The sequence below is a fragment of the Moschus berezovskii genome, chromosome 25, assembly GCF_049115385.1.
Source record: "Moschus berezovskii isolate FMDL1 chromosome 25, NW_MosBer_1.0, whole genome shotgun sequence".
NCBI lineage: Eukaryota > Metazoa > Chordata > Mammalia > Artiodactyla > Moschidae > Moschus > Moschus berezovskii.
In genome coordinates, this window is record NC_142484.1 from 12,402,297 (window position 1) to 12,474,385 (window position 72,089).

A 72,089-nucleotide genomic window follows, 5' to 3' on the forward strand; every position below is an offset into this window, starting at 1 on the left:
CTAACCCCAGTGAGCATCCCAAGTTCTCTGACCCAGTGTCCCCAGTTGTCTCGAGAATCCCCTCCCTCCTGACCCTTCTCCTTTCATAAAGCTTCACTTGTGCAGGGTGTTCTGTGTTCTAGCAGTGGGTTACTTAGTGCAGAATCACATAAGTAAGAGTGAACATCCTGACTCTCATAAAGCTAATGACTCCTAATAGTCCATAATTCCAGCAGTTCTAGTAACAGCTCTCTCTGCTGTCATTCATAGGATTTCTCCTCTGTACCCTCTCTCTTTACTGCAGATGAAATGCCTTTTTAATTTCCTTCCCCTCCAAAACCATCTGTTTAATTGTTATCATGCCTCATTTGCACTAAACCCAAATGGAAAGCAGCCTATGGTGGTGTGGCTTGGTGTTGCTTCTCCCAAAAGGTCAAACCTCACACAGCTGTTCATCATGAACCACCTCCAGCTCCCAGCAGCTGCCCAGCGTTTATGTTATGTTAGTGATGTTCTCTAGCTGCAGAGCCAGAGAGCTTGCTGTTCAGCCAAAAGAAACCCTCAGGGAAAAGGGAATGAATGCCTGCAGATTGCACACAGGGTTGCTGGGCACCTCCTTTGTGCTGTGTTTCCCATAGAGAAGCCAATGCAGACCAGTGCAGGGCCACTAGTCAGATCCGTAGCTGTTGGGATATGACCTGGTTCCCCTGCATCTTCAATACCCAGAAAGGCACCATGGAAAAATGCAAGAATATATTAAGGACTTTCCTCTGGGATTGAGATGTATCTCTCTGATTACCAGCCACTAGGAAACTCTGAGAACAGGGGGAAAACTTGTATACCACCAATGCCTTGGAGAAGCATAGGATTCAGTTCTATGTTATAGTACTGACACCTTTTTTAATGGGTGAAATTTGACAAGAATAGAGGAAAGAAAAGAGAGAAGAGAAAGAGGAGAAATGAGATGCCGCATCTATGCTGGTGAGTTCTGCTTCACAGAACAACACATCTACCTACAAGGCTGTAGCATGACTATCAGGTTTCAAAGATATTTGACCCTGCCCTCTCCCCATTGGCATCCTCAGTCTCCACAAGTACCACGTTGGCCAGCTCACACACACCCTTGACCAATGGCAGAGTCCACTGCTGCCTTACATATGCTGGGTAACACCTCAGAGATAGATGGGAACCCAGTAAACTCAGGATACGAAGCTCAGAGGAGAGGTGGAGGAAAGATTGAGTGCCCCCAAGGACAACTGCTCAGCTCCCCGGTCTTCTTTTGGGAAATTCCTGGGAATGGATGGTTTTGTCTGCTTCTTGGGGGAGTTCAACACAATGGGCAGAATGGGGCCCCTCCTGGCCACAGAAGCAGCCACTGATGCAGTGTCTTCACATTGGCTTTTTCTTCTTGTCTATCACTCTCGCCCATCCTCATCTCTGCAACTTGGAATCACCTCCCAAATAAACTGCCTACCTAGATCCTCTTGGTGTCTGGCTTTGCCTGCAGGGAAACTGAGTCTTTTCAGAGCTACCTATCCAACATGAGACACCCATTGGATCAGCCATGGTAAAACCACCACCTGGTTCAGTTACACTGGGATAGGATTGTATGATGCTTGGGGGTAGTGGTTGGGGTGGAAAAGCTGGCCTTCTTAAGGCCTCTGCTCCTCATAGCTTGTTGCTCCTAAGTAGTGAAATTCTTCCTGTGGGAGAACTCATCCATCACCCTATGTGGGCCCTGATCTGTCTTCTTTTCCATCTGTCAAGGATATCCATCAGCCAGAGGGTGAGAAGGAGCCATAAAAATGATAATGGAGAGAAACACCAGTAAAAGAAACGGCAGACTAGGAAACTGCCTTATTTCCTCATGGAGACATAAAAAAAAAAAAAAAAAAAGCCAACCAAAAACTGGTTAAAATAACCTTGTATGAGTTATGGAAAAACAGCCAAAGGTCTACAGCAGCCTAGCAAACACCCAATCAAGGAAATGCCACTCTCAGACCAGTAGGAAATTCTGTGGTCTGGATATTTTTGCCTGCCCTTTCCCCACCCTCTCCCTGGTGGTCTTGGTCTGGAGGACACAGCAGTTCCCAGTCCCCTCCCTTGAACGGGAAGGAACAGAGCAGATTTGCAAGGCTATCACCTCTCTGGGGGCTGCTTGAAGGACCGGCCTCTGTGTCACCTAATTCAGATCTGAGGCAGAGAGAAGCAGCTGGCCCTGCTCAGAAAACTATGGATGTGCTGGTGTCAGGAACAAAGGATTACAGGTGGAGACACACCATCAACAATCTAAGGCCCTAAGGAGAAACTGAGGTGAGACTCATAAGCAACTGTGTTTGTGCGGTGATTGAAAAGCCACACACAGGCCCAGGCAAGATGCATGCTCCAAGAAGACCCTAAGCTTTTTCCTTGGGATGGTCCAGGGACTCAGAGTGTCTTAATTATTTAATTACTTAATCCTTAATTACTTAAGGATTTCCCCCAGCACAAAGCCATTCTGCACTGGGAGAGGTGGTCATTTTTACAAATGTTCAGTTTTCAGCCAAAGAAAATCATCAGCATACTAAAAAATAGTAAAACATTCAAAGGAAAAAATAATGGCAGGAACCATTGCCAGAGAAATACGGGCATTGGATACAAGACAAAGACTTCAATTATTTTTTTTTAGTACTAGGTTGACCAATGTGAAAATTACTGGCTCTAGGAGTTACTGATTAACTTCCAGAGAAACGTGTAAACAAGGTATGTGTTTCTATGAGGATCTTCTTTGATCCTTTATGTTTTGCAGGTAGAATTATTTTTGAACAATGCTCCACAGAGAAAATTAGTTATTAGCTTATTCATTTCTTCACTCGTTTACTCCCTCCTACCAGGCCCACAGCCTGGAATTGGTTAAAATAGAGAACAGAACAGAGTTTGTGCTCTTAAGTTCCTGAGAATACCTGTTCATGCTATTCTGTTTGGCAGAAAAGTCTGTCACCTGTCATGCATTGTCATCTGACATGCGAATTCCTTCTAAAACAAGACTGCAGGCTTCCGGTTCTTCTTTAAAAGAAATAAATGGCTGGGGGAGAAAAATTCAGAGGCAATACCTCATCTTTAATTCTTTGGAATAATTGAAGTGAAAGAAAGTTTCTGTTGGTGAAAAGCCTAATTATTCTATAATTTCTGGAGGACTGTATTTTATTTCAAGTTTAAAGAAACTAACTGGATTGACTGTTAAAAGAATATGGATTGCAGATGTACTGTAACATCTGCAATGAATATATAATTTGTTAAGATATTTTTTTAATTTAAAAAATAATGTATGTATTGTATAGATGAAGCACAAGCTGGAATCAAGATTTCCGGGAGAAATATCAATAACCTCAGATATGCAGATGACACCACCCTTATGGCAGAAAGTGAGGAAGAATTAAAGAGCCTCTTGGTGAAAGTGAAAGAAGAGAGTGAAAAAGTTGGCTTAAAACTCAACATTCAGAAAACTAAGATCATAGCATCTGGTCCCATCACTTCATGGCAAATAGATGGGGAAAAAATGGAAACAGTGACAGACTTTACTTTGGGGGGCTTCAAAATCATTGCAGATGGTGACTGCAGCCATGAAATTAAAAAATGCTTGCTCCTTGGAAGAAAAGTTATGACCAATCTAGACAGCATATTAAAAAGCAGAGACGTTACTTTGCTAACAAAGTTCCGTCTAGTCAAGGCTATGGTTTTTCCCGTGGTCATGTATGGATGTGAGAGTTGGACTGTGAAGAAAGCTGATCGCTGAAGAATTGATGCTTTTGAACTGTGGTGTTGGAGAAGACTCTTGAGAGTCCTTTGGACTGCAAGGAGATCAAACCAGTCCATCATAAAAGAAATCAGTCCTGAATATTCATTGGAAGGACTGATGCTGAAGCTGAAACTCCAATACTTTGGCCACTTGATGCGAAGAACTTACTCATTTGAAAAGACCCCAGTGCTGGGAAAGATTGAAGGCAGAGGGAGAAGGGGAAGACAGAGGATGAGATGATTGGATGGCATTGCCAACTCAATGGACATGAGTTTGAGTAAACTCCGGGTGTTGGTGATGGACAGGGAGGCCTGGCATGCTGCAGTCCGTGGGGTTGCAAAGAGTCGGACACGACTGAGTGACTGAACTGAACTGAACTGATAATTTAAAAAATAATTTATGTATTGTATAGAAAGTACTGAACATACAAAACCAGTACAAAGAAACAAAGCGTATGACCCCAGTACTCTGCTTCTTTTAAAAATTAATTTTTATAGGAGCATAGTTGCTTTACAATGTTGTGTTAGTACAGCAAAGTGAATCGGCCATACATATACACATATTCCCCTCTTTTTGGATTTCCTTCCCATTTATGTCACCATAGACCACTGAGTAGAGTTCCCTGTGCTACACAGCATTTCTCATTAGTTATCTGATTCATATGTAGTATCCACAGTGTACCTGTGTCAATCCCCATCTCCCAATTTCTCTCAGACCCCTCTTCCCTCTTAGTGTCCACACATCTACATCTGTGCAGAGACAACTGCTTTTAACACCAGTCCACATCCTTTATCTGATTCTTGGACTTGTGTCTGAGAATTCAGAATTTCTCAAATTTTATTCATTACAATTTTTAAAAAATTTTAAATCATGAAAGTATGATAACATATTTACAGGAGACTTGGAAAATACAGAACAAACTTACATATAGTTTCACTTACATTACAATTATTTTTAAGTAGATAAATTAAGATTTTTAGTTGGAGTTTCAATATCAAACTCTCAAAAATTAATAGAATGAATAGACAGAAAAGTAGAAGGATACAGTAGACCTGAAAAGCATTCTGAACCAATTTAACATAATTAAGATTTATACAATTTTAACACAATAGCAGGATACAAATTCTATTCACATTCCCATAGACTATAAACCAGGAGACATCGGAATAATCCAGGAACATAAAACAAGGTGCAAAAACTTCATGGTCTAAAAGTATTGAAATCATACAGAGTCTGTTCTATTATCATTGTGTAATAATGTTAGAAATCAGTATCAAAAGATATTTGAAAATAACCCACATATTTTCAAGCACAATGTGACATTTACCAAAAGAGAGCTCTGACTTAGCCATTGAAAACGTCAGTGAAGTTAGAAGACTGGAAAAGTACAGAGGGTGATTGCAGAGAAGAAAGCATTTAAATGAGATGAATTCCTCAAATTTTAGTAAGGAAATTCAATGTTTATACCAAAATTTGGTTTGATTTGGTATTGAAACATAATTGAAATATAACAGTATATTAGTTTCAGGTGTATAACATAATGATTTGATGTATGTATATATTGCAGAATTATCACCACAATAACTCTAGCTAATATCCATCATCAGAACTGTATTTTTTCTTGTGATGAGAACTTTTAAGATCTTAATTTTCAAATATACTATACAGTATTGTTAGCTGTCGTTACCATGGTGCCCATTACATCACCAGTGTACATTACATCATTAGGACATATTTATTTTACAAGTGGAAGGACATTTGACCACCTTTACTCATTTCTCCATTGCCCCTGGCAACCAGCAATCTGTTCTCTGTATCCATGAGAAAACAGTCATCTAAAATATTCTTAGAGAGCTGAAGGAAAGCATGGGAAAAGAGCTATGGAGAACCAGGAATAAACATATGAGCACAATGAGAATAGATAGAAGAGCTAAAGAGAAGCATGGGAAAAGAGCTAAGGAGAGTCAGGAATCAACATAGGAGCACAATGAGAAGAGAGACAGACATTATGTAAAGGAACCAAACGGGAATTCTGAAGCTGAAAAGTACAATAAGGTTCCCCCCACTCCCTGAAAGCAGAGCATTTCTGTGAAACTTTTTCGTAAGCCATAGTGGCATAAAGTGAAGAAGCAATTACCTTAGGTTACATATTGCTAATGGATGCACAAAATAAATCAGGATAAAGCACAGATGCTCACATACACAGTTCAAAACTATGGTGGCTTGATGCTGAGATGCTGAGTATAGTTCCTGGAGAAGTACTGTCTCTATAATAGCTCACTGCAAAACAGATGCTGAATGCTATTTTCACTTTTTTTCTGTAAAAGTGAATATTCTCTTCTGATTTCTTTTGGTTAGTAAAAAGTTACTAATATTGGTCTTTTGTAAAAGTGAAATGACATAAAGCTAACTTTCAAAAAGTGTGAGATGCCTGTAACTAAATTGAAAAATTAGCTGGAGGGGTTCAACAGCAAATTTGAACAGGAAAAACAGTCAATGAGACCAATGATAGGACATTGGCAATGAACAAGCCTGATGAGCAGGAAGAAAAAAAGGATAGAGAAAAGCGAACAGAGTTTAAGAAACCTACAGAACCTCATCAAGTAGACCAAAATATGCATTATGGAAGTCCTGAAAGTAGAAGAGAAAAAGGATCAGAGAGCTTATTTGAATAATTGCTGAAAACTCCTCATATTTAAGGGAAGACATGAATCTGAATTAAAAAAACTCAATGAGTTCCAAGTAGGATAGAATGAAAAAGACCCACACTGAGACACATTATAATTAATCTGTTGAAAGACAAAGAGAAAAATCTTGAATCAGCAAGAGGAAAGTTACTCATTGTATATAAAGAATACCCAGTAAGATTATCAGCCAATTTCTTATTGGAAAACTTGGAGGCCAGAAGTTAATGGGATGGTATATTTAAAGTGCTGAAAGGAAAAAAAAATTATCAGGTGAGAATTCTATATTCAGCAACACTGCCCTTCAAAAATAAGGGAGATAGTAAGACATTCCCAGATAAGCAAAAACAAGTAATTCATTACAACTGGTTGTGCCCTACATGTGATGTTGCAGGGATTTCTTCAGGCTGCAGTGCAAGGATGTTATAAAGCTACTCACAGCCCTGGGAAGATGTTGGTCCCTGGTAAAGGTAAGTACATGGAGAAAGTCTTTGTTAACTGCATGCTGTGATTCATGGGGTCGCAAAGAGTCGCACACGACAGAGTGACTGAACTGAACTGATACAAGATATAAAGATGTAATTCGTGCATCAATAGCGTAAAGCTGGGGGCAAATAGAATTGTAAAGGAGCAGAGTTTTTGTATGTCACTGAAGTTAAGTTGGTATCAATTCAAAATAGATTGTCATAACTTTAGAATGGTGATATAAATCTCCATAGTGGCCATGAAGAAAACACATGTGGAATATACACAAAAGGGAATGGGAAGAAAATCAAAACATGCCACTACAAAAAAAAAATATCAACTAAATACAAAGGAAGGCAGTAATAGACGATATGAGGGACAAAAAAAGATGTAATACATACAGAAAACAAACAGCAAAATGGCAAGTCTTTCCCTGTTAATAATTACTTTAAATGTAAATAGCTTAAATTTCCCAATCAAAAGGCATACACTGGCAGAATGGATAAAATGAAAAAACCATGATCTAATTTTATGCTGCCTATAAGAAATTTAGATCTAAGGACACAAAGGTTGAAAGTGAAAGATGGAAAAAGATATTCTATACAAATAGTAACAAACAGATAACTGAGGTGGCTATACAAATACCAGATAAAATATACTTTAAGTCAAAAACTACTGTAAGAGATAAAGGACATTATATATTGATAAAAGGGTCAGTTCACCAGGAAGATGTAACAAATGTAAACATATATGCAACAGGAATCAGAGTCCAAATATATGAAGCAAATATTGAAAGAATTGAAGGAAGAAAAAGACAGCTCTGTAGTAACAGTAGGAGACTCAATACCCTACTTTAAGTAACCAGACAGAAAACCAATAACGAAATGGAAGACTTGAACAAACCTAGAAACCAGTTGGACCTAACAGACACATACAGAGCACTCCACCCAACAACAGCACAATACACATTTCTGTCAATTGCACAAGGAACAATGTCCAGGACAGGCCCCCAAACAAGTCTTAATAGATTTTTTAAAAGACTGAAATCATACAAAGTATCTTTTCCAACCACAATGGAATGAAATTAGAAATCAATAGCAGAAGGAAAACTGAAAAATCCACAAATATGTGGAAATTAAACAACATACTTTTCAACAACCAGTGAGTCAAAAAAGAAATCACAAGGGAAATTGGGAAAATTACCTTGAGACAAGTGAAAATGAAAACATAACATACCAGAACTTATGGGATGCAGTGAAAGCAGTGTTAAGAGGGAAATTTATAGTTGTAAATGCTATAGAAAGGTCTCTAATGAACAACCTAACTTTATACTCTTAAGTCTAGAAAAAATGATACTGGCTGACAGTTTATATTCCAAGGCCTCAGAGATCATGCTTCCTGGATGGTATGACCTATGCTGACTTCAAATGTTCCCTCGGTGTTTCAACATCTGTAGCTCCAAACTTTCTCCAGCCCACAGGTCCATATTTTGCAAGATGTTTTCACATGAGTGTTATGTTCAGCACATCCTAAAATGAACTCTCCACCTTCTCCAGGAAACTTGGCTTTGCCTCTGTGGTTCAAATCCCAAGTCTTCTCTGGTTCCTTTCTCTCTCTGGCCGCCCCCCACCCCACTCACATTGGAGACAGTGTCTCCACTGCTTTACTCCCTCTGTCTCCTTTCTTGTAAAGCCAGAGTTCTCACAAAATAGAGCTAACTGGATTCATCCTGAGTACAAAAAAGAGCGAGCCCCATTGTGTCCCCTTTTCTGTTTTTAATCTCCTTAATTTCACCTCCTACGGGTCAAACCAAGGTAAAAATCACTTTACTGCCCTCAAGGAGATGTCAGTTTCCTTGGGGGGAAGTCGAGTTATAGAAACAAAAAGCCAAGTGATGAAACTGACAGTGGAAGCGTGTGTAAGAAGCTGCAGGGACACAGAGGAGAAAATGTCAGTCAAGACTGGTGAGCACAGAGGGTCTGACGATAGGTGATATCTGAGCTGAGTCCGGGACGATTCATTGGAACAAAGTGGATCAGAGGGGTGGCATACTGATGGAAAGGACAGAGAATGCACGGGCTTGGTACTGTTCAAAGGAACTCTGGCTAATTCTGTACAACTCACACTTTTATAACAGCCGCAACACGTTATTACTACAACAGTCCTGTGAGGCCGGGAGCACTATCATCCCCATTTTACAGATGAAGTGTTTGAGGAGAAAAGAGATTAAGTGATCGGCCTACGGCTACACAGCTGCTCAGAGAAGCTGAGTTTTCAGTCTAGGAGGAGGGGATGATATTCACTTTGAAGCCCAATACTCTGAGCAGAAAAGACCAATCCCTTGACACTTAAACCAAACAGCTCTGCTGAAGCATTGCATTTCCTCTTGTGACCCAAAACAAACTCAGACCTGAAGCTACATTTTTACCACCTCCACCCCTACCCCCATGCTTAACAAGACACAGTGTCTTGTTTTTAAGGGGGTTCAGTTCAGTCGCTCAGTCGTGTCCGACTCTTTGAGACCCCACGAATCACAGCATGCCAGGCCTCCCTGTCCATCACCAACTCCCAGAGTTCACCCAAACTCATGTTCATAGAGTCGGTGATGCCATCCAGCCATCTCATTCTCTGTCGTCCCCTTCTCCTCCCGCCCCCAACCTTTCCCAGCATCAGAGTCTTTTCCAGTGACTCAACATGCTTATAAACAAGACTGCAAAGGCATCTTAAGACAACAAATCACTCATAAAAAAGGGAACATTCAGATGAGTAAAGTGTAAATGAATCAGAAACATATGGATTCAATCTACTTTAAAAGGCCCAGTGGAGTTCTGAGCGAAGGGTAAAACCCTTGGAGTAGGTTATACTGGGGGTTATTTCCAAACCCAGGGCTATTAGTTCTGGACAGGCCCAGAGATAGGCTGGTAGGTGAATTTCTGAGGAAACCGGCAGAAACAGAGCTTCAGAAAGGTAGGCGGGTCACTTTGTCTCAAATCTTCACGTCCAGACTTGGAAATTTTCAAAGCCGCATGCCTCCTAGAAACACCTTTCCTGAACATCTCATTCTGGCCCTGGGCTGGGACACTGAGTCCAGCCAGCCAGCGATTTCTCTTTAGAAACTCCAGCTTGTCCAACTCCAGAAGGGTGTAGAGGCTGGACCAAAACCCTTCATCTTTCGCAAAGGTTCTCTCCCTTTGACTGTGAACCTTGTGCAGGCCATGGCCTTGGAAGAGGAAGTAAGGGCCCATGGTTCCCTTTGGCAGCATCAGATAAGAAATGAATAGGCACAGAAAGACTGAACACGTTCCACTAAACAGGAAACAATATAAGAAAAAGAAGCATGCAGATTCATCAGTCTGCATGGGTTACATTAGCCACAAAAATAAACACAGGACTAAAGAGTCCAGGCTGGCTTAATGGAACCCAGGCAATGAGCAGGTGTGTGTCCCTCAGCATAATCATCTTTGGGGCACCCTGTGCCTTTCCTCGGTCCCCACGTGGGATGAAAGTTCAACCACATGGTGGGCTCAGGGTCGCCTGGGATTTGCTGTTTCTTTACCCTCCTGGTGCCCGCTTCCAGATGAGAACCCAGCCCGCTCTGTTGCTGATTTTTCTCATTCTCACAGTGGTGTTGCTATGGTAACAGGCCTTTCTCATCCACCCTGGTCAAATCAAGTTTTGGGGGGAGTACTAAGAAGAATGAGCAAGTGGAACAGTATTCTCCCCAAATGCTACCTGAAATTGACATCATCTGTTTTCACAGCCCAGCCTCCCCCTTTCAAGACCACACCCAGGCAGCCAGGAAGGTGGGCTGGACAGCCACACTCCCTGACTGCTGACTGCTAGCCACTGGACTGGCTGCAGTCAGGGGCTGTGCTGAGAAGAAAGGCACCCTAGGGCCACTTCTGCTCAGCCCCCCGGATCCCTGTCATCAGCTTTCATACTCAGATGGGCCTCGTCGAGGCTCTGGGTCACTCCCTGCTAGTGCCATTGAGCTAACACAGGATGCTCTGGGTGAGGCTGGTGGGGGAGCTAGGTCTCAAGGGAATTTTCTGTGCCTCTGGAAGTCCCCATTGTCACCCTCTCCCCAAGACAGGCTTTCCTCTCCCTTGTTGATGCCTGAGGTCTGTCATCTTAGAGATTTATTTCTTTAGCGGAAGACTTTGAGTCTTAAGTCCACTGATGAGACCTTGTATGTGCATCTTAACATCAAAAAGTGGGGGAGGGGAGGGAAGCTGTGGTAACAGGCTGGAGCCGGGGGAGGCAGGTGTGCTAGGCAGGATGGCAGGAGTGAGGCTGAGAACCTTGGAGACACCCTGTACTCGCTTCCCCGCCCCCACCCCTGGTTGTTGTAGGAGGAAAACAGAGGGTGCTCCAAAGCGCTGAGAGCCCCCCTGCCCCTCTCCACAATGCCCGTCCCCAGTCAAGGTGTATTTGCTGTGAGGCCGCTGAGTGCCAGGCATGGCTCTAGACCCTGGGAAAGCAGGAGTCGCAGGGACCCTGATGCTGGTCAGAGGATCCGGGAGCAGCTGGAGCCTGGGAACCGAAAGGGACCAGCGCTGTCCCTGTCACCCCTCCCTAGGCCCCTCCAGCTCCAGATCCTTCTTCATCTGGTCCTGTCTTGGCAGGGAGAACGTGAGCTGTCTGAGGAGTTTCTTTAGACACAGTGATGAGTTTAATGGCGTGCAGAGCCCAAAGGGGTGGCCTGGGGTGACCACAGCCAAGAAGGGAATGCGTAGGCGGATGTATGCCCTCCGGCGATGTTACTCCCTGCACAGGTGCAGGGCCTAGGCTGGATCTGACCCTGCCTCCCAGAGGACAGAAGATTCTGGAATCCAGGTACTCATCCCTGGTACCCCAGAGTCTCCGAATCCACAGGACTGAGCGCCCCGGTACCCTGAGGTCCAGCCTCTGGACCTGGAGCGCTGTTGGCCAATGTTCTCAGTCTCCTGTGGCTGGACTATAGGTGAAGAGAGGGAGAGAGAGCTGGGGTGGGGGTGCAACAGAAGGGATGGAATTGGTGGTGGGCTTCTTGCCCAGCTTCCCCATCGGTTTCTCCATTCAGTTCAGTTCAGTCACTCAGTCGTGTCCGACTCTCTGCGACCCCATGAATCACAGCATGCCAGGCCTCCCTGTCCATCACCAACTCCCGGAGTTCACTCAAACTCATGTCCATCGCTGCCTTGTAAATAAATTCTTCAGTACCATTTTTCTAGATTCCATATATATGCATTAGAATACAATATTTGTCTTTCTCTTTCTGACTTACTTCACTCTGTATAGTAGGTTCTAGGTTCGTCCACCTCATTAGAACTGACTCAAATGCATTCCTTTTTATGGCTGAGGAGAGTCAGACACGACTGAGTGACTGAACTGAACTGAACTGAACTGAATATTCCATTGTGCGTATATACCACAACTTCTTTATCCATTTATCTGTTGATGGACATCTAAGTTGCCTCCATGTTCTAGCTATTGTAAATAATGCTGCAGTGAAGAATGGGATACATGTGTCTTTTTCAATTTTGGTTTCCTCAGGGTATATGCCTAGGAGTGCAGGGTGATATGGTTGTTTTATTCCTAGTTTTTTAAGGAGTCTCCATACTGTCTTCCGTAGTGTCTGCATCAATTTACATTCCCACCAACAGTGTAAGAGTGTTCCCTTTTCTCCACACCCTCTCCAGCGTTTATTGTTTGTAGACTTTTTGATGAGGGCCATTCTTACTGGTGTGAGGTGATATTTCATTGCAGTTTTGATTTGCATTTCTCTAATAATGAGTGATGTTGAGCATCTTTTCATGTTAGCCATCTGTATGTCTTCTTTGGAGAAATGTCTGTTTAGGGGGCAGGTGGGTTTTTTACCACTGAGCCATCTGGGCTTCCTCCAGAGTTTAAGACCATGGGCATCTGTCTGACAGTGTGGTGCCACCTGGATTCCAGCTTTCCATTCCACCAACACTTGCCATGTGCCTCAAAGCAGTAGCAAATCAGCCAAACACTGTTCTAAAGGCAGCAGCCTCATAATGCAGGCACTCTTACTGTGTCCATTTAACAGATGAGCACATTGAGGCCCAGAGAGGGCAGTTAACTCTCCTGAGTCCCAGGACTGAACAACAGAGCAGGGATCTGAACCCAGACTGTCGGGCTAAAGGCTGCACCCCCTGGACCACTGAGCTAGTCTGGCTACTTGGACAAAGCTCCATGCTGGGTTACACGAGGGAATACAAATAAATCAGTGGTGTGGTCATGGCCCTTGAGGACTTGACTATTGCCAAGACTGAAGCAGTCTTCCCAGACTGGCCTGACGGGCCCACTGCCCAGGCTGGATTCCCCACACTCTGCGTACAGCTTCGGGCCTCTGCACTTCAGGGACACCATCAGTCACCTCCCCTCTTTCCCAGCACATCAAACCCCCACAGCAACTGAAATCCCACCTCAGCAGCCTCCACCTATTCTTCCAGACAGGCTGGCCAGAGCGCCTCCCCTCCCCAGAGCATGATTCTGGAATAACAGAAAGGACTCGGCGGTCCTTGCCAAGCTTCATGACAAAGATGCTGTGTGAGGCCAGAGGACGTGGCTGAGTCAGGCCTGCTGCCTGGGCTCCGGCCTCACCCAGCGGTGAACCAGGTCAGGGCGCCGGGTGACAGGACATGCTGCACCAGCCGAGCCTGCAAGGCCCCACTCAGGCAGCAAGGTCACCCTCAGCCATCTACTCACAAATGGGCCCCTTGGCACTTCAGACACCCTGACTATGCTTGCCTGCAGGACCGGAGGATGAGGTCTAGCGTTTGGTCCAGTATCTGTGCCCCTGGGACCCCAGAGGCCATGAAGATGTGTTGTAAGTTAGCAAAATCCAAAGACAGGGTTTCATCAAGGGCTTGATGAAATAGCGTCAAATAGACTCAAAGGAGCCTGATGCCATGGTGACAGAGACATACAAAGAAGGTCCCTGGGCACAGGATTCCTTCTGGAGCTCTGAGCCCGCTCGTGGGGCTGTTAGAAGCTGATACAGGATGCTGAACCAAGAGCCCTATCTCCTTCCTGGGGGACCATTAAAAATCAACCGCACTTGGAGATGGGGTGGGTGAGGGGTGGGGTGGGTGAGGGGTGGATACGTACAGAGGTTCTGTCTGCCTTGCTGTTCATTTGTGGCTCTGGGGTCACTGAGTCTCTTTCCAAAGGGCCAGTGTCTCTCCTTTCCCATGGGGGGCGGGCAGCCACATCACTGGATGCTAGGGGCCCTAGGGGCAGCTTGTCATAGCACCTTGACCAAGGAAATGCTGCCTAGAAAAATATAGTGGTTGAACCAATGCAGGCACAATGTCCATGAGCAGGAGGAACATGATAAACCAAGGGAGACAGGAAGGATACCCCCTTCCCTTCCTGTAGCCTGACTTGGTTTTGAAAACCTCCAAGGGGGTGCAAGTCTCTTCCAGGAAGGAAAGCAGGCTTCACCAAGGCAAGGCTGCCCCGGCACGACACCCTCACCCCTGGCACCCAGAAATGAAACGGCCTCCAGCATCGGGCTCCAGGGTCAAGATCACCCCCTGCCCCCACCCCTGCCCTTCCCTTCAGTGTCCACCTGTGCCTCACAGGAAAGGCCTAAAACTTGGGGAGGTGGCTGCTTTGGTTCTGGCAGGTTCCAGGTGGTGGCTGCCACATGTGGGATCCAGCCCTGCATGCAGCCCTGGGGACAGGCCTTTATTACAAGCCATGCAGAAAACTGAAGGCCGTATTCTGCCCACAATGATACACACCCCCCGCTTCCCTCCTCCATCACCCCATCAAACCACCGTCACCTCCTCCTCACACCACTCCAACCTCTCCTTATTCCTTCCCCCTCCCCTCACTGTCTCTCCCCTAGCTCACAATACATAAACCTCATCTACAAACTGCCCTGGACATTCCTCTCAGCCAAACAAGAAGAAAAATAGTGGAAGAACTGTGTATTGATTTGGGGTCACCAGCTGATAGCCTTTGGTCCCTGCCTGATTTGGGAAGGATCCCAAATAAATGCTCATGGGCTGGGCCTCATGGGGACAGAAAGGCTGCTGGGGCTATGCCCATCATACAGGTATCCCTGGCAATGAGGATAGCTCCAAGGCATCCCAGTGCCATCTGTTGTTGAACCGAATGAGCAGCCTTGGCCAGCAAAGTGGACAGACTCGGTTTTTATTTTTCCTCTCTGGAGGAAAAAAGAAAAGGAATTCTGGCCATGGTGAAATCTAGATTCTGCAAACGTTAGGTCTGGGTCTGTCTATGCATGGAAGTAACTCCTCGGGCCTCCCTTCACCACACCCACCTTTGGAGATACACCGTAATAAAGTATTAACAACTGGCTTTGCTCTTCTGACTGATACGGGGCAACTTTCTAAGAATTTTGTGCTCTGCTGGTGCCAAATCATTGTGACTCTGCCTGTAAGGCAGGTTGAGGCGGCTTTCTCTGGAGAGGCTCCATCAATCCGTGCTCCTGGTGAGCAGCAGCTGTCCAAGCCTGGGTTGCAGGAGCAGGGGGGTAACGCTTCACTCACCGGGCCCAGCAGGGAACTTGGCCTTGACTCTAGGACACAGGTGCGCCCTGCCGGGAGGTGCCTAACAACACCATGAGGAGGGAGAGGCAATGCGGGTTTTGCCACCCCTTCCCTGGAAGCCCAAGGGGCATCTGCTCCCGGCTCTTAGGATGGACGAGGGTTGGCAGAGGCGCATCTTCAGAAGGAGAGAACAGCACTGGGCCTGAAATATTCTGAAATCCTGGGGGAAAAGGTCTGGAAAGGAATGTTCAGGACGGTCGTGTCCTGTTCTCTTCCCTTTCGAGTCTTTCATGTTGCTGGAAGCACTTCAGATGGTGAAATGGAAGGAACAGGGTGCTCGTGGATGGGTGTGGGGAAGCGTAGGGAGGCAGAGGTAGGGGCAGGGGAGAGGACAAGGCTGAGCAGCAGGAGGAGGGAGAAGACACGGGAGAGAGAGAGAAAGCCAAGGCAAAGGGGAGTCTGGAGGCAGAGAAGAAAGAACGGGGTGTTCTGAGGGTGAGAGCTTGAAAACACAGATAAATTAAGAAGGTCAACTATACCACAACATAAAATAAACATTACAAGCTTCCCTCGTGGTCTAGTGGCTAAGACTGCACGCTCCCAATGCAGGATGCCCAGGTTCAATCCCTGGCTGGGGAACTGGATCCCACATGCTGCAACTAAAGATCAAAAGCACAACTAAGACCCGGTACAGCCAAGTAAATTTTTTAAAAATAAAAAAATTAAATTTTACAAAAGGATGAAGAAGAGAGGGACTGCTTTCCTTCTTTCTGAAGACTGAGTAATATTCCCCTGTGTGTACATTTCACATTTTCTTTATCCACCTGTCTGTCGATGGACACTGCGTGCCATTTGCAACAGCTTGGGTGAACCTAGAGGAGACTGTGCTCGGTGAAATGAGCCAGGCTCCTGCTGCTCCTGCTGCTGCTGCTGTTGTTGAGTCGCTCAGTTGTGTCCACCTCTTTTCAACCCTGTGGACTGTGGCCCACTAGGCTCCTCTGTCCATGGAATTCTCCAGGCAAGAATACTGGTGAGCTGCTATGCCCTCCTTCAGGGGGATTCTTCCAACCCAGGGATTGAACCCGATTCTCCTGCTTGGCAGGCAGATTTCTTACCACTGAGCTGCCTGGGAAGTCCATAAACTAGACATCAAAGGGGAAATGCTGCACGATGCCCATTATATGAGGGATCCCAAATAGTCACAGAAGCAGAGAGTAGAACAGTGGTTGCTGGAGAAGGAGGAGGGGGACGTGGGGAGTTGCTGTTCAGTGGGTATAAAATCTCAGTTGTGCTGTTGCTCAGTCCTGTCTGACTCTTTGCACCCCACCCGTGGACTGTAGCACGCCAGGATCCTCTGTCCATGGGATTTCCCAGGCAAGAATATTGGAAGGGGTTGCCCTGCCCTCCTCCAGGGAAAGTTTCAGTTATGCAAGATGAATTAGTTCTAGAGATCTGCTGTACCATGTCGGGCTTATGGTCAACAAAACTGTGTTGTACACTTAAAACTTTGTTAAGAGGGTAGGTGTCACATTAACCTGTCACTACACACACAACCGTCAAACAGAGGGACACAACGTCGGCGTGTCCCGGACAGTGTTCAGAGGTGATGGCATGTTGATTACTCTGAAAACAGGGTGATGGTATCACGGGTGCGCATCTGTGCCCAAACTCCTGAAACTGCATTCATTAAACACATGCGGTTTACCGTGTATCAACTATACTTCAATCAAGCTGTTAAAGAGAAGAGGGAAGGGACTAGGGAAGGCGGGCTGGGTCTTTGGAGAGAAAGGTTAGAAGCTGTCAGCTCTTCCTAAAACTCAGACACATTCCTGGATGAAAATTTTCCGTATCCAAGAACTTTGCCTCCCTTTTTCGGTCTCAGTTGCCAGAGAGTTTAAAAGTCAAACTTCTTGTTACTCAGTTGCTGCGTCATGTCCAACTCTTTGCAACCCCATGAACTGTAGCCCACCAGGCTTCCCTGTTCTTCACTGTCTCCTAGAGTTTGCTCAGATCCATGTCAATTGAATCAGTGATGCTATCTAACCATCTTATCCTCTTTCATCCCCTTCTCCTCCTGCCCTCAATATTTCCCAGCATCGGGGTCTTTTCCAATGAGGCAGCTCTTTGCATCAGGTGGTCAAAGTACTGGAGCTTTAGCTTCAGCACTTCCAATGAATATTCAGGGTTGATTTCCTGTAGGATGGATTGGTTTGAGCTCCTTGCTGTCCAAGGGACTCTCAAGAGTTTAAAAGTCTAACTTCCTGCCTACATTTTGTGATCTCTTCATATTAGGTGAGTGAAAATATCTCCATCTGTTTCTCTGAGAAAGTCTTGGTAGGGAGGTGCTCAGATTGTCTCTAACCACAAGGCTCCCCAGCTTCAGCCAGCATTAGCCCTTCAGGAAGTGGGGAACCTCAAAACTTGAATAAAGACCCAGGAGGAAACATTCTCCTGACCCTTCTCGTCTCTAGAAGGGAAAAACGTGTGTTCCACAGCAGTCAGATACAGCTTGGTAGGAAGCAGGCTCCAGAGATGAGGATGCCCTGGGACGGGCAGGTACCGAAGGGGCAGCCGTCCAGACACAGTGACCAGAGCAACCAGTTGGCCAGCTAGGGGTTTTGCGGTTGTCTTATTGCTTTGATTTATTTTTATTTACCTGATAGTTTAGTTGGTACCATGAGAACAGGTAGGGATTTCCTAACACCCCAAAGGCTATGCAGTGAGAAGGCAGTTGCTCTCTTCCACCTACGGCCCCCTCCCCTTCCCCCACCAGGCAAATGCTGACAACAGATCCCCTGAAAGGAGACTGTGGGGTTCTCTAACAGGCTTGACAAGGGACACTGGCCCATCCCAGAGATAGAGTTCGAAAGGCTCCTCTGCTGGAGTGACACTTGAGCTGAGAGGCAAAGGACAAGCAGAGGTTTATGGTGAAAGAAGGAACTGCATGTACAAAGGCCCTGTGATCAGTGGTTACAGCACTTTGGAGCTGAGGGCAAGCAGGAAGGGTGGCCTGTTCCAAGAGAGTAAGGTGGGGGCACATTCCAGAAGAGTGAGGTGGGGGCGGGCAGGAGCAGTGGGCAGAGGTGGCAGGGCTCCCCAAGCCATCTTAGGGTTGTGACCTTTATCCATGAAGGCATGCATGTGTGCTAAGTTGCTTGAGTTGTGTCTGACTCTTTGTGACCCCATGGACTGTAGCCTGCCAGGCTCCTCATTCCATGGGGTTCTCCAGGCAAGAATACTGGAGTGGGTAGCCATTTCCTTCACTAGGAGATCTTCTCAACCCAGGGATCAAACCCGTGTCTCCTGCTGCTCCTGCATTGCAGGCGGGTTCTTTACTGCCAAGCCTCCGGGGAAGCCTGACCTTTATCCACAGATTTAAGCCCCGAGAGTTTGGAGCATATATGTGACAGATCCAGTTAATGTTTTGAAAACATAATCACTATTGCTCCTGTGCAGAGAAGTGCAAGGAGCCAGCACAGAGGAGGGCAGAGATGGTACAGGAAGAGACTGTACAGTTAGGAGATTGTACCGGAAACCTCGGCAGTGCTGCCCCTCGCCTGTTCAGCATCCCCTTTGCGTTCAGCCTCGGCCGTGGTGGACACTCCCAGGTGGTCTCCGCCTCACACTCACAGCCCTAGCCTCAAGTGTACATTTTCCCTGCGGTGACCTCAATGCTGGGGAAGCTGTTGGGGCACCTGTAGGAATGACCCAAACTGCAGGAGAGCTCGTGCTTCCAGGAGCAGTCCTCAGCCAGTGGAGAACAGGAGACGATGGATAAACCCTCCTCCTGGGCCGTCAGGCTCTACTCTCCAGGTCCCACAGCGGTGACCCCACTTATACACTTGTATATGAACATTCCTTCTCCCCCTGTCTGCCTGGCCCTCCCTTCTGATTCCTGGGACTACTCCTAAATAAATGATCCTCACAGAAGTCCTTGTGGGCTCTGCTTTATCTGTGTATTCCAAGTAAAAAGGAGGCACCTGCAGGTGTCTAGGTAAGACAGGATGGGAGCTTGGACTAAAGTGGCAGCTGTTGGAATGGACAGATTGAAGAGCTATTCGGATGGTGAAATTAAGTGTCCGATGTAGCCACGTTCTCCAGCACCACTGTCTGTTCTATTCCCTTGACATTTGGTGCAGCCCATCCAGGCTCACACCTTGTGGTGAGTCTCGGATGGAGAAGGTGTTTTACAGCTGTGCAAATGGCCACGATGTATGGAGGCAGAATTCAATAGCCATTGCAAGATGAAGGTTACAGGAGATGAAGATGGTATTTCCGGCAGTCCTTAATTCAGTTCAGTTCAGTCGTTCAATCGTTTTCAACTCTTTGTGACCCCATGGACTGCAGCACGCCAGGCTTCCCTGTCCATGACCAACTTCCCGAGCTTGCTCAAACCCATGTCCAGTGAGTCGGTGATGCCATCCAACCATCTCATCCTCTGTTGTCCCCTTCTCCTCCTGCCATTTATCTTTCCCAGCATCAGGGCCTTTTCCATTAAGTCAGTTCTTCACATCAGGTGGCCAAAGTATTGGAGCTTCAGTTTCAGCATCAATCCTTCCAATGAATACTCAGGACTGATTTCCTTTAGGATTGACTGGTTTGATTGTCCTTAATTGGTTGAGTTTAAAATGGGGTCTGGTGGCTCAGTGGTAAAGAATCCGCCTGCCAATGCAAGAGACACAGGTCTGATCCCTGGTCTGGGAAGACCCCACATGCCTCACACAACCAAGCCTGCACCACAACTACTGAGCCTGTGCTCTAGAGCTCGGGAGCTGCAACTACTGAAGCCCTGTGCTGTGACTACTGAGGCCCGTGCGCCCTAGAGCTCATGCTCTGCGAGAGAAGCCGATGCAATGAGAAGCCTGCGCACCACGATGAGAGAATAGTTCCCATTGGCCACAGCTAGAGAAAAGCCCAAGCAGCAAGGAAGACTCAGCGCAGCCCAAAATAAATAGACAAATAAACAAAACTATAAGATGGGGCCTTTGGCAGGCATTGCTGGCATGAGCATCTTCTTCAGACAAGATGCACGGCCTTTGTAGCAGAGAGAGACGCAACAGGAGGACACAGAGGAGGGGAGATGGCTGCTCACCCAGGGACAAAGAAATGGAGACCCACAGAGAGAGGTCATCTTCCCAGGGCCCCGAGCAGTGCCTGATAGAACCAGTACACACATTGCGGTCCAAATGGCTCCAAAGGCTGGCTTTTAACAGCGATCTCCTTTTCAACTTCCCTCTGCTCCAAAGCAGGGGAGGAGCGCCGCCAGAGCCCAGCCACAGCCATCTCTATGTATACTGGCTCATTGGGCCAGCTGATTGTCAGATTCTGTTACTCGGTAGAAGAGGCTCAAGATTTTTTCCCATAAAGGGCTTATTTTAAATATTTTAAGGATAGAATAAACTTACATCATAATTATAAAAATTACTCACAGAATTAACAGGTTTATATTGTTTATACTTCCAAATGTAGAGAACAGGGAATTGTCTACACATTGAATTGTGTGTTTGCAAATGGCACCCCACTCCAGTACTCTTGCCTGGAAAATCCCATGGATGGAGGAGCCTGGTAGGCTGCAGTCTATGGGGTCGCTAAGAGTCAGACACGACCGAGCGACTTCACTTTCACTTTTCACTTTAATGCATTGGAGAAGGAAATGGAACCCACTCCAGTGTTCTTGCCTGGAGAATCCCAGGGACAGAGGAGCTCGGTGGGCTGCAGTCTATGGGGTCGCACAGAGTTGGACACGACTGAAGCGACTTAGCAGCAGCAGCAGAAGCAGAAGGCATTTCAGTTGTCTGACTCTTTGCAACCCTGTGGACTGGAACCTGCCAGGCTCCTCTGTCCCTGGGATTCTCCAGGCAAGAATACTGGAGTGGGTTGCCATGCCCTTCTCTAGGGGATCTTCCAAACCCAGGGGTAGAACCCAGGTCTCCCGCATTGCAGGTGGATTCTTTCCTGTCTGAGCCACCAGAGAACCCCAAGAATACTGGAGTGGGTAGTCTATCCCTTCTCCAGGGGATCTTCCAGACCCAGGAATCGAACCAGGGTCTCCTGCATTGCAGGCAGTTTCTTCACCAGCTGAGCTGCTATGGGGCTTCAAAAAAGGAGAAGGATTCCAACGTGGGAGATGCAAAGGGATGGTTTGCCGCCTAACAAACTGCTCTAACACTCAGTGGTTCAGAAGACACCTACCTGTTGTCTCACGCAAGCTATGAGGGGGGCCGGGCAGTTCTTCTGTCTGGGGTTGGCTCAGCAGTGCCAGGGTGTCTAGGGGAGCCTGGCTTACCCGTCTGGGATGGCTGAGATGGGGAGGATATCTTGTCCTCCATTTGTGGTCCAGCCTCACTCTCCTGGTGGAAAAAAGTTTCGGATCAGCTAGATAGAGGAAAAGCCCTGATGCACACGTGGTTTCCCAGCCCCTCCATGTGTCATGTTTGCTCATATTCCATCGGCCAAAACAAGCCCAAGATTCAAGGGGTGCAGAGACCCGCTCCCCTCTGCTGGGCACCAGGATGTTGCAACGAGACATGCTTAGCAGGACTGGACGAGCATGTAGTTTGTTTTGTTTTCCATCAGTCAGGATCAGAGGAAGCTTCACAGAAAGGATGGGCTTCAAGAAGTGGCTGGGGCTGGGCACTGTAGCCGATCTCCCACAGATGTCAAAAACCCACAGAGGTGAGAGAGAGGAAGGTCGGCGAGGACCTGCCAGTGCTCCATCTGGGCTAGGGAGAGGGTCGGGAAAGAAAGCTGGAGCCGAATCAGGGAGGGAAGGGGTGATGTCTTTCAGACAATGGCTGAACTAAGAGGTTGGTCTCCACTGGCAGGGCAATGCCCCTCTCAGAAAGCATGCTCCATCACACGCCAGGCAGCCGTGGTGGCATAGTTCTCTTGCTCCTAGAACCTGAGGGGTTCTACCTGGGGTAGCCGGTCTACAGGCTGCCAAAGCTAAGGTGGCTGGAAAAGCTGGGGAGTGAGGCATGAGTGGCAGAGGTGAGGTCCATTGAAGTTAAGTCAAAGCTGGGGAACCCAGAGCGGGGTCCCGATTGGCTATGTGGGAGCTGAGAGCAACGAAACCAGCTGGAGAGGCAGGAAACAGCATTTCATGAAGGTAAAAATTAACCCAATGAGGGAAGAACAGTCCCTGGAGCAGCCTCAGGTCTCAGTGACATTCTCCGGTGAACTTCCCACCCACGTTTTTCTGTGTTTACAAGTAACTCTCTTTCTCTGAAGGGGTTGAATGCGTCTGTCCCACAACACGTGATGGGAGGCCCTCTGCTTAAGTCTCCGGTTAGAATATTGGTTGGAATGAAATTTTGAAAAGAAGCACGGCGAACGGGAATAGGAGAATCTGTTGGTCAGATTGCAAAGCAGGGTGAATGTTCATGACCACAGTTGTTTTATTTTTTAAATATAATTTTTGTTTATTTATTTCTTTTTTTTGGCAGTGCTGGGTCTTCATTGCTGCGTGGGCTTTTCTCTAGTTTTGGAGCAGGAGCTAATCTCTAGTCGTGGTGTGCGGGCTTGTCATTGCAGTGGCTTCTCCTGTTGCAGAGTACAGGCTCTAGAGCACGTGGGGTTCAGTAGTTGCAGCTCCCCAACTCTAACCACAGACTCAGCTGTTATGGCTCACGGGCTTAGCTACTCTGTGGCATGTGGGATCAACTGGTCCAGGGATCGAACCTGTCTCCTGCATTGGCCAGCAGATTCTTTATCTCTGAGGCACCAGGGGAACCTAGGATTCGGGTTGTTTTTTAAAAGGAGCTGCTCTTTTACCACCTCCCCTAGCAACTAGACACACCATAAAGTGAAAACGGAAGCCATCATATTTTCAGAAAATTTCTGGGATTAGGTAAAGTCTTAAAAGCTTCAAGAATGTTAGTTTGTAGTCTATTATTTCTTTCAGAAAATGTGTCAGTTCTCACTTGAGGCGCCAAAGAAGCCAGAAGCCATATCTCACTCTGCCTTATTCCTTCTGGAATTTACCCAGTATATCTCAGCAGTGGAACAGGAAACATTTCCCTGGAAACCAGAAATCACACAATAGGCCTCACCCCTCAACCCCATGGGGTACAAAAATCCCCATTCTATTTGAAATCCAATTATTCTGCTTTTATGTCACCTCCTCTGCTGTAAATGAGGGCCAGCCCATCTGCCAGAGCACAGAATGACACAGACACAATGTGGTGTCTCAACCACTAATGCTCCTCTTTTGAGAGATCAGCCTTTATAACAGTGTAGTCAGTCCACTGCCAAACTGTTAACCTTGGCTTGTTGGAAACAGACACGTCAACCAGGAGACATCATTTGTCAGATACCGACCCAGAGCTTTCTGGACAAGAGTTGGTCCTTACAGAGAAAGCTACTAGGAACGGGAGCCTGAGTCGCATCTCAGGCTGTATAGGCACCTGCCCAGGTCACCATAAATACTGCTCCTTGTGAAAAAAGCACCACGCTGAGTCCACCATAAAGTGTGTGATGTTTGTGGGTTAGCATCACGGCCCATGAATCTTCTTCCAGCAGAATTCAGAGTGCTCGAGTCCAGCCAAATGTTACCGACAAAGCCTTTTCTAGTCTATTTGTGGCTACAGAACTGTCTTCTCTTTTGAGAACCCAGAATGCTGACAGCAAGGGCCAAGCTCCCACTTCAAAGGCAGAGTTCAAAGCAGATGGTTCTTTGGATTCGAGTGCCAGCAGGAGGAGGAGTCAGTGTCACAGGCTGGCCTTCATGCACACTCCACCCCGTCCGTCTTACCTTCACTGCAAGCTCAGAAACCACCGCTGTCCCCCGACTGGTCTCCTTACACACCAAGGGGACTCTGAGGTCCTCAGACCAGACAAATCTGGAGAGTGTCCCTGGTGCCATGGCTCTGCTCCCTCTCGAGCTCCGTCTTGGTTTGGGCCATGACTTTCTTCCCTCGGTATATCAGGCACTCAGATACAGATGAGAGGCGACTCAGTGAAGCTTCCTGATGCCAGCGCTGCTGGAAAAGCACGTCTCCATGGCAACCACAGCGTTACCTCACCCAACAGCATTCAGATGTGACCGACCACAGAGCAATTATTTTTTTTGATGTAGAGGAAGCATTAGCTCTGTCTACAGAGCCAAGAGGGTTTTGCCTTTTTTTTTTTTTTTGGTTTGTTTTTGATGTTATATCCTTCTCTTCAGAGTTTTTGGCGTAACATCATATGTTTGGGGAGCATTTTGTATATAGACAGTATTCTCCCTCGTGCCTCAGCACCCAGAGAGAGCTTTGCTACGAAAATAAGACGGCTTCTTCTAGGGAGACATGCCATTATTCATCTCTGCTCTAGTCACTGCCTATTGCCAAAGGGTTGTTTTCATGTCCTGAATCCAGAATTCCTCTTTCCACACAGCCACAGCAGGGTCTGGCCCACTTGGCACTTGATGCGGTTTGTTCATGGGAAACCCAGTTGCTTGGGGCGAGGGTGGGAATAACTGCTGTCACGGTGACCTTTCCCCTACCCCCAGACTGGACTGGTTAACTCAGGGCATCCACGTGCTCTTCACTTCTCCATTCCATTGACATGCTGGGGATCACCATCATTGGGAACGACATTTTCTGTCCCTCCGGGCTCCCCTAAGAGCTAACTTCATTGTCAGAAAACAATGGAGAAAAAAGATGTCCCTACATCCCCCTACATCATTGGTTCTCAACATGGGGGAGAAGAGGGATTCTGTCCCCTGGGAACAACTGGGCGATGCCTGGGACCGTTTTGGGCTGCAGGACTGGGAGCGAGGTGCCAGAGGCACCTAGTGGGTAGAGGTGGGCAGGTGCAGCTAAACATCCCGCAATGCACAGGACCACCCTCCCGCCAACAATACATGATCCAACCCAAAATGTCACTAGTGCTGCAGGTGAGAAACCCTGGAAATCCAGAAAGGTGTGGCCTCAGAGCAGTTCGGATCTCTAATATTATTAATGGGAGGACAAGCAATTTACTCATACTTAGTGAGTAAACATAGTTATTTACTAACTGTATGAACACCTGCCTCCAAATGTACTCACCAGGGAACGCTAGTGCACAGAAGGCCTTCTTGTGACTGCAGAGTTTGCAGGGTGTGGGTTCTTCCTAGAAAGCGATTTCTTCTCTGAATTCTGATCTCAGTCTGTGCTGTCTAGCACTGCCTCTCTATTTGTTAAAATTCCTTTCTGCACAATTCATGTGAGCATAAGTCCTTTCTTTAAGCTCTAACCAATTAGACTTAAAAAAAAGTAGCTCGTTTACTTAAGAGCCATAATCTTACCTCCAATCTCTCTCTCTCTGGAAGTTTTAGGACAGGTGGAAACAGGGCAACACATGAAGTGATCTTCAGAAGTCATCTCATGGCCATGTCTAAAATCTACTGTTTTTGCTCAATTGGCACTTCTTTGCTATCACTAGCTTTCTAGTTATGTCTCAGATTATTACCTAAGATGTGATGTGTTTGCTGAATTATATGGCTTGTATTTTTATGTGTTCCTTAAAAATAAGAGGGAGCATCGCCCACTGATGTTCGGGGCAGAGTCTGGGCCTGACTGGCCCACCCTCGCTGGGGGCACCGTGGGCTCTTACTTCCCAAGATAGGAATTGATCGGCTTATTTCATAATTTGAGCAGAATTTGTTTCTTGCTTCCAACTGCGAGCCAGCCAGCAGGCTTGGTCTCACTCTACATCCCTCAGCCCCATGGCCACTTCCTGTAGCAGGAACTTCCTGGCTTCTGTCGTTTGGGGATGGGGGAGGGGGATAGAGGGGACAGCCCCTTGGGGTTTAACCCAGCATCTGGTTTAAGGTCTTCACCACTCACGCCCCTCACTCCTCACCTGGGCTGCTGTCCCTCCCCAGAGGACGCTCCACTGCCTGGTCTGGAAGAACGGAGCCCTTTGTAATCGAGGAAGAACTTCTTGCCTTTGCCTTGCAGAGCTGTCAGCAGCTTTGCTGCACACGGCCCTGGAGGAGCTGAGCTGGCCCTAGCTTAAGGAAAACCAGCAAATCCACGCAGATGTTTCTGTGCGAGCTGTTCCAGGCAGGGCTCAGGGATTCCGCCCTGCCTGGTATCACATAGCACGGGGGTGGTGGGGACGGGCGGGGGAAACCCACTCCTTGAGAGGCAGGAAGTATATTACATGAAATCAAAATGTAAGTGTGTTCTTTTTGGATTAGGCCATGTTTTCCTCTTCTGTTTTTCTTTACATAACCTCGTCACTCAGCTTCTTTATTTTTCCCTCCGCCCTCTTTGGCTCCCACGCCCACTCCTGTCGGCAGGATAAACTGGACCCACGGGGCAGGCGCTCTGAGTGGCATGGTTTCCAGCTCTTCTCCAGTCTCATCCAGTTCTTAGCAAGGCTTTACTGACCTCGTTTTCTTATCTGACGCAGAAATCCTACTCCACCTAGTTTTTCAGATCACAGGAGACCTCTGATTTACAACCAAGAGGCCAGGGAGCGGGGTGGTGGTCCACAGCTCAGCCCGACCCACTCCCCAGTGGTCCATAGTGCTTCCCGCTGCCTACTCTTCTCAGCTGCCCTCTTCTCCTACCAGAACAAAATCCGCAGACAAGCATCTGATATGCTTTAAGGGGGTGAAACAGACTTCCCACACCTCATATTTCTTTAACTGTGTACAAGGCGTTTCATTTCATAATTTGAGATGAAACAGTTCATGCGAGCCCCCCTGGGAAAGCAATGGGAACTGAATTCACGGGGAGGCACAACTGGTCCCGTCTCAGCTCAAAACACGGGTTTCTTTGTGTGTGTGTGTTTGCAAGCCTGCTTAGGTTTAGCTTTGGGCTTCTGGTTAAGGGGTGTCCCTGGTGGCTCACATGGTAAAGAACCTGCCTGCAATGCGGGGAGATCCAGGTTCAATCCCTGGGCCAGGAAGATCCCCTGGAGAAGGGAATAACTATCCACTCCAGTATTCTTGCCTAAAGAATCCCATGGACAGAGGAGCCTGGAGGGCTACGGTCCATGGGGTCCCAAAGAGTGGGACATGACTGAGTCATTGAGACTTTCACTTTTCTCTAGTTAAGAGGATTGAGGGCAGAGGGACAATGGAAGAGCAGAGAAACACTGGGCTCCTAAAAAGGGAAGGTGATGGGAAACAGGCTTGTTCCCTTCCCAGCTCATTAAGCCTCCCGTGCTAACTCTCCCCGTCCCCAGGCTTCCCCCGGCCCACCTCCTGCATCAGCCAGACCTGAACTGATGGCCAGGGTGGACTCTTCCACTCTGCCTCACATCCATCCTCTAGCCAGTCTTCATGTTCCCACGAAGTGCTTTCCCCAGAATTTGAGAAAAGAGCCTGTGTCCCAGAAGATAGCAGTTCTACTTCTTCACGACCCCCAAATTTTGAAAGGAACCTAGAAGTCTGTCAGGAAAATACAGCAAAAGGGGAAGAGCCTTGGGTGGAAGAGGTGAAGAACCTGCTGAAAACTTAAATTACCTAAATTGTGCTAAATGAGCTTAAATAATGATGTGACACATCTCTAGGGCAATGCTGGGCCTGTCGGCACATGGATTCCTCCTCACGCCCTATCTGCTCATCTCCCAGGGGCGGACCCTTTGGGCTGTTTCTCAAACTCCTGGAGCAGTGGGGTTCCTCTGGGTTCATCCATGAGGGCACTCGCCGGAGACAGGAGGGCAGGGAGAGTGGAAAGTGGGGAATCTCTCCCCCTTCTCTTATATAATTTGTATGTCAGTACGTCTTATTTTTTTTTTAATTTTACTTATTTATATATTCTTGATATGCCGGGTCTTCACTGCTGCTCAGGCTTTTCTCTAGTTGCAGCGAGCTGGGGCTACTCTCTAGTTGTGGTGTGACGACTTCCCACTGCAGTGGCTTCTCCTATTGGTGAGCAGGGGCTCCAGAAGCATGGGCTTTGGTAGTTGCAGCTCCCAGGCCCTAGAGCACAGCCTCAGCGGTTGTGGAGCACTGGCTTACTTGCTCCGGGGCATGTAGGATCTTCTTGGACCGGAGATTGAAACCTGTGTCTCCTGCATGGGCAGGCGGATTCTTTACCACTGAGCCAACCGGGGGAGCCCAGATTTCTTATTGTTGGCACAAAATCAAAACAAAACAAACAAATCTATCCAACAGGGAACAGGCCTTTATGACCCAAATCTTCTAGGAGGGGCAGAGCATCATTCAGAAAGCCCCGTTTCGGTCTGCACACCTTTCCAAACACTGATGGCAGAAGAGGCTATGCCCAGCTGTTGCCCACTTGTCTCCCTTCTTTAGGGGTTTTGGGAAAGCGGGTGACTGAAAGTCCCAGAACTAGATGGAGCAAAATCAACCTTCAAGCCCGCCTCCTACCAAGGCCACTCTGTGGGCTGCTTTGGTTCCAGTTCAGACACCGTGCTCGAGCTGCTGCCTCCTGCTTTAGCAAATCTAACGTGTGGTTCCTCTGCTTCTTCCTGTGATGCTGCTAGAACACTGCAGAACAGTCACACTATTGTAAAATGTGTCCTGCTTGTACAATTCCTTCAGCTAGCTTGTACTCATCAATCTGCCTCATAACAAAGGGGTTATTGTATCACTCCATAAAGAAAAAAGCGGTCCTTTCCAAATTTGCTGCCCTGTTAAATGCCATTCAGAAACAAAACAACCCTTTTCACCTGGGAATTGTCCAAGGAGCAGACTGTAGCTAGGGAGTCAGATTTGGGAAAATGTACAATGTCACTTCAGCTCCCCAATTGCCTCTTCCAGCCCTTGATTTTTCCTGAAAACAAGGGAGTGGACAGTGAGAGAAGAAGAAAGCTAGGAGAATGGGCTGACTGAGAGGTCAAGGGTCTTTCAGAAAGGGATGCCCCTCTTAATAAATAAGATTATTCCTAGAATAGCTTTTCTGTCTGGTGGCCTCTCTCTCCTGCCCGTTACTACCAAGGTCTTAAACAGCGCTGCCACCCTGAGAAGCTCTCACAGCACCCACCCCTCCCCTCGCTCTGCACCCTGACCCCCACCACCTCCTGGAATTGCTCGGTCAAAAGTCACCTACTTTTCGGGAATTAAATTCAGGGGCATCTCTGCCTTCATCTCCCAGATGCAGCTGCAGGAGTGATCACACTGTGTGTCTCCACTGTCCTCTCTCCATCCTGGCATTCTTCCTCCAACCCGGGCTGAACGCTCTCAGAAACTTCCGCAAATGTGTCTCCTCCTTCCCTCTTCCTGTTGGCCCTGTGGGGATCAAGGGATCAGGTTATTTGAGCAAATGTCCACATTAGCCCTTTACCAGCTCCTGGTTAGAGTTTTGCTGTGTTTGCACCGCCTGGGACACCTGTGCCAGACCAGAAGTCATACATTGAAACTAGGATGGCATTGCTGCCCGGCTCAGAAAACTTCCACCTTCTTTGTTCACAGAACACAATAAAAATGACCAAATCTGGACCCCAAGTCCTCCTCAGCCTACACTGCAGCCCCATCCCCTCGCACACCTCATTCCTGGCTGGCTAACCACAGCCAAACAGGGCTCCCTTCCCCACCTCCTCCTGCTCGCGCATGCTCTCCTGGTCCCTTCTCTGCTCTCGAGTCCTAGCAGGAATCCAGCCTCCGGCGTGACTCTTATCCTGAATCCCTCCAACTGAATGCAATTGCTTCTTTTTTAAAAAAAAAAAAGAGAGAGAGAAAATATCCTCCTTAAGATGAGTATTATATGTTTAAATTTTAAATATAAAATATTTTTTAAAAAGAAAGTACAGCTAAAGTTCCACTTGACTACCTGCCCAATCCTGGTCCCCTCCTGATGCATTTACCATTATATACACACCTGAGGATGTAAACTGTGCAGTCACCAGATGGGGCCTCAGGACCTGCTCCTCTTACTGCTGGCCACCACTTCTGCCATACCTGGCACCATTTGGTTAGAGTCCACTCCTCAGAATGTCGGGAGCTCTGGTTTCTCACTTTACATTGCTCCTACCTATCAAACGCCTTTTAGAAATTCCTAATGAACTCCAGTTGACGGAAGCCATTTCTTTACTCTGCAGCCCTGTTAGGAATTTTTGTAGCTGACGATATGTCATCTTTTGCGTCAGTTTTAGGACAGGAGGGAAAAGGAGCCACAGGGGCTCCCATCTGGATGGTCTGCCCACCTGTTGTTTTAGTTCAGGTTTTGCCTCAAAATATATGCTTCTTGGAATCCCCTTCACCTGGGGAATCTCTGGGTCTTCTGTGATACCTAGATGGACGGCCCGGCAGGATCTCAATAAGTATACCAGGTTTCAGTAAATGGTAGGAATGGTTTTGTTTGTTTCCCCACCCACATGACTCAGTACCATCAATGTGCTGCTAGGAAGCTCTGAAGGCTGTCAGGGACTCATGCTAACATGATGCATTCTTAGAAGGTCTTCCCTGGGAAGCCCCTTTCAAAAAGCAGTTTATAAACTAAAGTATAAAGGATCTAAAATTGTGAAAATCCAATTAACAGGGAGAAAGATAAACCACTTTTAAGGGAATGAATTTGAGAGAATATATCAGTAATAAAGTATTCTAATTATGGGCTTCCGTGGTGGCTGGGGTGGTAAAGAATCTGCCTGCAATGCGGGAGACCCAGGTTCTATTCCCGTGTTGGGACGATCCCCTAGAGAAGGGAATAGCTCCCCGTTCCAGTATTCTTGCCTGGGGGATTCCAGGACAGAGGAGGCTGGCGGGCTAGAGTCCATGGGGTCACAAAGAGTTGGAGGTGACTAACACTTCACATTCTAATTACATTTAGGAAAAAGATACATTTATGCAATTAGTGTGTTTAATGGCTTAAGGTAAAAGTAAAGAAAAGGTATAGCAAAGTTATAGGGTTTAAGTTTTATTATGCAAAGTTGTAATAACATGTGAATTGAGAAATCAGGAACTGCTTGTCACTCACTGAGCCCCTGGTGGAAGTTGCAGCAGGATGGACCCAACTTGTTATTCTCATGCTTTCACAGTTGATACTCTCTCCTAAGCCAGCTCCTCTTAATTCTGATATAAAGTTGGTTTCAATATTTAAGAGAAAGGCCAAAATAAATATCCCTTGTAGGCAAGATTTCTGGAAATTTAGGGGGAAAAAGAGAAGGCTCCATAGATTCCTTTCCTTAAAGCAATGCCCATCTTACAAGCCTTTCCCACCTTCTTCCCAGTTCTCCTTCCAGAAGGATCTTGATGTGTGTTTTAAGCATGTTTCACATCCCTAAGCCAGCGCCTCACTGATCAGGCCTCAGTCTGACTTGCAAGCAGCTTCCAACCATCACAAAGGCAGCAGGCTCTGGAGGAAACCAAAGCTCCCATGTGAGTCACTGAGCAGCCTCAAGCAACTTTTGTGACAGATGTACCAGAAGCCTTCAAGAAGTCTCATCTCCCTTGGCACTTTCTGGAGTTTAAGGTGTTGAGTCAAAAGGTGCTGATTTACACACTGGGCATCGGAAGCACGTAAAGTAGAAAGGTTGCGACATAGGGTGTCAGCCTAGGACCCAGGTGGCTTGCAGCAGCTTTCTGACTGTAGACAAGGCAGCTACCCCCAGCCTCAGGTCCTCCATCTACAGAATGACAGGCTGAATTCATGAAATCAGAGTAGTGTAAACAAGGCTCTGGCCAAATGCCTCGTAGTCATTGTAACCATTGGCAGCACAATCCTACCTGGTATGTATACTATCTCCATTTTACACAGCATTTCTTTGGGGTTTTTAAAAATATTTTTTTAAATGTTATCAAGGGGCTTCCCTGGTGGTCCAGTGATCAAGATTCCACACTTCCAATGCAGAGGGCATGGGTTTGATCCCTGGTCAGGGAACTAGATCCCACATGCTGCACAAAATGGCCAAAAAAAAAAAAAAAATTGAAATCTAGTTGACTACAGAGCATTTCTAACATCCCCACTCGTTCTATTATTTTTAGACTCTATATAATTAAGTTTCATATCCATTTGGTTCTTATTTTTCTGCAAAGTAACTTGCATTTATTTTTCAAAGGGTTTATTATAGGCACTTCTAAAATGAAGAGAAGTAATTACCCAATGGACTCAGGAAATGAGATTGTTAATTTGGATGCTAAAAATGGTTTCTGATTATACTGATGAACTGTCTGTTATTCCTGAATTCACCACTAATTCATTTCTCTGCTTTTCTCCAGCTCAAGAGACTTGATTCATCTGCACCCTCCACAGACTATGTGTTTCAGATGTATCATTATGCTGACTTCAGCAAATACATCCTGTAGTCATGTACAGACATGAGAGTTGGACCATAAAGAAGGTTGAGCACTGAAGAATTGATGCCTTTGAATTGTGGTGCTGGAGAAGACTCTTGAGAGTCCCTTGGACAGCAAGGAAATCAAACCAGTCAGTCCTAGAGGAAATCACCTGAATATTCATTAGAAGGACTGATGCTGAAGCTGAAGCTCTAATACTTTGGCCATCTGATGCAAAGAGCTGACTCATTTGAAAAGACCCTGATGCTGGGAAAGATTGAAGGCAAAAAGAGAATGGAGCAGCAGAGGAGGAGATAGCATCACCAACTCAATGGACATGAATCTAAGCAAACTCTGAGAGACAGTGAAGGACAGGGGAGCCTGGTGTGCTGCAGTCCATGGGGTCGCAAAGAGTTGGATACAACTGAGCGACTGGATAACAATTGCAAATACACCTTGGGATCATTTCAGACAGAGGAGTGGGGCAACAATGAGGTCCAAGCAAGAGGTTACAGGACTCAGCTTCTCCTGACCGACCTGTGACTTCCCACTCGGCACAGGCCTTTATGTTGGCCTCTCCTGTGAAAGGCTGTCTCATGTCTGAGTCAAGTGACTGACTGGGGTCTTTAATTGGGGCCAATTAAATGGCTGGACCACTTATCTTCTGGCATTTTCAGCAGGTGCAAAGTGGGAAAGAAGCTGTCAAGTCTGAATTAAATGAGAAAAGCCCTGGAGATGAGGCCAATATTGCTCAACTTTTAAAAGACACTTATTTTGAAGCACCTGCAATTTGGAATAATTTGAAGGACTTCAGTTTCAGGCTCCTTTCCAGCTCAAGTCCGGCAGGAATCCTGTGGACTATGCGGCCACTAGGGAGGTGACAGAGATGCTAAAAATTTATTCTTGGGAAAGTCATAGCAAGAAAAACCTTCCAGGCATCTCTGGCTGGGATTCTTCCTAAAATTCCAGGGAGGTCCATGACCATCTGGCTTCTGAGATGAAGAACTCACAACTGTGTCTGAAGGACACGAGGAGAGCAAAGAAAACTTGAGAGGTCTGGTCAGGAAACCCATTTGTTTAACCTTTTTGACGCCAACCAGTACTTCGTTTTCCCAGAGTAGCCCTGTTCTGGGGGGGATCAATTTCCAGCCCAGTTCTGCCACTTACTAACAGTGAGATTTGGGGACGGCTAACCCCCATCTCTCTGGCTTCAATTTCTAGACCCATAAAACCAGTGCTGGACAGGTTGAAATTCTTTCAGCCATAGCAAAACTGACTCTATAAAATATACCATTTGTTTTGTTGTCATGGAGACAGACTGGAGCTCAGTTAACCCCATCAGCTCCCCCCGCAGGACTTAACTCGAGGTGGGTCCTATCTTAGGAAGCTCAGGGCAGGGAATCTGTGTGGGACAGGAGCCCACAGCCTGAGGGCAGCTTCACCTTAGGGTGGTTTGTCCAAGCATACACTCTTCTAAAAGGGGAGAAGCGGGTTCAGTAACTGTGGGTGAGAGATGAGTGCCCATGTTCTAAACACTGAATGGACTGAGGGCTCAGGGGTCAAGCTGGCCAACAAGAGCTGGTTTGAAATCAGTATTCTGATAAAGGGGTGTGTGAACATTTTTCCACGGGGCTATTCAGGCATTGACAGTCTTGAGGAAATTAAATTTCAGATGCTGGAGTTAATTTGTATTTTTCCTGCCTCAGGATATATAGTTCACATTTCTCAACTTTTCTTTTCTTCTGACTGTGCTGGGTCTCCCTTGCTTCTCAAGGGCTTTTCTCTAGTTGCCGGGAGCCGGGGCCACTCTCCAGATGCAGTGTGCAGGCTTCTCACTGCTGTGGCTTCTCTTGTTACAGAGCACACGGGCTCTGAGCTCTTTTTGGACCATAGTCATCAGTGGCTCAGATGACTCAGTGGTAAAGAATCTCCCAGAAATGCAGGAGACCAGGGTTAGGTTCCTGGGTCGAGAAGATTCCCTGGAGAAGGAAATGGCAACCCACTCCAGTATTCTTGCCTGGAGAATCCCAAGGACAGAGGAGCCTGGAGAGCTACAGTCCATGGGGTCCCAAAGAGTTGGACACAACACACACACACACACACACACACACACACACACACATCCTTCTCCCACTTTCAAAAACAAAAAAGACCGCATGTCCCTCATCCATCCTGAAGTTCATGAGGGTGAAAACCTTGTGGGCACCACACACAAGAGATGGTTCTAGAACACATTTCTCCTCTGATGAGGACAGAGGGAAATGCCTTTAGAAAACACTGGAGCTGGAGGCCCTGACTTCACCCAGGTGACAAGGTTCAATGAAGGCTATTTATGCCCCCATAAGAATCGGGATCATTCTGTCGTTTTTAAGATTGCATCCAAGTACTGCATTTCGGATTCTTTGGTTGACCATGATGGCTACTCCATTTCTTCTAAGGGATTCCTGCCCACAGTAGTAGATATAATGGTCATCTGAGTTAAATTCACCCATTCCAGTCCATTTTAGTTCACTGATTCCTAGAATGTCTACGTTCACTCTTACCATCTCCTGTTTGACCACTTCCAATTTGCCTTGATTCATGGACCTAACATTCCAGGTTCCTATGCAATATTGCTCTTTACAGAGCTATTTCAAATCTTGAAAGATGACGCTGTGAAAGTGCTGCACTCAATATGCCAGCAAATTTGGAATACTCAGCAGTGGCCACAGGACTGGAAAAGGTCAGTCTTCATTCCAATCCCAAAGAAAGGCAATGCCAAAGAATGCTCAAACTACCGCACAATTGCACACATCTCACACACTAGTGAAGTCATGCTCAAAATTCTCCAAGCCAGGCTTCAGCAATATGTGAACCGTGAACTCCCAGATGTTCAAGCAGGTTTTAGAAAAGGCAGAGGCACCAGAGATCAAATTGCCAACATCCGCTGGATCATGGAGAAAGCAAGAGAGTTCCAGAAAAACATCTATTTCTGCTTCATTGACTATGCCAAAGCCTTTGACTGTGTGGATCACAATAAACTGTGGAAAATTCTGAAAGAAATGGGAATACCAGACCACCTGACCTGCCTCTTGAGAAACCTGTATGCAGGTCAGGAAGCAACAGTTAGAACTGGACATGGAACAACAGACTGGTTCCAAATAGGAAAAGGAGTGCGTCAAGGCTGTATATTGTCACCTTGCTTATTTAACTTCTATGCAGAGTACATCGTGAGGAATGCTGGGCTGGAAGAAGCACAAGCTGGAATCAAGACTGCTGGGAGAAATATCAATAACCTCAGATATGCAGATGACACCACCCTTATGGCAGAAAGTGAAGAGGAACTCAAAAGCCTCTTGAGGAAAGTGAAAGAGGAGAGTGAAAAGGTTGGCTTGAAGCTCAACATTCAGAAAACAAAGATCATGGCATCTGGTCCCATCACTTCATGGGAAATAGATGGGGAAACAGTGGAAACAGTGTCAGACTTTATTTTTGTGGGCTCCAAAATCACTTCGGATGCTGATTGCAGCCATGAAATTAAAAGACGCTTACTCCTTGGAAGAAAAGTTATGACCAACCTTGATAGTATATTAAAAAGCAGAGACATTACTTTGTCAACAAAGGTCCGTCTAGTCAAGGCTATGGTTTTTCCAGTGGTCATGTATGGATGTGAGGGTTGGACTGTGAAGAAAGCTGAGCACCGAAGAATTGATGCTTTTGAACTGTGGTGCTGGAGAAGACTCTTGAGAGTCCCTTGGACTGCAAGGAGATCCAACCAGTCCATTCTAAAGAAGATCAATCCTGGGTGTTCACTGGAAGGGCTGATGCTAAAGCTGAAACTGCAATACTTTGGCCACCTCATGCGACGAGCTGACTCACTGGAAAAGAGTCTGATGCTGGGAAGGATTGGGGGCAGGAGAAGGGAACGACAGAGAATGAGATGGCTGGATGGCATCACCGACTCTGTGGACATGAATTTGAGTGAACTCCGGGAGTTGGTGATGGACAGGGAGGCCTGGCGTGCTGTGATTCATGGGGTCGCAAAGAGTCGGACACGACTGAGCGACTGAACTGAATTGAAGAATTGGGATTCAAAAGCAAGATGATTATCATAGGGATACACGGAAACTTATTTGAGCTCAAAAGTGAAGACAGGGGACTTCCCTGGCCGTCCAGTTTTTAAGACTCTGAGCTCCCAATGCAGGGGGCCCAGGTTCCATCCCTCGTCAGGCAACTAAGATCCTGTATGCTTCAACTAAGACCTGGGACAGCCAAATAGATAAATATTTTTCAAATTCTTAAAAATAAAGTGTCCTTATCTTAATGTGGAAGACAGTTTAAAAATTAAAAAAAACTAAAAAAAAGAAGTCAGAGTTGTTCTGATAATAGTCAGAAGTGTCTAATTGGTCTGAGGAGGCTCTTCTTCTAAGCTGGGTGCCGGATACCGTCCACAGGGAGCTACATGTGGGAAGAAAAATTTTCACAAACATATATTAAAGGATAAAATGATAGCCTCCACTGTAAAATACCGTATTTGCAAAGGTGTGTTTAAATGAATAATCATGATAAACACAGAGAAGAGCCGTGAGAGACCCCTGGGGACTGTCAGATGGCATCAGTTCCCAGCCTCCTCAGCCCCACCGCCACTCCCTTCCTCACCTCCGCCAGCGCCCAGGCCCGTCCCAGCTGCGTCCTCATCTGGTCACACCTGAGGGCGCTACCTCCACGCGGAGTCCATTGGCAAAGCCTGTGGCCAGGGACTGAGGCTTCCAGAAATGACCCACACATGTCCAAATGCGGGGAGGGAGGGGGTCATTGAGCTCGGCCTGTGCCCCACCCAGGGAGCGACTCTGACGTGCTTTCAGATTAAACTTCCCCAAAAGTTGCAAGCCTGTTTCTTCTAAGATTTTTCTGGGCTTCAAGCCAAAGGAGAGTCAGTAGGAATCTAAAAATGGAGGCTGAAAACTCCTAACAATTGGGATAATCGGGAAAAACAGATCAATATGCTTAATGCTTTACCTTTTTTTAAAGAATTATTTGGTGCAGTAAGTTTATAAAAACCTTCATTGAATGTGTTACAATATTGTTTCTGTTTTATGGTTTGTTTGTTTTTTCTTTTTTGGTTGTGAGGCAAATCTTAGCTCACACACCAGGGATCGAACTGGCACCTTGCACTGGAAGGTGAAGTCTTAACCACTGGACCTCTAAGGAAGTCTTTCGTTTTGCTTTTATTTTCATTTAGTTTTTATTTTGTTAATCAATTTTCTTTCACACAGATGGCTCCTGGTTTAAATATCTTCATCCAAGTCACCTAGTTAGTGATTTGGTTACTCCTTAGAAGCCAGGTCCTCTCCTGGGAAATTACCAAGTGTCAGAGCCCCTGGGGATGGGTCACATGAAAGAGACACATACTCTTATGATATTAAAATCTAAGAGGTGAAATGCTGCTCTCAGGCCTGCTGCAGGGCCTTTGCACATGTGATTCCTCTGTCTGGAATGGCCTCCTCCACCCCAATCTTCTTCTGGTTAATTCCATCTTATCTGGAAGAATTCACAGGACAGGTCAGGCCCTTATTACTTGCTCTGCTAGCAGCCTTGCTTTTTCCTAGCACCAAGCAGTGGGTACATGCAAAGTCTCTCAGTCATGTCCAGCTCTTTGCAACCCTATGGACTGCAGCCCTCCAGGCTCCTCTGTCCATGGGATTCTCCAGGCAAGAATGCTAGACTGGGTTGCCCTGCCCTCCTCCCAGGGGATCTTCCTGATGCAGGGATCAAACTGGTGTCTCTTATGTCACCTGCATTGGCAGGTGGGTTTTTTTTTTTACCAATAGCACCAAGTAGAAATGTAATTCAATAAGTAACTGGATGTTTATTCCCAGGATCTCTCTTTGAAATGTAAATTCCAGGAAGACAGAGAATACTGTATCTCAAGTGTGTGATACCACCCTGCACATAATAGATACTCAGGAAGTCTTTACAGCATAAATGCAACTTATTTCCTCTCACCTCACCTTTTGCAATAGTTTCAAAATTCTATTCCCCCTTTCAGGCCAAGGTTAAAGCCCGTTGACAATGATCCAACATGTAAATTCATCACTCATTCTTCTCTGTTCCCACAGCATGTTATACATAAGGCAATAGTATCTGACTGAACCATAGGAAATTTCGTGGTTTTTAATAGACCAGAGTAAGTGGTTGACTGTCCACAGTTTTCCTGAGATTCACTCTAGCAGCTCACACTTTCATCTCTCTTGCTAATACGTGAGTTCCTTGAAAACAAGACCAGCATTTGTTCATCTCCAGTATCTGACATTTCTCGCAAAGGGCCTAGTACACAACAGATGCTTAATCAATGTTGTTTATAAGAATGCCTGAGTGGCTGACAAATCTCTCCTCAGGCTCCATGTGGATTTCCAAAACGAACTTTACCCAACAGACTCTTCCAAATTTGGGGCACTCCCTGATGACAAAATGCCTTTATGGACTAATTTTATTTTTTTACTGTTTCCAATTGGACACCTTCACTCAGAGTCAAGGAATTCGGTCCCAGCTTACAGAAACCACAAGCCATGGAAAGCTGAGGTTATTGCTTGTTGAGAGAAATAACATCAAGATGGATGAGGTCAGTCTAATGGCTCAGGTTATGCCTGCCAAGGGGATTGTGAAGTTCTGTGAAACACCCCACTTTCCTCCACACAACCAGACAGCCAGACCCCTGTAGCGTCCATCTGTCCCCTCCCTGGACAACTTTTCATAGAGAAGCTGGAATAACCACACAAACAATTTGTTTCACACTGCTTGATTGGTCTTGCCCTCCTACCTATGGTGACGAGTGAGGCCTCCACACCTGTCACTGGCGTGCCTCACCACAAGTAGCCGTAAACCACAGCAGAAATGGCAGGTGTCCCTCAACTAGCCCCACTGCTTTAGCTCTTCAAGAATTTAGAGCTAGTTCTCTGGCAGCTAAACCTGCCCTAAGGCACTTCACACATTAACCGCTCATGATTGCTCCAAAGTCCCAAGAACCTATTTCCATCAGCCTCAACCTTAGGAATTTTTTTTTTTTTTGCAGTGTGGCATGCACAATCTTCTCCAATATTTGTGCCCGGAAAATCCCATGGACAGAGGAGCCTGGTGGGCTATAGTCCATAGGGTCACAAAGAGATAGACACACTGAAGCAACTGAGCACACACACACAAATGCACAATCTTAGTTCCCAGACCAAGGATCAAACCCACACCCCCTGCATGGAAGCGTGGAGTCTTAACCACTGGACTGCCAGGAAGTCCTGGAAAAATCTGTTCTTAAAGGTTAAGGAAAAAAAATCACATAAACTTGCAGATAGATGAGAACTCATCACGAACAGAGAACTAAAACCATCATTTCTCTGTCACCCCTTAAGTCAAGAGGAAATAGAGTTCATAACAGCACAACCAGAAGTAAGAAGATGAAAGTCTGACCAATTCCCTAGGAACTAGAGGGGCTCGAGGCATGTAAATCCAACTCCCCACTTTATAGCTGAGTCTATTAAGAGGCATGAAAATGAAAGCTCACCTAAAGTCACAGGTATGTTATCCTGAGAGCCATCTCGTCACTTTGCCTCCTGTGCAGTTAGGTTGAGCTGAGATGTTTGAAGAGGTCCCATTTGCTTTATTAATGAACTGAGGCAAACCCACGTATTCATTTGCTGGGGCTAACATGGCAAAATACCATGAATAGGGGGCTTAGACAACAGATTTACTGTCTCACAGTTCTGGAGGCTGGAAGCCCTAGATGGAGGAACTAACTGCCTGGGTTCCTGGTGAGAGCTCTCCTCCTGGCCTGAGATGGCACCCTCTTGCTGGGTCCTTACCTGAAGGAGAGACAGGAAACTCTGATGTCTCTCCTTGTAAGGGCGCTAACTCGGGCACAGGGACCCCATCCTCACCTGATCACCTTACCCTCAAAGGCCCCACCTCTAAAGATCATCACACTGGGAGTCAGAGCCTCAGCACATGAATTTTGGGGGGACAAACACATCCTGTCTTCAGTCCATGACTCAGAATATATCTCTTGATATCTTTAGGAAAAAAGTATATTCGTGATTTTAAGTAAAGAATTACCTTTTGGGGAACCATACTGTCACATTTCTAATTAGTAAGTTAAATACATTTATAGGGACTTATAAGGCAGTCCAGTAGTGAAGACTTCATCTTCCACTGCAGGAGGCTGGGTTCGATCCCTGGTCAGGGAACTAAGATCCTATATGCTTTGTGGCCAGAAAATCAAAAATAAAGGAAAAAAGAAAAACCCATAAAACAGAAGCAATGTCGTAACAAATTCAATAAAGACTAAAAATGGCCCACACTGGGGGAAAAAAAGCTTTAAAATAAATAAGTAAATACCTTTATAACTGATAAGAGTCATAAAATGCTATAGTTGAGATATTCTCTCTGTGCTGTCCCAATGTGAATAATTTCTCCCTAGGCCTTTGGAATTACCCATTGTGAGCAAGCATCTGTACTCTTGAGTGGTCATCATGTATGAGCTCAATGTCCACAAAGTTTTCCTTCTAAGGTATCATTCATTCAACATTTCCAAGGAAATTAAAAAAAGCATTGACTGAATTCCCCATTCTGTCCTCTCTCACTTTATCCATCACCTTCCAGCGTTAGAGGTCATTCCTGACTCCTGTATAACCAGAGTGAATTTCCTCAACTGTCCTTCAGACACGGATACCGAAGAAGATGAATTACTTGGTAGGAGCATGAGAGGTGGAGCCTCACAACCAACCACCCAGCCCTCATCAGCTGCATCCATCAAGGGATGGTTTATCTCTGTCTGCTATCCCCAGTCCTACCAGAAGGGTGCTTTTTTATGTTTCAATTATTTAAAGTCCTTGAGGATAAGGACCTGGCCTGTCCCTCCCCTCCTTCCTCACTCCCTCCTTCCTTCCCACCTTCTTTCCTTCACCCTTCCTTCCCTTTCTCCCCCTTCCCAGCCTCTCTTCCTTTCTTCCTTCCCTCCTTCCTTCTCCCCTCCCTTCCCTCAATCCCTTTCTTATCCCCATTCTTTTATCCTTCCTTTCATCATGATCCATTTTTGCTGAATCTCATCTTATCTGGCGGATGGACAGCAACTCTTGATTTGATGCATGGACCTGATGGATGAAGGCTTGACCCCTGAGCTTGACATGCACACCAGGCTGCGCTTCTGCCTCCAGCTCACGTTTGCCCCTGCCCCGTTCTGTGCTTTCCCTTATATTGGGCCCCACATGAGAACAGCTGTGGAGTCAAGAGTCCATGGTCAACAGCTATGGATGAACATTTCTGGTTAAATAGGTGAAGTAAGGCATGTTATTTCACCTCTCTAACTTCACTTTTCTAGTGTATAAAAAGGAAATAATAATACCACTCATACCTTAAAAGAGATGACATATGGAGTCTCAGGGCTCTGCCCAGCACATAGTAAGAATTCTGTAAATATTAGTGATTATCATCTCACTAACAGTGAGTACCAGGAAGGTACAGTCTGCAACTGCTTTGTTCTCTTTGTTGTTTGGGGGGCATCTATGGCTTTATGGGGGTTTAATTGACATGCAATAAATGGCACATATTTAAAGTTGACAGTGTGATGATTTTTGATGTGTGTGAAACCACAGCCACAATCTATATGAACACATCTCTCACTTCCAAATTTGTTCTTTTTCCTTTAGATCCTCCATCCCTACTCCCATCTCTGGGCAACCACTGAACAACTTTCAGACCTATAGATACATCTCCATTTCCCAGAACTTTATGTAAAAGTCAGGCAGCATATTATTTGAGGTTTATCATGTTGTGATTAATGGCATTTCTTCCTTCCTGTTGCTAAGTATGACTCCACTATATGGATATGAACTGACGTGAAGTGAAAGTCGCTCAGTCGTGTTCAACTCTTTGTGCTCCCGTGGACTATACAGTCCATGGAATTCTCCAGGTCAGGATCCTGGAGTGGGTAGTCATTCCCTTCTCCAGGGGATCTTCCAACCCAGGGATCGAACCCCGGTCTCCCTCATTGTGGGTGGATTCTTCACTAACTGAGTTAGCAGGGAAGCCTGTATGAATATACCACAGTTTATCAACTCATCTGTTAATTAACATTTTGACATGTTTCTGTTTTGGAGCTATTCGAAACAAAGATGTTCCATAATGGCTGCATCAATTTACGTTCCCACCATCAGTGTAAGAGGGTTCCATTTCCAGCATTTATTGTTTGTAGATTTTTTGATGATGACCATTCTAACTGGTGTAAGGTAATACATGCATGCGTGCTCAGTCACTCAGTCATGTCCGATTCTTAGCAACCCATGGACTGTAGCCTACCAGGCTCCTCCGTCCGTAGGATTTCCCTGGCAAGAATACTGGAGTGGGCTGCCATTTCCTCCCCCAAGGGATCTCTTGACCAGGGATCAAACCCACATCTCCTGCACTGCAGTCAGATTTTACTGCTGAGCCACCTGGGAAACCCCCTCATTGTAGTTTTGATTTGCATTTCTCTAGTAATTTGTGATGTTGAGCATCTTTCATGTGTTTGCTGGCCATTTGTATGTCTTCTTCGGAGAAATGTCTATTTAGTTCTTCCACTCTTTTCTGACTGGGTTGTTTGGTTTTTTTTGATATTGAGCTACATGAGCTATTTGTATATTTTGGAGATGAATCCCTTGTCAGTTGCTTCATTTGCAAATGTTTTCTCCCATACTGAGGTAGATTGTCTTGTTTATGGTTTCCTTTGCTGTACAAAAGATTTTTTAGTTTAATTAGGTCTTGTTTATTTTTGTTTTTATTTTCATTACTCTAGAAAGTGGATCAAGAAAGACCTTGCTGCAATTTAAGTCAAAGATTGTTCTGCCTATGTTTTCCTGACCTAAATGGGAAGGAAATCCAAAAAAAGAGGGGATATATGTATACGTATGGCTGATGTACTTTGCTGTACAGCAGAAACTAATGCAACATTGTAAATCAACTATACTCCAATAAAAATATATTTTTTAAAAATAAATAAAGCTGCTAAAAGCATCCATGCTCATTAACATGTGCCTATTTCTCTTAGATAAATGAAATGACTAAGTCATGTGAAAGGTGAATGTTCAACTTTTAAGGAAACCACCAAACTGTTTTCCAAAGTGACTGCATTAGTCGGAGCTCTCCAGAGAAACAGAGCCAATAGGATGTGTGTAAACAGGGAGATTTATTTTAAGGAGCTGGCACACACACTTATGGAGGCTGGCAAGTCTAGGATCTTCAGGGTAGTCTGGAAGCTGGAGGCCCACACAAGAGCCAAGGCCGTCATTTGAGTTCAAAGGCTGTGGCTGGCTGAAGTCCTTCCGGCTCACAGGAGGTCAGTCTTCGTTCTAGTCAGGTGTCTACTCTGCTGCTACAACAAAATACCACAGATGGGGTGGCTTAAAAGACAAATTTTTATTTCTTACAGTTCTAGAGGCTAGGAAGTCTGGGATCGGGGTGCCAGCATGGCAGGGCTCTGGTGAGCACCCTCTTCCCAGCTTACAGATGACTGTATCCTCATTTGTGGAAGAAAGCAAACCCCAGTGTCTCTTTTTCTTCTTACAAATCTCATCAGGGGGTCTTCCCAGGTGGTCCAGTGGTAAAGAATCCTCCTGCCAGTGCAGGGGACATGGGTTCGACTGAACCCATGGAAGATCCCACATGTCGTGGGGGCAATTAAGCCCTTGCACCACAGCTACTGAGCCTGTGCTCTAGAGTCCATGCCTCACAGTGAGAAGTCTGAGCATCTCAGCTAGAGAGCAGCGTCTATTTGCTGAAACTAGAGAAAAGCCTGCATGGAGCAACAGAGACCCAGCACAGCCAAAAATAAACATGAATGAACAAAAATTTTAAAAATTCAAGTATTATCATGGGATTATATAAACCTAATTGCCTACCAAAGACTGTACCTTCACACTGGAGGCTGGGGCCTCAACACATGTATTTGGGGAGGACATAAATGCTCAGTCCAAAAAGTCAGGCCCTCACCTCACGGGATGAGACCCACTCACATTATGAAGGACAATCTGTCTCACTCCAAGTCCACTTATTTAAAAGTTTCTGTCTCCAACACCACACTCAGAAACATCCAGCATAATGTTTGACCAGATACTTGGGCATCACAGTCCAGCCAAGTTAACACATAATATTAACCATCACAAGACCATCCTGTGTCAGCCTGACACACACATCTCTTCAAACCATAATTAAGCTCCCAATGAAGACAATAACAAGGTCATCCTTCCATCTAACATGATACAACTATCCTGCATACAACTGAAAATGCATGAACTCTTTCCCCAGAAGAGGATGTAAAGTCCTTGAGTCACATTTGGTCTTCTCCCTGACATCCTGCAGTTTAATTACTATGATGTAATAGTAGCCCCAGGAGTAGTTGAGGTCGTCTCTGAGGACCTTGAGCTTCTCAGGTGGTTCAGTGATAAAGAAGCCACCTGCCAATGCAGGAGTTTGTCCCTGGGTCCAGAAGATCCCCTGGAGAAGGACATGGCAACCCGCTCCAGTACTCTTGCCTGGGAACTCCCATGGACAGAAGAGCCTGGTGCGCTACAGTTCATGGGGTCACAAAGAGTCAGACAGGACTTAGTGACTAAACAGCAACAATAAAAATAGCAACAATACATAAACAGTGTGTACTGTAACAATACGTAAACACTATATATAAAGTCAACACATATTTCATATCAGGTAACACACACATAACACAATGAAGAAGTCATACTACAACTCAGTAGTGCAGTTTCTACTCTGAGATCAGCCCTACTCTAGAAAAAAGCAATCACCAAGCTCTCCAAGGACACTGGGGCTCTGCTCAGAACTTTATCCCTCATAGCAGTGTGTCTTTTGGACCCTCCCAGGGCAGGTGAGTGGGTCTTCAATGACAAATCTACTCTCACATTTCCATGTCCTAAAGCCACTGGTGACATTCACGTGCCAGATGACCAACAGGCACGTGAAAAGGTTGAATGGTGAGACCAGACATTCTTTCCTTATGGTTGATCTTGGGGGCAAAGCGCAAAGGTTTTCAGCAGTAAGAGTTATGTTGGTTGCAGACTTTCTGTAGATTTTTAAGATTGAAGATTTCCCTTTTATTTCTATATTGGGAATCTTTTTAAAAAAACAGAATTGAACGTTGGATTTTTCATATGATATTCTGTATATCATTTAGAGATGATAAAAAGGCATTTTTTTTGCTTGTTGATATGGTTAATTATATTGCTATTCTCAGAAATAAAGAATATACTGATACAGGCAATGATTTAAATAAATCTCAAAGGCATCATGAGGGGTGAAGAAGCCAATATCAAAAGGTTATATACTGTATGATTCAACTCATATGACCTTCTAAATGCTTTTAACAGCCTGTGGCATGGCAGTCCCCTCTGACATCATCAACAGTACAACATTTAGTGAAAGGGTTTGCCCCCAGTTCTGGGTATTGGGGTGAGGAGCCTAGGCTTCTTTGTTACTTCTTTCTTGTTGGGCTGTTTTTTTTAATTTCATGCTTTATATTTTTTCCCATCTCTGCATAAGTTGAATGACTGGTTCTGTAACATTTACAAAATAATTCCACTGCAGGAGCTCCAAGGAGAGGGTGGAAGTGCCAGTCCTTTAAAATGCCCTGGATTCTGGCCCCAGTTCTGCTGTGGTTACAGTGGGTCCCCATCAAATAACAGATGCTTTCAAGTTGTGATGCTGGAGAAGACTCTTGAGAGTCCCTTGGACTGTAAGGAGATCAAACTGGTCAATTCTAAAGGAAATCAACCCTGAATATTCATTGGAAGGATTGATGCTGAAGCTGAAGCTCCAATACTTTGACCACATGATGCAAAGAACTGACTCATTGGAAAAGACCCTGATGCTGGGAAAGACTGAAGGCAGGAGGAGAAGGAGACAACAGAGGATGAGATGATTGGATGACATCACTGACTCAATGGACATGAATTTGAGCAAACTCCGGGGAACAGTGGAGGACAGAGGGGGCTGGCATGCTGCAGTCCATGGGGTTACAGAGTCAGGCATAACTTAGTGTCTAAACAACAGAAATTCTACACAGTCCCAGAAGCTGTGAGGGAGCATCAACTGGAGAAACTTGGCCTCAGGAGATGTCAGGCAGGGCTCTACCTCTCCGTGCCACCTAGAAATCTTTACTCATAGGTAAAGAATGTGGCAGCCTGCCCTCTGAGGAAACTCACCGCTCCAAACATTTTCATGCAGATCATTCAATATATTGCACGGGATTTTGCTAAGTATATATAAGAAAAAACATCTACGTTTTCCTGGAAGGCATTACAATTCTCACATTTGAAACGTAATCATCTGAGAATCTTGAGTGACTCTGATGATGTGTTAAAGGACAGGTTACAGCATCCAGGGCACAAATAGTAGTAAAATCCTGACCTAGACTCTGAGAAAGGCTTGACGTGAAGATTTAGGTGCTGCGGAAATGCCACAGAGAGAGCTCTGCTGGATTCAAAACAGATTTGTTCAGCAATAGTGTTTTGTCAGCGATAGACTTTAATGACTATTCATTGCAACCTGCAGTAAGCATTGCTGATAGTTCACCAAAATGAAAGTTTAGTTTAATTCTTAAAACTAAAAAAATAACTCATGCCAAGTCTTATCAGCAAACTGCCTCCATATTCATTTTCTCCCGTTTCTCCTGACACATAGGTGGGATGGGTGACTGGTCAGCTGGGGGGTGCTGAGAATGGGAAACAAACAGCCTCAGGGCTACCAGGGGGCAGGAGAGAAGCTGGAGGGATTTTGGAAGAACGTGTCCCCTCTTCCTGCTTTATCTAAAGACTGGTGTCTCCTCTTCATGGAGAAAGTCCCAGGGTGGGCAGTGGGCTGCTACCCTCTGTGATGCAAAGACTCGTGGATAAAGTTGCCATGGCAGCAGCTACATCCCATGACCAATGGTGATACAAGCTGACTGAACTCTCCCTCTGGTGGAGGAGTCAGCATGGAGGCTCCAGTTAAAGGAGGGCTGCCTTTCAGGGTGAGGCGACCCAGTGCAAAAAGTGTGTGTAGGGCACACTGGTACCCCAGCAGAGAGTCAGCACTGGGGTGTCTGCCACCCCAATATCAATGGCACCGGCCAAAGTTTTCTTCATCTCTTCCTTCCCCTCCATCCAAACTCAAGCAGCACCATGAAAGGAAAGGTGAGGCAGGGAACGAAGACAGCCCAGACTCAGGTTCTGAGCCCGCTGTGGGCAAGTGGAGAAGCTTCAAAATGGGAATTAGATGGAAAACGAGACGATGCCCAAAAGTACCTGGGAGAGCAAAGGGATTTGCCAAGAGTTCCTTGGACTTGGAGCACGGAGACTGGATGGAGAAGATTGATGAGCAGTGGTGTAAATACATAGTGAAGTCCCTACCACTGGAAACCCTGAGCTGAGCTTCCTCACTCGTGGACCTCAGCAGCCTGTATTAGGATGAGCCAGGATAATAACTTCTCAGCTCTCAGGGAAACTGTGAGAGTACTGGAGAAGCAGAACCCCCGAGGCTAAAGCATCCAAACCTCTTTGGCGGTAATATAACTGCTGCTTTCTAAATATGCTGTGTTCTGAATGGCATCAGGGCCTTGCCTGTTGCTCTTTCAACAAACTGGTTACCATTGGCAGCAAGTAATTGATTGAGGTTACCTAAGGCAGGGACACACTGCCTCAGCAACCATCCAAGGAGTCAATAAATCCTTGTTTGACCAAGTGACAAGGAATGAGCCTTATATCCTTTGGATGGAAATGTCGTTTTCCTTCTGCTCAATGTGGAAAATACAGTATGTACATAACATGTTTGATTTTATCAACTTATGTCAGAATTCCAGAAGATTCTTAAAGCCTCCAGAGGAATGAGGCAACAAAGGGAATTTGAGGAAGGGGGTGGTACCGAGAAAACGAAGCAGGAAAGACTGGATCTGTCATTGAGCAAAAGAGCTGTCAGTCACTTCTACTCAGCAAATCAGGTCCCAGCATACTCACTCACAACAAATTAGATCCCAGGAAAGGAAAACCCAATGGGTGGTCCTAAAGAGAAGTCAAGGTTTGAGAGGAGATGTTAGGCAGGCTGACCCTGGAGAAAGAAGAAGCTGTCACAGAAGCCAGACCCTTCTGCCATGTGAGGTGATGGATGAGGACCGGAAGCTTTAGAGAAGGGAGAACAAGTGCTCATTTCTGGCGTGTGGACGTGCAACAGCCAAAACCCGCACAGAAACAGAACAGGCAGGCAGGACAGGATCAGAAGCAAAGGTGGAATCTGGGACCGGGGAAAACTCCAGGAGAGACAGAGGGAAGGCTGGCTCAGAGCCCAGAGACAGACACACAGGGTACCACTCACTTAAGGGACCAGAAGAGGGTGGGCCCCAGAGGGAGGGTCCAGAGGAGACGGACACCAGCCCTCAGCTGGGAAAAAGCTGTGGAGAAAGTTCCGGGAGGGATCGAATTCTTGCCCAGCTTGGCGGCTGGAATAGCCCAAGTCTGCCATGAGCTTGAAGTCATTAACTGTCATTTATCCAGGTCATATCCAGGACAGCCAGGTAAGGAGGGGATACTTTTTAAGCTCTGGCAACCTGCAATTGGTGACTATACTCTAAGAAATCTAAACTCTGTGTGTGTGTGTGTGTGTGCGCGCGCGCGCGCTCAGTTGTGTCCGACTCTTTGCGACCCCAAGGTCGCATAGGAGCCTACCAGGCTCCTATGTCCATGGGATGTCCCAGGCAAGAATACTGGAGTGGGTTGCCGTTTCCTCCTCCTGACCCAGGGATTGAGCCTCCGTCTCCTGCAATAACAGGCAGACTCTTTACCACTGTGCCGCCTGGGAAGCACCAAGAAACTACCTTCGCTCATTCGTTTCTGTATTTGTGTGTGTGTGTTTTCCTTTGGCAAATGTTAATGGAGGTTTTAACTAAGCTCATATTTAAGAAGCATCAAGAGATTCTTCACGCTGATACTGATGAGAGGAGAAGCCTGGGTGCTTGTACCCCTGGGGTCAAGGGTCAGGGAGCAGTGTATTCTCAGCATACCTGCCCCACCCCTTTCCATGCACACAAGATTGAAACTGGAGTTGCGGCGAGAGCAAGTGATTAAAGGTTTGTAAAACTGTCCCCTACAACTTAAAATCTGAAGATAGGCCAATGCTCTTAAAGATAAGTGGACTGAGCTTTTGGCAAAAAATTTAATATCCCAATTCTTTCCCTCGTATTTTTTGTGTTAAATAGTCACCAAAATAATGATAGCTAACAATTTCTGTGCCAATCAGTCTTCTGAAGCCCTTTAAATAGGTTGTCTCCTTGTATCTTCATCTGCCCTTCATCTTCCTTCAGGGAGCCACTATTCTGACCCATTTGACAGATGGGGAAACTGAAGCCAAAAAGGGTATGCAATGTGTCAAGTTGAGAGCCATCTGACTCCAGTGACTGCATTCCTCACAGTATATGTCGGAGACCCAGGTGTGATTTCTCTTTTAAATAGTTGCTTTACAACACTGTGATAGTTTCTACTGCTCAGTAAAGTGGATCAACTGTGCATACATATTGATCCTCTCTTTTTTGGATTTCTTTTCATTTAGGTCACGGTGGAGGATTAAGTAGAGCTCCCTGTGCTCTATAGCAGGTTCTCATTAGCTACCTATTTTACATAGAGTATCCATAGTGCATATGTGTCAGTCCCAATCTCTCAGTTCCTCCCACCCTTGCTGTCCCCCTTGGTATCCATACATTTGTTCTGTACGCCTGTGTCTCTATTTCTGCCTTGCACACAGGTTCATCTGTACCATTTTTCTAGATCTTCACATGGTGCCCAAAGTAGGTCAGTTCAGTCTGGAAAACAGGGGGCAGTCAAGGTGTTGGAAGGCAGTCATCCATGGTCTAGAGTTAACAACCAACTATGGCCACAACTTTATACTTTTCAGCCTGGTTTTGTCATCATATAGGCATTCCTCCGCAGGAGGAGAGAGAGGTATGTGGAGGGGAGTGTCCCCCTGAGGGAAGAGAGTGGGTGCATGTGGAACTGGTTTGGTTGGTACACAGTTCACCTCCGTTCAGAATTACAGGGTTTCAATTTCTTAAAATTTAAGAACATTGCAAGGATGAGTTAAAGGAACTTGGGTAATTTTGCTGTGGGCCAACAAATTTAACAGATGGGGGCAGGTCACCAAGTTAGGTAAGATTTTTCATTTTCTTCCTAAAAGAACTCTAAAATAATAGGAGTCTAGTTTATGTTTTTGCTGGTTGAAGGAGGGCCTGAGGTATGATGATATCATGAACACAGCACTGACGTGGAAGCCAGGAGGCCAGGTCCGGCCTCCTTCTGAACAAATTATTTTAAACTCTCAGCCTCAGCATCCCTTCTGTAAAACAACCCAGTTGGATTATTTCTCAAATTCTTTCAGCTGTAAAATTCCAAGATTCTTCAATATGTCTGTTGCATTGACAAAGAAAATGAGTACTTTTAAAGAAGGAAAAGATGATAGAAAATGACTTTTTGAGTTCATCCTGCCTCTGCCGCCTGCCTCCATGTCTCACTAACGGCCCCACACCTCACTGAAGCCCCCAGCAGGACCCAGCATCTTCACTAAAGACCGAGGGAACAGCTTCCCTTGGGTGTAGCCACAGGCACTGATGAGAAGATTGCCTCCCCAGGAGGAAGTTCCTCCGAGCTTGAACACAGAGCTTGACGTATGCTGGGAGAGGGAGTACTCTGATAGGAAAGGGGCACCGATGAGGGTATTTATTGGAAAACAGGTCTCCCCTGTTCCATGAAGTCTGAACCGTGCACAGAGTGCATGGACCTTGTCTTCTGGCAAACGGGGACTCTGCCTGCATCTTCCTGCCTCCTATTCTGCTGCATCAACAGGTCAGTTACCCTCTCTGAAAGCCTCATAGTGTGGCCCCCGTTCAGTCCTGCCTGTCATGTCTGCCACCAATGTCTTTCTTTCCTGAGGTCAAGTTCACATGGATCCTGGCCATACACAATGTCCTGAGGTTTACAGCATGTTGCTTGGCTTCTTGGGCAGAAAAGAGGCCCTTTGTTTTCCTCACAAGTCAATCGCCTTGGGGGGCTCCCAGGATTGAATGTTTTGTGTCTGCCTTTTCTCTGCAGCTTCCCTATTCCCCGCTGTTATCTTTGGCTCCGTTGCTATGGGTGGGAATATTTTCTTGTCCTTGTTTAATAACTGCTTGGCTGCCAGACGGGCTCATTTCTCATTGTATTGGTGCAGGATTAGCCGAGATGTTTGGGAAATATTTCCTGTATTAAGCAGCAGGGGAGAGTGTGTTGGGCCCGTGCCTTCTTTTGACATCGCGTCATACTTTCTCTCCACTTTTTCCCTTGGAATGTGCTGAGGCCAGTTCTTTGCATCCAGAGCCTTAGCCCCTCCCTGACACTTTGCAGAGCTGGGTCCCTTTCCAGGTGCCTCCTGTAAGCACTCCTAGGGAGGCTGCAGGGAATCGCAGGCAGGCGTCTCAATTGATTTTTTGTATTTGGGGTCCAACAGTGAACTGCACCATCAACCTACTATCCAGGTGAAATTACCTATAAACCTATTTCATACTTCAGATTCTTTGACAATTAACTCACCAGCCTCCTATCAGAGCTGCCAATTGATTGACAATGAATTTGAACGTGGTCTTTGCTGTTGCTAGAAGTGACAGCAAGTTTACAGCTCTGTCTGAAACTCTAACTGCTCACAGATTTTTTGGCATTCTTGGGTTTGCTTGCAACAGCCCTCCAAGGATTGAGAAAAGCTATCCGGAAAAGTTACCAAAGGAGGACAAATATCTATGAATTTTTGGCTCTAGGTTAAATTGAGATAAAGAAGAGCATGTGCTCAAAATCTGGCTGAAAGTCAAAGCCATGAGTTTGGTTGCATTGCAGTAGCAATGACACAGGCTTGTCTCAGAGTAGGAGTCTCCATGGTTGAAGTCTGAGTTCACTTCCTCAAAGCCCTGGGATCTCGGGTGGGTCCCCTCTGTAACATGGGGGTGACTGACTTGTATAGTCATTGTGGAGAATGAGTGTGAGAACACCTTGTAAATGACAACGTAATATTATTAGAAATATAGGGGACTCCCCTGGTGATCTAGAGGTTAAGACTTTGGGCTTCCAATGCAGGGAGTGCAGGTTCGATCCCTGGTGGGGGCACTAAGATCCCACATGCTGCATGGTGTGGCCAAAAATAAATAAATACATACATTTTAAAAGGAATTGTAGGAAAACGTGTATGAAAATATTTGTAAAATGAAAAAAAAAATGGCACAGGAGCTAATAGCTGTAGAGGCTGCAATGAAAACCTCACAGAAGTGTAAACACACTTCCAAGGGGTGGGAGAACCATTTTCTCCTAGCTGTGGAGGTTAATGCTTCCTTTTAAAGATGATCCAAATCTCCTTCCTGACCTGGGCAAGGCCGAGCCCAGCTCCTGCCTGAGAATTGCAACTGTCTGAGGCGCGCTGCCCCAGTGAGGGTGACCCAGGCTCAGACAGCCCTGCTCCTGCCTCAGACTTTGCTCCAGGAGCCAGTCCTCTAAAGAAGTTCCACCCTTGCTGCAGGAGGATGGAGGTGACTGTTCCATCCAAGACAGGGCAGTGGTGAGAGACCCATGGCCTTCATTGGTCACTGTCATGTGGAGAATTTGGGGTGTCACTCCTTGGTACCATCCTGACTTGGCAGACAACTCAAGATTCCCTAAGCTCCCAATATCCTTTCATATAAAACTCGCTATGGAACATTTTGAGCATTCAAAAAATCGAAGGGAACAGCATAAGGAACCCCTGTGTACCCATCACCCCGTTCATCATAGTCAATATCTTGCCAATTATTTCACCCATTTCTGCTCCCCCCTTTGCCTCTTGTTTTGCTTTTGGCTGAAGTATTTTAAAATAAATCCAGGATATCATATTATTCCACCCAATACAGGAGATCAAGATTTGATCCCTGGGTCAGGAAGATTCCCTGGAGAAGCAAATGGCAACCCTCTCCAGTATTCTTGCCTGGAGAATCCCATGGTCAGAGGAGCCTGGTGGGCTACAGTCCATGGGGTTGCAAAGAGTCAGACACGACCAAGCAACTAACACATATACACACATTTTAAAATAAATCCAAGACACCATATTATTCTACCCATATGTTTCTCAGCGTACATTTCGAACTGATAGAGGCCATTTTTTTCTGGCATAACCATGACATCATTTTCCCACCCAACAGGATTCATAGTATGCTCAGTACATCCCAATGGTCATTTCTGCTCAGATTGGCAAGAAGTGCTTTGTGCTAATTATAAGACCCCAGTCTGACACACTGTCTCCCCTGCTTCTATCATCTTGGTGCCCCGAGCAGAAACCTCACCCTGGGAAGGTGTTGAGAGAATGAATTCCTCTTCCCAGGTCCCCTCTCTTGCTGCAGAAGCACTCACCTGCTCAGTGGATTGGGACTAAGGACCTGGTGAGAGGCTGGGCTCTCAGGCATCTCTCTGGGATTGGTCTGTCCCCAGGGCAGCTATTGTCCACCCAGCATGGTGTCCACAGGCTCAGTACCTGTGGCCCCAGCCCAGGCCCACCTTGTGGGGTGAATCTGGAGGGTCGTCTCTCACTTGTGGAATGAGGAAGTAATTCTGGGTCAATAGATCTGCTCTAGAAAACCCAGTCTGACTGGCATCTCTGCTACAGGCTCTAATTCATCAGCAGTGATGCTTTTATTTTGGTCTCTGTTTCTGCTGTGGGGCTCTAACTGGCGGGTGGGCATAGCTCTCAGTGCTTCTCATCTTTCCCTCTGCTCCTCCACCACCCCCACCCACAGGGGCTTCAGCCTGCTGGGGAGAAGGCAGGACTCAGGGATCTCACCTTCCTCTCAGGCTATCTCCCTGTTAACACTTCCCACTGCACACAGGGCTAGACTTTTCTCCTCTTGGGGAAGGAGGGGGCTTCCTATAGGGTCCTGAGACTTCTCTAGCAATTGACTTATGGCAATTTCAAGATTTCACTCCTCCAAACTGGTTCTTGGTATTTAAGTTGTTCAGTCACTCAGTCGTGCCTGACTCTTCATGGCCCCATGGACTGCAGCATGCCAGGCTTCCCCGTCCTTCACAATCTCCTGGCTCAAGTTCATGTCCACTGAGTCATTGTTGCCATCCAACCATCTCATCCTCTGTCGTCCCCTTCTCCTCTGCCCTCAGTCTTTCCCAGCATCAGGGTCTTTTTCAATGAGTCAGCTCTTCACATCAGGTAGCCAAAGTATTGGAGCTTCAGCATCAGTCCTTCCAATGACTACTCAAGGTTGATTTCCTTTAGGATGGACTGGTTTGATCTCCTTCCTGTCCAAGGGACTCTGAAGACGCTTGGTATTTTAAGGAATGTAGAAAAAAAGATTTGTTTCTCAGTTAATTGTGCTTCGAAGACTGATCTTTTTAGGAGCTCAGAAGTCCTGTTGGAGGTCAAATACTGAATATTGGCCACCTTTCCCTGTTGCAGTAGAACAGCCCTCTCTGCTACCAATTGAGAGACAGCAGCCCCTAGCTGTCTGAATTGGGAGAAATCCCACATGTATGGAAATGTGAAAAAGAAAAGGCAAAGGTATTATTTCTTTTACAAACTTCCCCAGGGTAGGACAAGGGCCAGATCTGATGGGATCCCAAGGCTCTTGTTTAGATGTGTGAGAGGGAAAGATGAGGCCCAGTTTCTGATTCAGGGAGTCATGTGATTACGCTCAGGCCAGTAGGTGTGAGAAGAGGACTGGGGGAAATCCTGGGTCTACAGCAGCAGGTGCTGGAGGCAGAGCACTTACTAGACATACAGGTGGGGGTGCTCAGGTGGCTCCTGGAATCATGAGCTCCAGAGGGGCTGGCTAGAGATAAGGATTTAGGGCTTAGGACCACTCAGTGGTGGTTGATGTGGAGATCAGTGATTTCCCAGGGCTTGGCTGCAGGTTACAGTTTAGGCAGTGTCAAGGTTCTAGAAGTAGTTTGGAGCTTACACAAATCCTCCTAAGTTGCTCTGTTCTGGCATTAAGAAGGTAGCTTACACAGACCTAGAAAACAAACTTATGATTACCATAGGGGAAAGGGAGGGGAAGGATAATTTGGGAGGTTGGGATTCACACATACATACTGCTGTATGTAAAATAGAGAAACGACAAGGAACTACTACTATATAAGATATAGAAAAAAACAAGGATGCATTGTATAGCATAGGGAACTGAACTCATATTTTGTAATAACTTATCAGGAAAAAGAATCTGGAAAACTATATATATATATAAATGTATATACATACTGAGTTTCCCACATAGTGCAGTGGTAAAGAATCTGCCTGCCAATGCAGGAACTGCTGGTGACTAGGTTTCAATCCCTGGGTTGGGAAAATTCCCCTGGGGGAGGAAGTGGCAACCCACTCCAGTATTGTTGCCTTGGAAATCCCATGGACAGAGGAGCCTGGTGGACTACACTGCATGGGGTCACAGAGTCAGATAAGATTGAAATGACTGAGTACACATGCATGCCACGTTTCTCAAATGTGAACCCACCCAATCCTCTACACTGTTAAAACTTGACTTTCAGGGACTTCTCTGATGGTCCAGTGGTTAAGACTCTGTACTTCCAAGCAAGAGGTGAGGGTTTCATCCTTGGTCAGGAAGCTAAAGTCCCACATCTCAGGGCCAAAAAACCAAAACATAAAACAGAAGCAGTGTTGTAACAAATTCAATAAAGACTTTAAAAATGGTCCACATCCAAAAAAAAAAAAAAACACTTAAAAAAAATTCCCCTTCCAAGACCACACCCTAAAGCCACTGAATGAGGTCATCCAGAGTGGTGCTCAGAAACATGCATTCTGGGGCTCACGTGTCCCTCGGGGGCCTTTATGCCATGGAGAGAATATTTGACTTCTCTCTTGATAGCATAACTTCTAAAATAAAGATAAGACACATGTAGCAATGCTCTGCAGGTGGCATGCCGTAATTCCAAGGGACTGTGGCATGAATCATGGAACCCCAAGCTTGCATTTTCACTTCTGTTCAGAAATCCTGTGCCTTTTTCCTTGACCTTGGGCTCACCTCTGTACCACTCTGCAGAGGGCACACATAGTTTTCCGGGGATTCATTCTGTCTGTGGGACAGAGAGGCACATGCAAAGTGTCAGGTATTACTCATAACTTTACTGTAAACTCCACCCAGAATCTGAAAGCCTGACTTCAACCTGGTTCCTTACATCACCAGCAGTTTCAATTAGGAACCATAAAACATGGGAAACATCTGGAGGTCAGAGGTCAGAAGCAGCACTGGCCCTGGATGACATAGTGAAGCTCCCAGTTATGTCTCGCATCTCCTGCTTCTCCTTTCTCTGCTGTTTCCTTCCTCATCCCCGTCACTGGAGCTTTCTCTAGCCAAGACACTGTCCCTGGTCTGGGGAAGAGCTGATGATCTAATTCTAACTAAAATGTTAGTGACTTAGTAGTTAACCCTAAGCTTTTGTTTTTGCTTTTTTCTTTTTTTAAAAACTTTTTATTTTACATTGGAGGCTTCCCCGGTGGCTCTCTGTAGAAATATGGGAGACCTGAGTTTGATCCCTGGGTTGGGAAGATCCCCTGGAGAAGGGAACGGCTCCCCACTCCAGTATTCTTGACTGGAGAATCCTATGGACAGAGGAGCCTGGCGGGCTACAGTCCATAGGGTGGAAAAGAGTCAGATACGACTGAGCGACTAACACAGTTGATTAACAAAATTGTGATAGTTTCAGAGTGAAGTGACTCAGCCATATATATACATGTATCCATTCTCTCCCAAACTCCCCTCCCATCCAGGCTGCCGCATAACATTGAACAGAGTTCCCTGTGCTATACAGTAAATTACCCATTTAAAATACAGCAGAGTGTACATGTCCATCCCAAAGGAGCCTCATTTTAAATAGCGGAAACACAATACAAAGCTTAAATTTAGCATCTTAACCATTTTAAGTATACAGTTCAGTCGTGTTAAGGATATTCGCATTATTGTGCAACCATGAAAAAATGAAGATTTATGATGGTGGTACTGGAGATGGGGGTGAAAAACTTCACAACCTTTTCATTTTGCAATAGGAAACTCCATATCCATTAAACTGCTACCTATTTTCCTTTCCTCAAGTCCCTGGCAGCCACTGTACGTTTTTAAATAAGGGATGGACAGTAATGCAGCACTTAACCCAAAGCATGAATCACTGGTGGTGGAACTGGAGTCAACAAGAACAAGCAAGTAAGGGATATTTTCAGCTGGAGAAATATTCTGTAACACTCCCCCACCACCACAACCACCACCATCATAGGTCTTCCCAGGACCCACCCTGGTAGTTGAAGGAAATGGTAACCCATTGCACTGTTCTTGCCTGGAAAATCCCATGGACAGAGGAGCCTGACGGGCTACAGTCCATGGGGTTGCCAAGAGTCAGACACGACTGAGCTACTGAGCACCCTGGTGGCTGGAGCATCACTGGTTGTTCACTCCAGGCTCCAGGGCATCACCTTATGGGCAGGCTGCTGACCTCATTAAATATCCAGAAAAGAGAAGGACCATGAGAGTATTGCACTCATCTCAGGCTGCGGCTAATCCAGGCTTGGGAAACTCTGTGGGCCAGCCTCGCTCCCAGGCCACAGAGCACTGCAGTTAATCCCTCAGGACTGGGCAGTGGCCAGAATCATCTCCGGATGAGCTGATGGCCTGTTCTAGGCACAGCTGGCCTCCACCCGTATCCTGGTGGGACACAGCAGGCGAAAGGCCATGTGGAAAAGGAAGAGTTTAGTAAAAAAGAAAGAATTTTTAGCTGCTCCTCAGGGAAACCTGGGGTTTGGATCCACTGCTGCTGCTATTAAACTTGGTCACCACCCGTAGACGATGTCCCCAGTGACAGGCTCCCTTTCCTCCTAGAAACAGGAGTTACTAAGATTAGTGACTCAGATTTAAGATCCATGCCGCTCTGAGAAGTCATTATCCTTTGTACCAAAATAAACTACAGAGCTTCACATATCCTCCATCAAGAAGGGACATCGGCCATTATTACATGATCTGGAAGCCGACGATGTCTGCAGTGTCTTGTGCCTTTGCTTCTCAGAATGAAATGCCTGGAACTGGCAGCACTGGCCCTTGGAGCTGGCCAGAATCCCAGACTCAGGCTATTGTATGCTCTGTGTTTTAACAAGATGCCCATGTGGTTCTATGGCCCACAAGAGTTACAGAAGGACCACTTCAACATGGGCAGCACCTGGCCAAGCATCATGGCACCTCAACACTTGTATTGGCTCCTTGTGATCCCAGAATAAACCAAAAATCCTTAACAAAGGTGGAAGGCCACCACCAGCTGTCCTGTCTTCCAGTCCAGCTTCGGCTCCTTGGTCCCTCTGCTCTCTCCAGCACAGCTGTGAGGACCTCTTTTGCTGGGCTGAGTACGTGGCCATCAGATGACAAATTCCCTTGGCTTGGAATCTCCTCCATAGAACTACCCCCTTTTGTTAACTCCTCCATCATCTCTTCAACAGATATTTAGGACGCATTTCCTGGGTCAGGCATCCTCTGGGAATAGTCCTCGTGGAGCTAATGCTGCAGGTCTCCCAGATTTCACAGACAGTCATCTTCCCGAGGATGGCAACCCTGACGCCTAGGGAAGGGTAAATCTCTGAGTGCTGTCCTCCCAGCCACCTGTGCACCCCATTTGTAACACATTATGTTTTACCCATAAAACATGGCTCGTGGCTCATGTCTTCCTTTCCTGTAAGTGTGGAGTCCTGCGAGGGCAGGGCCTGTGTGTCTTGTTTGCAGCCTCTGCTCTCAGCCACCACCTCTCCCAGAGAGGGGCCCCGTGAACTCAGTACAAGGAGGGGTTCCAGAAGCAGGGAGGGACATGGCTGAGATGCAAAGAAAAAGCTCAGTGACAGTGGGACCTGCTGACTCTCATCAGAGGCACGAGTGAACAACTTTTACCTTTGACTGTTATTTCTTTGATCTAAACTTCCAAAGATATTTTTCACAGAACTAGAACAAATAATCTCACAATTTGTATGGAAATAAAAAAACCTCGAATAGCCAAAGCAATCTTGAGGAAGAAGAACGGAACTGGGGGAATTAACCTGCCGGACTTCAGGCTCTATTACAAAGCCACAGTCATCAAGACAGTATGGTACTGGCATAAAGACAGAAATATAGATCAATGGAACAAAATAGAAAGCCCAGAGATAAACCCACGCTCCTATGGACACCTTATCTTCGACAAAGGAGGCAAGAATATAAAATGGAGAAAAGACAGTCTCTTTAACAAGTGGTGCTGGGAAAACTGGTCAGCCACTTGTAAAAGAATGAAACTAGAACACTTCCTAACACCATACACCAAAATAAACTCAAAATGGATTAAAGATCTAAATGTAAGACCAGAAACTATAAAACTCCTAGAGGAGAACGTAGGCAAAACACTCTCCGACATAAATCACAGCAGGATCCTCCAAGACCCACCTCCCAGAATATTGGAAATAAAAGCAAAAATAAACAAATGGGACCTAATTAAAATCAAAAGCTTCTGCACAGCAAAGGAAACTCTAAGCAAGGTGAGAAGACAGCCTTCAGAATGGGAGAAAATAATAGCAAATGAAGCAACTGATAAAGGATTAATCTCCAAATTATACAAGCAGCTCCTGCAGCTTAATTCCAGAAAACTAAGTGACCCAATCAAAAAATGGGCCAAAGAACTAAACAGACATTTCTCCAAAGAAGACATAAAGATGGCTAATAAACACATGAAAAAATGCTCAACATCCCTCATCATCAGAGAAATGCAAATCAAAACCACAATGAGATACCATTTCACACCAGTCAGAATGGCTGCTATCCAAAAGTCTACATGCAATAAGTGCTGGAGAGGGTGTGGAGAGAAGGGAACCCTCTTACACTGTTGGTGGGAATGCAAACTAGTACAGCCACTATGGAGAACAGTGTGGAGATTCCTCAGAAAACTGGAAATAGAACTGCCATATGATCCAGCGATCGCACTCCTGGGCATACACACTGAGGAAACCAGAATTGAAAGAGACACATGTACTCCAATATTCATTGCAGCACTGTTTATAATAGCCAGGACATGGAAGCAACCTAGATGTCCATCTGCAGATGAATGGATAAGAAAGCTTTGGTACATATACACAACGGAGTATTATTCAGCCATCAAAAAGAATGCATTTGAATCAGTTTTAATGAGGTGGATGAAATTGGAGCCAATTATACAGAGTGAAGTAAGCCAGAAAGAAGAACATCAATACCGTATATTAACGCATATATATGGAATTTAGAAAAATGGTAACCTAAAGCCTGTATAAGAGACTGCAAAAGAGACATAGGCATTTAGAACAGTCTTTGGGACTCTGTGGGAGAGGGTGAAGGTGGAATGATTGGAGAGAATGGAATTGTAGCATGTATATTATCATAAGTGACCAGTCCAGGTTCGATGCATACATTTTCCTCTGTTCATTTCTTTGCATTTGTGCTTTTTTAATAAAATTCTTTTTTAGAAATAAAAAAAAAATACAAAAAAAAATAAAAAAAATAAACTTCCAAAGAGATGATGTGTGCCCACAGTGTGTGCCCTTTGAAGAGAGGAAATCTAAGCTGGCATCCACGGTGGATTCCTATCTGCCCAGATCTGCCTGGGATCCAAGCCCCACTCCTCTTTCCAAGGAGCGAATGGTGGGAACTACAGGGATGGAGTCAGGGTGTGGCTCCAGCCAGGTCTGGACTGTGAGAGGCTGTGTTCCTGCCCCAGTGGGAATCGCTGTGGCTTCCCCCTCCCAACCACCCCACCCCCTACCCCTGGAAAGGAAGTGGGTAGATGTGGCTTCCGAGGTGTCGGGGACAGAGGCCCAGATAAGAGCAGCTCTGCAAAGAGAAAGGTTCAGGCTTTTTTCAAATCAAACCTTATTAAGCGATCGTGGACCATATGAACCGGGACAGTCAATGCAAGAGAAAATATTCCTTTTCTCCCTCCCTTTGCGGGTAGCTTCGGTGGCACTAGTGGTAAAGAACCCACCTGCCAATGCAGGAGTCATAAGAGACGTGAGTTTGATCCCAGGGTTGGGAAGATCCCCTGGAGGAGGGATGGCAATCTATTCCAATATTCTTGCTTACAGAATCCTATGGACAGAGGAGTCTGGAGGGCTATAATCCATAGGGTCGCAAAGAGTCGGACACAACTGAAGTGACTTAGCATTCATGGTGAAAAGTGCTGTGGAAACCTAGGGAAAGTCAGACTTGTCATCAGAGATCACAGGGGCCGACTTTCAGACTCCCTGACTTTACTGTTTAGTATCAGATTGTGATCAGCAAGCCATAATGTTGGTGTCTTTTCCCATGTCCTTCTCATTTTTCTTCTTGCATTTCTGAGGCAGGAGAGGCAGCTGGTGTGGATCCCAGGCTGGCCAGGGAATGGGCTGGGCTTCACTGACCTTCCCTTGGTCACACAGAGTCCTGATTCCAGCTTGCTATGATTCCCATTAGATGTTCATGCTATGGCACGCATGCAGACTGCAATGAGGTCAGGCAGATGGCTCTGTGACCTTGAGCTCTGAGCAAAATTGGTTATGACTGCAGCTGACACACACACCCAGGCCCACAGTGCAGGGAGGCAAAGGCCACCTCGAGTCCGCACAGGACTGCTCTCAGGAAACCTTTGGATAAATTCCTTTTTCAATAACAACTCCCCTTACATAAATGAATGAAGAGAAAGCAAACCCAGGTCTCTGTGTAGTTGACTTGTTTTGTATTATTTTAGCTGTCTTAGAGTCAGAAGCAATTTCAGGAAATACTGCCCGTATCACCAGCTGGAGTCCAGGGTCCTGTTTTCCAAGAGCCCTCAGGCTCATGGACATGTGTTTCTGGGCGTGCACACACACACACACACTCACTCAAGCTCTCACACAACACCTACACTCACTTTCACCAACTGTCATATTCACACACACTCACGAACACTCACGTAAAGCTCATATACACACACACACACCTTCTCACATACCCATTGCACCTACGTTCCCACCCAGGTACCCCTATGTATACACAGGCATGCTCACATACAAACACACACACAGTTTCACATGTCTCTGGCCAACTCTCCCTGATGCTAAATGTAGCACAATGGACTCCACCAAAGGCTCTTGTTGCATGAGAATTAAACCTGGAGAATGTTCACTGGTTATTCTTTAATAGATATTTCCAAATGTCTGCGTGTTTTGGTTGGTGGACCTCAGACTGTTGGGTTGAGGCAACTTTTTCTCTGCTGCTCCCTCTCTTCTGGGGACGTGTGAATCAGTTATTCCTGGTCATCCCTCCCCACTGAGGCAGAGCAGTGGGAAAAGGGCAATTAACTCTGTCTCCACTGCAAAAGACAGACAACATATAGGAAGCTGATCTCGAATACCTAGGTGTCAGGAAGCATCTAACAGGAGGCTTCCTGTGTGCTGTTTTGGATCTGTCAGGAATTCTCTGTTCCTTATTAATTCCTGAACATTCAGGTATTAAGAGGAGAGGCAAGCCTCTCCCAGGGGCTGAGGAATCCAGGCATTTCCTTCGTTAGTTTTTCTATACGGTGACAAGTACCCTCTTCCTTTTTATGAACCATATGGTAAAAGTGATTATTTACAACCCTCTCTCTTTCATATGGAGAAGGCAATGGCAGCCCACTCCAGTTTTCTTGCCTGGAAAATCCCATGGACAGAGGAGCCTGGTAGACTTCAGTCCGTGGGGTCGCTAAGAGTCGGACATGACTGAGCGACTTCACTTTCACTTTTCACTTTCATGCATTGGAGAAGGAAACGGCAACCCACTCCATTGTTCTTGCCTGGAGAATCCCAGGGACGGAGGAGCCTGTGGGCTGCCGTCTATGGGGTCGCACAGAGTCGGACATGACTGAAGTGACTTAGCAGCAGCAGCAGCAGCTCTTTCATATGGATGACCTCATATTTCCTTGATAACTTGTAAGTTTTGATTTTATCTCTGCTGAAAATAGCTATCTTGCAAGACAGTATAAATACCTACACAGTGTTGAATAAAACCCCTCTGCTCCATCAGAGCTTTGGTCCCCGTGTCTTGCTTTCTCTCTTTCTCTCTCCCTCTCTCTTTTCAGGCTGACCCCCTGGAGCGCAGAGGTCCTCTGGATTCACTTTCCTGCCTGGGCTTCTAAGACCCTCTCGAGAAGGCGCTCAGCGCCTTCACCCCCTCGAGAGGGCGCCTGAGGCTTTCCTGAACAGAGCAAGCCCTGTGCCAGGGGCTTTATTGGCTTTCTGCGTAAACCAAGGAGTGTCAGCCTCTTTCTCTCTCCTTTACTTTTTTATCAGTCGACTCCGGACCACCAGGTTCCGGTCCATTAAAGGACCTCAACACCTAGGCACAGGTAGTGCAGTTGGTAAGTAATCCACCTGCCAATACAGGAGATGTGGCTTTGATCCCTGGGTCGGGAAATCCCATGGACAGAAGAGCCTGGTGGGCTACAGTCCACAGGGCCACAAAGAGTCAGACGCGACTTAACTAAACATATGGAGCACAGCAGGGACAGAAGACACTTTGCAAGCAACAACCAGCCCCTCCTGATTTCTCCACAAAGGTCCAGAAGCCCCTCAGACCCCTACCCTTTGCACAGTGGTCACTGCAGGTCATACCCAACTCCCTGGGAACCTGCGATCTCTGCTGAGTCCAGTGAGGACAGGACACGGCGATGGCCCCATCTGTGGGAACAAGGCTCCCTTCTGTAAATGCAATGGCGCCCCTGCACACTTGGCTTTCGTACAAAGCCAATATTTGTCCTTAACTATTTGTGTTTGTCCACTGTTTGTTATGTAGTTGTGTCTGTTTCCTCTTGGCGTCCATCAGCCTCAGTGTGTCTCCCTCTCATTGTAAACACACAGAAGAGGGATGGTGAGTATAGGGTTCCCAGAAACAGAGCCCTCACTCAGTGCTTTCTGAGGGTGGTGGGAACGCAGGAAGGTTTCTCAATGAGCTCTCATGGTTTTTACGCACATCTAGGTGATTCTGTTTCAGGGGAGGGGTCCTTGATCCTCTGTGTGCACTTTGTCTCGAGATGCTCATTCAGACCCGAGTAACAAGGTGACACATCAGAGTGGACCGCAGGAGAGCTTTTCCCTATGGTATTTTATGCCGAATGTAACATTCAGAAGGGCTTCCCTGGTGCCTCAGGGAGCTTGCCAGCCATTGCAGGAGACACGGGTTTCAATCTCTGGGTTGGGAAGATCCCTTGGAGAAGGAAATGGCAACCTATGCCAGTATTCTTGCCTGGGGAATCTCGTGGACAGAGGAGCCTGGCGGGCTACAGTCCATGGGTGGCAAAGAGTCGGACACCACTAAGCGACTGAATAGCAACAACGCTGTGAGTGTGAGGTCGTGGATGAGCAATCCCAGTGGACAAAAGGGGGGGATGTGCCAGCAACTGCTTATGCAGAATGGAGGGGTGTGTCTGAGGACCCCCAGATATAAGGCTACACCACATATGATCCGAAGAAATTGGGAAGTCCTCTGGGTTAGAAGACAGTGTGCTTGGGTGTGGCTGCCAGCAAATGGAGCATTCTTTACAGAAAAGACAGAGACAGTGCCAGGACACCCACACATCTGGATGCCTACCAGCAACCCATGACCAGGCAAAACCATATGCTGATGCCTGGAGAAAGTGGATGACCTTGCTAATCTGCAGAATGTGTACAATGACATTTATCTTATAGGATTATTGTGGATTTCATTGAAAACACATGCAAAAGGGCTTAGCACATTAGCACTGAACACTAAATAAGTGGGAATCATTATTAGAACCACAATCATTATTACCCCACAAATACTTATCTACCCCCCCCCCCCCCGCCACAAATAGGTAGAAGGGAACAACCCTTGTAGAAGTTTCTGTGTTCAGTACAAAGAATGTGACTCTTCTGGGGATAAAAGAACTCAGTAAATTGAGCCCTAAATAATATGAAAGACAAATTTCCACCTGAACAGAAATGACCTAAGGAAGAATGAAAGGGAAGAAAAGTGGCTGACATGGTCATTGTGAAATGGCCTGAAAATTTCCATCACCTACTTTCATGACTGAAAAAAAATCTACATAATAACCATTATTTTACTGTCGCTCAGTCAGTCATGTCCAACTGTTTGTGACCCCAGCACGCCAGGCTTCCCTCTCCTTCACTATCTCCCAGAGCTTGCTCAGACTCATGTCCTTTGAGTCGGTGATGACATCCAACCATCTCATCCTTGTCACCCCCTTCTCCTCCTGCCCTCAGTCTTTCCCAGAATCAGGGTTTTTTCTAGTGAGTCGGCTCTTCGCATCAGGTGGCCACGGTATTAGAGCTTCAGCTTCAACATCAGTCCTTCAAGTAAATATTCAGGGTTGATTTCCTTTAGGATTATTTCATGGGCACTTAGTATTTGTCAGGCACTTTGTCAACATCTTCTCATTCAGTCACAAGACCCTATGAGGTAGGAATTTCTCTCAGAGAACTGTATAGAACCTGTCAGAATCACTGTCATTGTCAACCAGTCTTCACCCAGGCTTCCTGTTAGCGCCTAGAGCTGAGATCCAAACCCAACGATGAGGTTCCCGCCGCTGTGGTTTTTTCCACCCCAGCTCAGAGCAAGGAAGCTCAGAGGATGCCCTTCCCCATCCTGCCTTCTGCTCCAACAGGCAGTGGAGCAGAGCTTGGAAGTGTCTGGGTTTTGGGTCAGACTTGGCCAGGTGTCCAATGGCAACTTTGTAGCAGCACAACCTTGGACAGGCTCCTCCAGTTTTCCAAGCCTCATTCTCCTCACCGCTCAATGAAGACGACAGTAAGATGATATTCCCCGTGAGTGAGCTTCATTTTTTATAGCATGACATCCAACTGTATGGCTGGCACATAATAAGTATTAAAATCTTTAAATGGTCACTGTTATTATAATACTGTATAATCACCAGATATGTATGTAACCAGAGCCTCTTCTTCAGCACCAGGCCCCATAGTGGGCTCTCAGATACGATGAAGCAACATTGCAAAATATCTCAACAGCCACTCATCAGTGAGTCAGAATTCATTTCCAGGTGGCTCCAGCTAACACCTCCTTTAATTGCCTTCAGAATAAATACCTCCCAGGTTCACAAAGTTGCCTGAGGTCTTACACAAAGTCCAGGGCCAGATATTGTTATGAAAGCCAGGTGGTGGATTGCACAAATATTTTAAAATATAGCTCACACTCCCCTTGCCCAAGGCAATGTCAAAGCTGGGGGTAGCAGGCAGGAGAACAGAAGATTTTAATGAGAAAGTGTGAACCTTGTGATGACAGTCCTTGTTTGTTTCTAACTTAAGAATTTTCTAGCCATGCATCCATCCTGGGCTTTTAGAAACTGAGAAATCACCCTGGATGGCCCCTGGCTCTGCGATGCAACTCAATTCCCCTTGCTCCACAATTTACTGTGTTGTTTCTGGGTGGGTTTCTATGCTTATTTCCCTGGGTGTCATCTAGATAGTCAGCACATCTGATTTGCAAGGCAAACAAAGGGAGAGAGGTTGGGTCCAGGGAAGAGAAGAGGTCTGTGTAACAAGAAAGCCAATGGCTTTTAAGGACTAGCTAAGTCCATCCCAGCTCACATCCTGGGAAGTGATAAGCAGAACCATTGCTGCCCGCTGTATGAACACCACTTTGTAACAGTTCTATCCATCCAGTAGATGAAAGCTGGGATGCTTCTCACACCCAGGCATATCCCTGCACATTCAAACTGGCTCTGCAGCTATGTGCATAAGCTGTCAATCAGGGAAATAATCCATCTGATTATTGACCTGATATAGACAAAAGAGCTTCCTAGTAGCTCAGCTGTTAAAGAATCTGCCTGCAGTGCAGGAGACCCCGATTCAATTCCCCGGTCAGGAAAATCCCCTGGAGAAGGGATAGGCCACCCACTCCAGTATTCTTGGGCTTCCCTAGTGGCTCAGATGGTAAAGAATCTGCCTGCAGTGTGGGAGACCTGGGTTTGATCCCTGGGTTGGGAAGATTCCCTGGAGGAGGGCATGACAACCACTCCAGTATTTTTGGCTGGAGAATCCCATGGACAGAGGAGCCTGGCAGGCTACAGCCCATGGGGGTCACAAAGAATCAGACATGACTGAGCAACTAAGCACAGCACAGGCAAAAAAGCAGTTACTGTTTCCCTTTTAAACATCACGTAAATGAGGATTTAGTCAAAGGCTTCTCTTAGACTTATGGACACAAGGAGAGGAAAGGAGAGGCTGAGCTGCATGGAGAGAGTAACATGGAAACTTACATTACCATATTACCATGTGTAAAATGGAGAGGGGCTTCCCTGGTGGCTCAGAGGTTAAAGCGTCTGCCTCCAATGCGGGAGAACCGGGTTCGATCCCTGGGTCGGGAAGATTCCCTGGAGAAGGAAATGGTAACCCACTCCAGTATTCTTGCCTGGAGAATCCCATGGACGGAGAAGCCTGGTAGGCTACAGTCCACAGGGTCGCAAAGAGTCGGACACGACTGAGCGACGGAACAGAACAGAACAGAACAGAAAATGGAGAACCAGTAATTTGCTGTCTGTCTCAGGGAACTCAAACAGGGGCTCTGTATCAACCTAGAGGGGTGGGATGGGAAGGGAGATGGGAGGGAGGTTCAAGAGGGAGGAGACATTTGCATACTTGTGACTGATTCTTGTTGATGTTTGACAGAAAACAACAAAATTCTGTAAAGCAATTATCCTTCAATTAAAAAATAAATAATATATTTTTTAAAAAGGCTTCTGTTAAGTCACTTTAACGCACATAACATGGTGCCCTTCTGTAGGATCTGGCCTCAAGGTCAGTGCTGGAAGGAAGATGCCTCAAGTCGGGTCAAGCACACACGCACCACCCAGACAGCAAGCAATCACACTGTAATTATAAGCTTGTGCTGGGGGTGACTAGTGGGCTCTTTCTGTCTCCTTCTGTGTGTGAGAATCAATCAAATGTAAGGAGAAAGGAGACACCTGCCAACAGAGGTACCCGTGTCCGGGATTTTCCCTTTGAAGCCAGAATTCCTTTGACCTCAGGAGTCACTAGTGTCAAGCCCTAGTGGTGTCAGAAGGGTCAGCAGAGGTGGCTCCGGGGGAATGTTTTTTTAGCCGGTAAATTTATCAAGACTGAGAAATGGAAGCAGTCCCAGAACTCAGCGCAGTCCTGTGCATCCCCTTTTCACCTGATTTCCCTTTGAAGGTAAATCTGTAGCAGACATGAAATCGATCGGTGGGTTGGAGGAGGGAAAAGATGGACTAGCCTGTGTTTCACACCTTGTAGCGGGTTTTCAGGACTTCTTGGATGAAATAAAGGGTAACTAGAATGGGATAGAATGTTCTTTGAAGCTGAGTTCGTGGTCCAGGTGGGGCTACAGGTGAACATAACACAGCAAAATGCAGCCAGGAGGAAAACCACAGTGGTCACGTGATGGATTATCAGAAGACTAGCAGGCGAGGTAGGAATACAGAGCTGTGTGCCAGCAGGAACAAGGTCCCCCAGGAAATGTGTCAGGAAATGGATAGGAAGTCTTTGTAAGCAAGTCCAGAGCTGAAGTGCCTGGATGAACTCTGTGGAAGGACTGGGGCTCTAAGTGTTTCCAAACCTCGGGTCATAAATTCTTGTTCACTGAAAACCCAAGACGTGAAACTAACTCAGGAATGACCCACACTAAGGACAACACACTTACTCTGTTCCCAGGCCACATATAAAGCTGAATTCTGTGGATTCCATTCAGGAAGTCTAGAATGGGGTGCCGGTTACGGGCACAAGTTTGAGTTACAAAGGAAGGGATAGAAGACAAACTCTCTGACTCTTGGATGTTTAAAACCACATCTCCATCCAGACATCCATTCCAGAGCAATGGATCCTGACAGAAAACTCTTGAACAGGATGAACCTTTCAGTCTCAGAGCATGATTATCCTATTTTTATAGCCCTGAAGTTTTTACCATCAATGTAAGAAGTGAATTTTTTTTAAGTATTTATTTATTTATGTATTTTTGGCTGTAGTGGCTGGATCTTCACCGTTGCGTGGGCTTTTCTCTAGTTGTGGCGAGCGGGGGCTGCTCTTCATTGCAGTACTTGGGCTTCTCATTGCTGTGGCTTCTCTTGTTGCGGAGCACGGGCTCTAGGGCACCTAAGCTCAGTAGCTGTGACTCCTGGGCTCTAGTACACAGGCTGAGTAGTTGTGGTGCACGGGCTTAGTTGCTCTGAAGCATGTGGGATCCTCCCAGACCAAAGATCAAACCTGTGTCTCCTGTATTGGCAGGTGGATTCTTTACCACTGAGCCACAGCGAAGCCTGAGGAAGCTAATTTTTAAAGGCAAAGCCCCCTACCCCATCCTTCTTAAGGATGTCACATCAAATTTCCAGCTGCAGGCGAGGGCTACACTCGGCCCTGAGCCAGCACGGATACCCCTCCATTCAAATGGACAGAGGCTGCGATCCCTGAGGAATATTTGCTTCCCAGCTTGAAGGGACGATGCTGTCAACCACAGGCATCTTGTAACATTTTCCAGTAAAGCAACTTTCCCCAAAATGCGTTCCAAAGATATTTTGCAATGTTAGCATTCTACCGTCAAACTAATTTGGGAAACACAGGGTTAAACTGAGTTCGTTTTCTCAAGTGTGGGTTTTTGAGTCATTATTAATGTATATCATGACTCCCCAAGCAGAGAATGCAGCATCTTTCAATCTTATTAGACCAGTGAACACTTTCCTAGTGAAAATGACTTCCAAGGACAAGTGCTCCATGAAGCACATTGTGGGGAGCACTGTGTGAGGAGCCCCCCTCCCAGAACATGCTTTCCTTCAGACTCTGTGCCTCTGCCAGGAGAAGGGGCTTCCCAGCGACCCCCGCTGAGCCAGCTATGAGAAGTTTTCCTTGTTACGAGCCCGTCCACAGCTAAAGATCACATGTTTTCTCCAGGTACTTTTTCTTGTGTTCACAAGACTTCCTTTCTACTCAGATTCCTTGTTTGAGTTACGAGGAGGCAGAGCTTAGTCTCTGGGTCCATCTGCAGTCCCTGGCCACTTGTTACATTAGGTCACGTTTAGCTGAGCAGCCCGCTGGGATCAATTCATCCTTCTCTGAGGGAATGATGGGGTTTGGGACTCAGACCTGACCCATCAAAGGGCCGCTTTGCACAGAGGAAAACATGGTGCGGAGTCCCACACTGCCGAACCCCAATTCTGAAGAAGAACCCCAGCTCCAGGGTGGGACAAGGACAGAGACCACTGGTGACTCAGTGCCTCCTGCCACCACCTCTGGAAAAACAACCCCAAGCGCCTACTCCAGACGGTGGCTCAGGATCTTCTGTGCAGGCGACAGCATGCGAGGCTTAGTCACCGCGTCCCGAGTCCTCCGGGGGAACAGTAATACTGGGAGGGCGGGGGGTGGGGGCGCCCAGTACCCCCACCCCCGGAGCCGGAAGCTCCATACTGCCTCCTCTGCAAGGTCTTGGCCCGTGTCAGAAATGTATAATCCGGTCCTGGAGCCTCAACTGGGTTGACTCCTGGTTTCTGTCATGATGTTGGAGACGTGAAGTCTGGAAACCGCAGCCCATCTGTTTTTCAGTTTTCTTGTTTAAAATAGTATCTTGTCTAAAGCGTGAAATGAGAAGAAAACACAGCAGCGTGAATACTCTGTAAGCTGGAGACCTGAGAGGGACCAGCTCTAGAGCACAGACTCCTCCTGGAGGCCAGAAAGAGTGACCCCAGGTGGGATGGAGCACTGCCTCAGGGGCTGGGCAGCTGCATAAACACCCCAACTCCTCCTCGGAGCCCAGAAAGCCTGCCTGAGGAGATAAAGGGATGAGGTCATCCTGGCAAGTCTGTGCCACCTTGAGTCATTAGACCCCTGCCAGGCCTCCCCCCAGGCCCACCCCTCGCCCCCACAGGTATGCTGTCCCTCTCCAGCTGGCATAACAAGGCCATGCCAGCTCCGGGGCCTAGGCAGCCTAGGGCTGTCCAAGACTAACACAGCCAGGCCGCCGATGCCAAGCCAGGAAGATGAGGGAAGGCTCTTCTCTGCAAAATGAAAATAAATTGCAAAATGGCATCATGTGTGTGGTTGCCCTGGAGAAGGAGGATCTGGAGAGGAGTAAAGCTAGAAAGCTGGTTTCCACAAAGCCAGGTGGTCCTGGGAAAGGGACGTGCATCAGCCGCCTTGGTGCGGGGATAAACGGGTAAAGCTGCACAGCTTGCCCAGATCCCAGCCCCTCCTAGGGACCTCTGGGTGTAGGAGACACACCCTGCAGTGCTGTGCCTGCAGGCTGCCCACTTACACCATTAACAAACTTGGAGACTCAAGACTCAGAACCGGGGCTTTTCACGCGTTCCATCTCTGCCCCTCCAACCTCATCATCTGTGCTTTGTTAGTCCCTTAGGTTTCCAGGCCACACAAGCCTGAGCAAGCTGCCCCTGCCTGGGGTCGGCAGGGAAGGGGGGCTGTATATCCCA

General features: G+C 46.5%; 1 long non-coding RNA gene across 1 annotated transcript; it reads right to left on the bottom strand.

The window, feature by feature from the left end:
* Positions 1 to 18,167: 18,167 nt before the first annotated feature.
* On the bottom strand, positions 18,168 to 24,364 carry LOC129548920 (uncharacterized). The gene is made up of 3 exons (XR_008684417.2): positions 24,187 to 24,364; positions 21,627 to 21,784; positions 18,168 to 20,096 (listed from the first exon to the last, which is right to left on the bottom strand). It is a non-coding gene; the product is annotated as an uncharacterized LOC129548920 (long non-coding RNA).
* Positions 24,365 to 72,089: the final 47,725 nt, after the last annotated feature.